We start from the raw sequence: 72,089 nt of genomic DNA on the forward strand, positions 1-72,089 counted from the left end.
TTCTTGGCATTTGGCCATCCTCATATCAGTAGGTACCATAAAAGACTGACTCTTTCCTTGCTAAATGCAAACAAGTGAGACCACTGGGACTGGGACTGGGACTGGCTCTGGGTGCATGACTTCCTGGATCCCAAGTTCAGAGAGTTCCATCACCAAGGATGTAAGGTGAGGTCACTTCCTTCAGAAACTGAATGAGGTCACCGCCTTGACAACCACTTTGTCCAAACAGTTGCTTCCAAGGGTCCCATGTTATGGAGGCTGCACATACTTCCTGTGACAATTTCACAAGTTACAATGGTATATTAACCAAAGGCACCCTGGAACTGCTCTCCCCAAAGGACTGGTTTGGTCCATCTTCTCTGCATTAAGAAGAGAGAGGCTGATTCAGACACATGTCTTCATCCTGACCAGGTTGTTTTCCATGGAAGATGACTTTTGCTATCTCAGGTCCTTCATAGATGCCTACATCTTCTACAGAGATCATTTCTGCATGGACTCTTGAGGTTCTCAGCAGGTGGAAGATACCCTACATTCCAGTATACTAAGACCAACTCTGTCCCTGCTCTTCTGTAAAGTTAGATTGAGGGTACAGTTTATGGTTAGGGTTGATAACATGTTCGATTTGGGATAGAAATCATTCTGCTGGATGAATAATGGTATAGGGAACATGCTATATTTATAAAAATATATAGTTGAAATATGTGTATGAAAACAGAAATCTAAGTAAAATTTGAAGCCCAGAAGGGCATTGGGCCCTTGATTGGGATACTTAGCATTGAATTGCGTTCTGCACACATGTCTTAAATAAATCGATATACAATGGCATAGGACTTTGTACCTTGGATGATTGAATGTAGAAGAAAACATCCACTCAAAAAGGGATAGTCTTCAGGTTTAGGAAGGAGAATGAGTACAGAATTTGAACCAAAAGTTCTTTAGCAATATCGTTTCAGTTAGAGAATGAATGTAAATGTCAGCAAATGTGAAGAGTCAGTCACAATGTTGAACTGGGGAAAATATGTAGGAAAGCAGATATCAATAAAGACATTAGGAATTCAGGCAAAGTATAAAGTGAGTGATAGGATTAGACATTTTCAACAGGGTTGAGGTTCAATATATAATCTTAGGAAGAAACAATTATGTATTGACCAAGAGGATTGACATTGAGAGCATTAGGCAACCTGGACATGGATGTTTTTAGTAATCCATGTTCACTTTCCATTTAGGCTTTGGTAAAATCATAAGTGTGGCCTTTGCATTTTGTGTCCAGAATATTACTGTGAAAAAACATATATGTAGATCAGGTGACATGCGTATTTCTTTCACCATTTCTGGGAGCAAAATTTTGAAGACGTATAAATTAGTATTGGGGGTACAAAGAGGTGTTCACTGTATCCATGAATATAGAGATAATGCATAAAAGACCATACTGCGAATTCATTATATACCTGGTTCCATTTAAATAATGGATTGAATTGATATCTGAAAATATATAAGAAATCTTATATTCATATACAATCATTCATTCCAACCAGTTATACATCTAATGGTTATATTAGCGTTATGGTTTATTATGAAGCGTGTGTGAGTTTTGCTTCAAAATTGATTATTGAAATCGAAAATAATGTGTTTGGAAAGAAGTCTCATGAAAATAATAGTCTGGAAACATGGAAGAATACATCTGTTCTGAAGCAGGAAGTGGTTGAAAGTGAAACAAATGCTTATAAATTTGGTAACTTGTGGATAAAATGTATAGCCTATGATGTGCTTAAACTGAAGAAATACTAATGTACCATTGTTGAATAAAAATGAACTTCAAAATTCACATCATTTCCCATAGGAATCTATTTGCATTGATGATAAACTTGGTCAGTTACTGTAGAAATATTAGGATTTGTTTGCACCATTCACTGAAGTTACCTTTCAGTACTAGGTAACATATATGTATTTCAGGTGGATGAATATTTCTGAGAATAATCTTGTGAAAAATTATAATAAATCTACATACATGAATATGAATTAATTTAGGTATTGTATAATATGACACATATATTTCATATTTTGAAAAATCTGAAGAGTGTGTGTGTGTCTGTGTGTGTGTGTGTATGACATTAAAAACTAGCAATATATATGCCAATCGAAATACATCATGAAATATATATCATCCATAGATCCAAAAATACTAATTTTACTGAACATGGATTTATGTATAATGCTGTTCAACTAGAATGCTCATCCATAATTTGAATTTTCAGTTCCAACAGCATTTATAAGGAGTGATCTCTTCTCACAATGTGTATCTGCCAATTCAGCCAGCTCACAAGAGGTAGGATTCTATATGTGCATATAAAAAAACATGTGCTGAATAGGCTACAGAGAAAGGGAGACAGGAATTCACATATTTATTAACTGTGAAAACACATGGAGAACTATTTCAACAAAAAATTGACTAGTTTTATAACTCCTACCATATATAATGCAAAAGGTAAGTCCAACTTGAAAATCTGTGAATACATATCCGGAATGAAATATGCTCAGGAGTTCACAACCTCGCAGTTCTTAGAGGTGTTTTCATAAGGACGGGACCGGGTAAACACTCCACAAACTTGGAGCTCTGCTGGCCTAAAGACTTCTTGAGAAAATGCCTCTGAGCTTGGGCACTTGAAATATATGTTGTTGTCAAGAGCTTTAGCTTCCTTTGTAGTGAGATCATCAAAGCTGTGTCTGCATCTATGTGACCTGGAGGACATGGTTTCTTATTTTCCAATGAACATGAGGCAGCAGTGCTAAATTCTCTCTTTGTAGGTAAACTGTGGTCACTGAGGGCTAAGTGTCTCCCTGTATAGACTGTGAAGCCATTAAGTTATCCTCCACTTTTCGTGGTGTTTCTTTCTGCTGCAAAGGGAGTTTGGTATTTGCTTCACTAAATACAATGAGTTCAATTGGGACACAGTGCTGGAGGAAGTTCGGTCACGTGTGGTGGGTCAGGGTCTGCAGGAGAATGCACCAACCAGGCATCTATCCCACAGACATTGCCCCCTTGACAATAGCCACCTGATTCTAAACATTGCCCTGAAACTTCTCCCTATAACAAGATGCTTTTATATATAAGGGACTCCAGGCTTCACCATGTCAGTAACAAGATATTTCGAAGCCAAAGGCAGATCCACATGGCCCCACCACAAATGTTTTATCACACACCTGCCCACCACTTCTCTAGGCACACTACTCAGCAGGCTCCAAATTACTGGCATCTCTGTTCTACACCATTTTCATGCAACCCAGTCAATCAAGGTACAGTCTGGTATACTCATGATCAGCAATAGGACATCCAAAGGTTCTCCAGTCATGGAAATTTCAAAAATTTCCTACTATTTATCTAGCCACTTTTCAAGAATATAGTTGGAGGCACTGTGGGTTTCAATTCTTTCAGGAACCATTAAATGGTGAGGAAGCTCGTTTCAATGAAAGCTCTGGAGAACTCTCACAGGCAAGGCTTCCCAAAGAGTGGCCAAAAGGTCACATGAATCCAGGCCCATGAGGTCTACAATGTGAGCTTCATGTGTGTTTTGATCTCAACTATGGCTGCCAAGTCATTAAGAATAAAATCTTGTGATATCCTGGCTGAGATTCCCAGTGCTCTGTGCAAATCCACCATGGGCCTAGATCTCAGTTTCCAAGAGCGACTCTCATGATTGTCCTCTTTACATCACACCACAATTCATAGAATACTTCTCTGAGGTCAGTTCCAGAACACAGTCTCTAAGAAGAATCACACCAGAGAACAAGCCCAGGTGAACCCAGGCATCTGTTTCAACCACCACACTAATTACCCCATTGAAATACAAAACACTCCCACATGATCCTCATCTACTTCCATATAGACACTCATCATAACCTCCGACTGGAGGTTTCCATGAAGGGCGCAGCCCAAGTCGGTGTCCAAAATAAGCTCCCTTGCCCCTCATTTTCCTAAAGTCAGCATGGACTGGACACCATTCCTGTGAACCAAGAGTGATCAAATAGGCCTGCCATTAATACTGCTCCACTTCTCCAATTCGAGGCCTACTTACTGTGAGGTTGAGATTCTTTATGTGAATTGGAGTCATGAGAATACCCAAGCATAATATGGGCTAGCCTCTGCAGGGATTTGAAGAACCCATTTGACCAAAAGGGTCCTTATTCTCACTTGATAGAGGTCAGGAACCTTACAGAGGAAGATGAGAGACTTCATCCACAATTACTGCTCTTTTGGCAATTTTGGTTTTGGATGCACACATGGGATAATTCTTTAAATCCATCTAGTGCTGAGAATCTAAGCCATAGCCTCACACAGGGACAAGAGCCTGATTCAGACACATCACTTTCCAAAGCAATTAAGCATAGAGCCACAGGTGATGCCCATTCATTTCCATGTGAAAAGTGTTTCTTCAGTCTTCACAAAGTGTTGGCCTGAGGTAGAGACCTTCATGACATTCAGGGCAACAGAACAGTAGGTAAGCCAAAGGCCCAAAACAGGGTTTCTCCTCTGAGACTTTACTGGTCACACTGATATTTGAGTTTTCTGAGATGCTCGCCATTCCCTTCAGCTATCCAGTACATTGCCATGTCACAGAGCTTGGATGTGGTATATATCTTGGACACAAAACCATGAGCCTCTTCTGGAGAGTCGCTAGAATTTAGGAAGAAAATGGGAATATAGGAAGATATCAGGTGTTGCCCATAGATAAGGAAAGCCACAGTGCATTCATATATTAAGCAGAATGAATGCTGGGAAGCATTCTACAAGAAAGGACACATCCGTTGATACATTCCCTTTTCTAATGTCTACAACCACAGACACAGTGGTATATTCAGACATAGGAACACTCGCCTTGTCAAAGGACTTACTAGAAACAGTTCACTCCAAACCAAACAAACCGCCTTTCCTATCTATTCTCAGTACATGAGACAATACCACAAACACACACCCACACCCACAAAGGAACCTCCTTCCCCCAAGTAGGTCTGTGATATCTGCAGTGTCCTCAAACTGGTGGGCCATAATATGTTCCCCTGAAAGGGCCTGTTCTGTCTCATATCTGGTCTCCTTGGCCAACTGTGTGAAGTTGTGAGGAGACAGTGTTGAGCCAATAACTGCTTTCTCAGGAAAGGCCCCTCTTCTGAGCATTCCTGGCATTTGGCCATCCACACATCAGTAGGTACTAAGAAAGACTGACTCTGTCCTTGGTAAATCCAAACAAGTGAGACCACTGGGACTGGAACTGGGACTGACTCTGTGTTCCTGGCTTCCTGGATTTCACATTCAGAGATTGCAATCACCAAGGGAGTGAGGTGAGGTCACTTTCTTCAGAAACTGAATGAGGTCACTGCATCAGCAACCAATTTGTCCTAAGAGTTGCTTCCAGAGTCCCAAGGAGGCTGCCTCTACTTCCTGTGACACTTTCACAAGTAAGAATGATATATCAACAATAGGCACCCAGGTAAAGCTCTCCACACATGCCTGGTTTGGTCCATCTTCTCTACATTAAGAAGAGAGAGGCTGATTCAGACATAACCCTGCATCCTGACCAAGTTGTTTGCCATGGAATAAGTCTTTAGCTCTCTCAGGTCCTTCACAGCTGACTATATCTTGTTCAGAGATCATTTCTGCATGGACCTTTGAGGTTCTCAGGAGGTCAAAGATCCTATACATTCCTGTATTGTAAGACCAACTCTGTTCATGCTCTTTTGTAAAGTTAGAATGAGGGAACAGTGTATGGTTTGGGTAAATAATATGTTCAATTTTGGTTAGGAATCATTCTACTGGATTAATAATAATATTGGCAACCTGTGATATGTATAAGAATATGGAGGTGAATTATATGTATGAAAACAAATCCAAGTAATATTTGAAGCCCAGAATGGCATTGGTCCCTTGATTGGGATACTTAGCTTTGAATTACCTTCTTCACAATGTCTCAGATAAATCGATATACAATGCCATAGGACCTTGTACCTTGGATGATTGAATGTTGAAGAGTAAATCGATTCAAAAAAGGATAGTCCATAGGAATAGGAAGATAGTCAGTAGGTTTATGAAGAAGAGTGAATATAGGATTTGGAACAATTATTCTTTAGCAATAGGGTTTCTGTTAGAGAGTGAATGTAAATGTCATCAAATGTGAAGAGTCAGTCACAAAAGTGAACTGGGAAAAATAAGTAGGAAAGCAGATATCAACAGAGACATTATGACATCAGGCAAAACAAAAAGTAAGTGATGGGATTAGACATTTTCACGAGGGTTGAGTTTGAAAATATAATCTTAGGATGAAACAAATATGTAGTCACCAATAGGATTGACATTTGAGAGCATTAGGCAAACTGGACATGGATGTTTTTAGTAATCCATGTTCACCTTCCTTTTAGGCTTTGATACAATCATAAGTGTGACCTTTGCGTTTTGTGCCCAGAATATTACTGTGATAAAATATTTATGTAGATCAGGTGACATGAGTGTTTCTTCCAACATTTCTGGGTGCAATATTTTGAAGATGTATAAATTAGTATTGGGGGTACAAATGGGTGTTCCCTGTGTCTATGAATATAGAGATAATTCATGAATAGACCATACAGTGAATAAATAATATAACTGGTTCCACATTAAATAATGGATTGAATTGATTTCTGAAAATATATAAGAAATATTTTATTGATATAGAATCATTCATTTCAACCAGTTATGCATCTAATGGTAATATTATGGTTAGCGTTTATTATGAAGGGTGTGGGAGTTTGCTTCAAAAGTGTTTATGGAAATCGAAAATAATGTGTTTAGAAAGAAGTCTCATGAAAAGACCAGTCAAGAAACATGGAGGTATACATTTGTTCTGAAGCTGGAAGTGAGTGAAAGTGAAACAAATGCCTGCAATTTTGCAAACTTGTGGATGGAATATATATTCTATGATGTGCATAAACTGAAGAAATATTAATGTACCAGATTTGAATAAAAATGAACATCAAAAATACACATTATGTGCCATAGGAATTTACTTGGTTTGATGTTAAACTGGTTCAGTTACTGTAGAAATATTAGGATTTATATGAACCCTTCACTGAAGTTAGTTTTCAGTACTAGGAAAAAATATGTATTTCTGGTGGATGAATATTTCTGATAATAATCTTGTGAAAAGGTGATTATAAATCCACATAAATGAATATGAATGAATTTAGGGACTGTATAATAAGACACATATATTTCATATTTTGAAAAATCTGGAGAGTATATATATATATATATATATATATATATATATATATACACACATACACAGACACACACACACACACACACAAACACACACACATACACACACACACATTAAAAAGTAGCAATATATATGCCAATCAAAATTCACCATGAAATATATATCATCCACATATTTATTTTATTTATTTTACTATACATGGATTTATATATACTGTTGTTGAATTAGGAAGTTCCCTCATAGTTTAAATTTTAAACCATGAGCCTATTCTGGAGAGCGGCCAGAATTCAGGAAAAAAACAGGAACGTAGATTGGTAGCAGATGATGCCCATCGATAAGGCAAGCCGCAGTCCATTCATGAATTGGGCAGGATGAATGCTGGGAAGAATTCTACTAGACAGGACACATTCATTGATGCATTCTCTTTTCTAATGTCCACAACCATGGACAAAGTGGCATACACACACATTGATACAGAAGCCTTGTAAAACGACTTTCTAGACACAGTCCAGTCCAAACCAAACAAATCGCCTTTTCTACATATTCTCAGAAAATGAGACAAAACCACAAACTCACACCCACACCCACAAAGGCACCAGCTTCCCCCAAGTAGCTGTGTGACTATATGGAGTGTCCTCTGATTGGTGGGCCATACAATGTTCCCCTGAAATGGCCTGTCCTGTCTCAGATCTTGTCTTCTTGGCCAACTCTTTGAGGTTATCAGTAGCCAGTGGTGAGCCACTACCTGTTTTCTCAAGAAAGGCACCTCTTCAGAGCTTTCCGGGCATTTGGCCATCCTCACTTCACTAGGTATCAAGAAAGACTCACTCTGTTTTTGGTAAATTCAAACAAGTGAGCACACTGAAACTGGGAATGAAAGTGGCTCTGGGTGCCTGGCTATCTGGATCCCAAGTTCAGAGAGTTCCATCAACAGGGAAGTGAGGTGAGGTCACTTCCTTCATGAAGTAATGAGGTCACTGCCTTGGCAACCAATTTGTCCTAACAGTTGCTTCCAAGAGTCCCATGAGATGGAGGTTGCCCCTACTTCCTGCAACTCTGTCACAAGTTACAATGGTATATCAACCATTGTCACCCAGGAACAGTTCTCCAGACAGGCCTGGTTGGTCCACCTTCTCTACATTGAGAAGAGAGAGGCTCATTCAGACGCATCCCTTCATCCTGACCAAGTTGTTTGTGATATAATATGACTTTTACTCCTTCAGGTCCTCCATAGCTGCCTACATCTTCTCCAGGGATCATTTCTGCATGGACCTTTGAGATTCTCAGCAGGTCGAAGATCCCCTACATTCCTGTATTGTAAGACCAACTCTGTGCCTGCTCTTCTGTAAAGTTAGAGTGAAGGAAAAGTGTATGGTTAGGGTTAATAACATGTTCAACTTGGGTTGGGAATCATTCTGCAAAATGAATAATGGTATTGGGAACCTGTGATATTTATAAGAATAATGAGGTGAAATATAAGTATGAAAACATAAATCTAGGTATGATTTGAAGCCCAGAAGGACATCGAGCCCTTCATGGGGATACTTAGCATTGAATTACATCTGCAGAGATGTCTCAGATAAATCGATATACAATTTGATAAGACCTTGAACCTTGGATGACAGAATGTAGCAGAGAACATCCAGTCAAACAGGGATAGTCGTTAGGATTAGGAAGATATTCGGTAGGTTTAGCAAGAAGAGTGAGTATAGGTTTTGGAAAAAAAAGTTCTGTAGCAACAGTTTTTCGGGGAGAGAGTCAGTGTAAAGTTCAGCACATGTAAAGAGTCAGTCACAATGATAAACTGGAAAATATATGTAGGAAATCAGATATCTATAGAGAAATTAGGAAATAAGGCAAAGTATAAAGTGAGAGATAGGATTAGACATTTTCACCAGGCTTGAGTTTGAATATATAATTTTAAAAAGAAATAGGTACCTAGTCACCAATAGGATTAATATTTGAGAGCATTAGGCAACCTGGACAAGGATGTTTTTAGTAATCCATGCTCACATTCCATTTAGGCTTTGGTATAATTAAAAATGTGAACTCTGAATTTTGTGTCCAGAATATTACTGTGATAACATGTATATGTAGATCAGGTGACATGAGTAAATCTTACACCATTTCTGGGAGCAATATTTTGAAGATGTATAAATTAGTATTGTCGGTACAAAGAGGTATAGACTGTGTCTATGAATATACAGATAATCCATGAATAGACCATACTTTGAATAAATAATATAACTGGTTCCAACTTTAAATAATGGATTGAATTGATATCAGAAAATATACAGTAATTCTTAAATTGATATACCTACATTTATTCCAACCAGTTATACATCTAATGGTAATATTAGTGTTATGGTTTATCATGAATGGTGTGTGAGTTTGCTTCAAAAGTGATTATGGAAACCGAAAATAATGTATTTGGAAAGAGTCTCATGAATAACGAGTCAAGAAACATGGAGAAATGCATGTGTTCAGAAACAGGAAGTGATTGAATGTGAAACAAATGCCTATAAACTTGTGAACTTGAGGATTAAATATATATCCTATGATGTGCATAAACTGAGGAAATTTTAATCTACCAGTGTTGAATAAAAATGAACTTCAAAATACACATCATATCCCATAGGAATCTACTTGCATTGATGTTAAACTGGGTCAGTTACATTAGAAATATTAGGATTTCTATGCACCATTCACTGAAGTTAGTTTTCAGTACTAGGAAACAAATATGTATTTCAGGTGGATAAAACTTTCTGAGAATAATCTTGTTGAAAGTTGAATATACATCCACATACATGAACAATAATGAATTTAGGAAGTGAATATAAGACACATATGTTTCTTATTTTGTGAAATCTTTAGAGTGTATATCTATATCTATATCTATCTATCTATCTATCTATCTATATATACACACACACACACACACACACACACACACACACACACACACAAAACACACACAGAGACATTAAAAATAGCAATATATATGCCAAACAAAATTCATCATAAAATATATATAATCCACAGATGCAAAATATTTATTTTACTGAACATGGCTTTATGTATAATGTTGTTCAAATAGGAAGCTCATACATAGGTGTAATTTTCAGTTCCAACAGCATTTATGAGGAGTGATCTCTTCTCACAATTTGTATCTGCTAATTCAGCCACCTCACAAGAGCTAAGATTCTATATGTGCATATAAAAATACATGTGCTGAATAGGCTACAGAGAAAGCGAGACACAAATTCACACATTTGTTAACTTTAAAAACACATGGAGAACTATTTCAACAAATAATTGACTAGATATATAACTCCTAACCAATATCATGCAAAGTGTCAGTCCATCTATACATATTGCCTCTTATGACCTGCTTGTATTTCTATTCTGTTTGGGTTATTTTTCTCTATCATATTAGGATTTCTAGTCAATGTCTAGTAGGTATGGATTAGGGTCAGAGATTCAGTATTTCGAATGGAAAATTGGAAAATGAATCCAATGTGTATGCAAATATGTGCTACACAAAAATCTTCCCACTCTCATCCAGAAAAATGGCTTGACATTGCCTTCGACCCAACTAAGACACAATTACAGGAGAAGAGTTAGAAAATCTGTGAATACATATCTTGAATGGAAAATGCTCATGAGTTCACAACCTTGGAGGTGGAAGATGTGTTCTGAAAGTAAGGGACAGGGTAAACACTCCACAAACATGAATCTCTGCTTGCCTAAAGACTTCTTAAGTACCTGCCTCTGAGGTTGGGCACTTGAAATATATGTTGTTGTCAGGAGCTTTAGCTTCCTTTGTAGTGAGACCATCAAAGCTGCTTCTGCATCTATCTGACCTGGAGGACATGGTTTCTTATTTTTTAATGAACATGAGGCAGCAGAGCTGAATTCTCTCTTAGTAGAGAAACTGTGGCCACTGGTACTAACTGTCTCCCCGTGTGGACTGTGAAACCATTTGGTCATCCTCCACTTTTCGTGGTATTTTTTGCAGCTGCTCTGGGAGTTTTGTATTTGCTTCACAAAATACAACGTATTCAAAGGGACACAGTTCTGGAGGGTGATCTGTCAGGTGTGCTGCATCAGGGTCTGCAGGAGAATGCATCAACCAGGCTTCTATCACACAATCCTTGCCCCCTTGACCATAGCAACGTGATTCTGAAGGTTAAGAATTATGAATTATATATACATACATATATATATATATATATATATATATATATATATATATATATATATATATATATATATAAAGTGATTATAGAAATCTAAAATAATGTGTTTGGAAAGAAGTCTCATGAAAAGACCAGTCAAGAAACATGGAGGAATAAATGTGTTCTAAAGCAGGAAGTGATTGAAAGTGAAAGAAATGCATATAAATTTCTGAACTTGTGGATGAAATATATATCCTATGATGTGCAAAAACTGAAGAAATAGTAATGTACCAGTGTTGATTAAAGTGAACGTCAAAGTACACACGTGTCCCATAGGAATCTACTGCATTGATGTTAAACTGGGTCAGTTACTATAGAAATATTAGAATTTCTATGCACAATTCACTGAAGTAATTTTTGAGTTCAAGGAAACAAATATGTATTTCAGGTGGATAAATATTTCTTAGAATTATCTTGTGAAAAGTTGATTATAAATCCACATACATGAATATTAATGAATTTAGGTAGTGTATAAAAGACTCATATATTTCACATTTTGAACAATTCGGAGAGTGTGTGTATATATATATATATATATATATATATATATATATATATATATATATGAATACACACACAAAAAAAAAAACACACAACACACACAGGGAAATTAAAAAGTAGCAATATATATACCAAAAAAAATTCATCATGAAATATATATCATCCACAGATCCAAAAATATTCATTTTACTGAACATGGATTTATGTATAATGTTGTTCTACTAGGATGCTCACATATAGGTTGAATTTTCATTTCCAACAGCATTTAGGTGGAGTGATTTCTTCCCACAAATTGTATCTGCCATGTCAGCCACCTCACAAAAATGTAAGTCTTATAACAGGTAGGTTTCTACATGTGCATAAAAAAATACATGTGCTGAAAACGCTACAGAGAAAGGGAGACAGGAATTCATATATTTGTTTACTTTAAGAACACATGGTGAACTTTTTCAACAAAAAAATGACTAGATTTGTAACTCTCACCATATATAATGCAAAAGGCAATACAAACTATACACCATGCCTACAGTGAAATGCTTGTATTTCTATTCTGTTTGGGTTATTTTTCTCCATCATATTAGGATTAGTAGTCATAGTCTAGTAGGGTATGGTTAGGGTGAGGGAGGAAACGGTTTCTTATTTTCCAATGAACATGAGGCAGCAGTGCTGAATTCTCTTTGTATGTAAACTGTGGCTTCTGAGGGCTCAGTGTCTACTCATGTGGACTGTGAAGCCATTTGGTCATTCTCCATTTTTCATAGTGTTTCCTGCTGCTTCACTGGGAGTTTGGTATTTGCTTCACGAAATACAAGGTGTTCAACTGGGAAAGAGTGCTGGAGGGAGTTATGTCACGTGTGGTGGGTCATTGTCTGCAGGAGAATGCAACAACCATGCTTCTATCCCACATAGTTTGCCCGCTTGACCATAGCACTTGATTCTGAACATTGCTCTGAAACCTCTGCATATAACAAGATGCCTTTACATATAAGGGTCTGTTGGTAGCACCATGTCAGTCACAAGCCATTTGGAAGACAATGACAGATCCAGATTGCCACACCACAGATGTTTTGTCACACACCTGCACACCACAGCTCTAGGCCCACTACTCAGTAGGCTCCAACTTACTGGCATCTCTGTTCTACACCATTTTCATGAAACCCAGTCAACCAAGGCTGTCTGATATACTCATGATCAGCAACAGGAGATCCAAAGTTCTCCAGTGCCATCTGGTAATGGGAATTTCAAAAATTTCATGGTATTTATCTAGCCATTTTTCATGGATGATGTTGGAAGCCCTGTGGGTTTCAATTCATTCAGGAACCATTAAATGGTGAGGAATCTCATTTCAATGAAAACTCTACAGAACTCTTACAAGCAAGGTTTCCCAAAGAGTGGCCAAAAGGTCACATGAAGCCAGGAACATTGAGGTCTAAATGTGAGATCCATGTGTGTCTTGACTCTCAACTATGGCTGCCAATTATTTAAGAATAAAATCATGTGATATCCTGGCTGAGATACCCAGTGCTCTGTGGAGAGCCACCCTGGGCCTATTTCTCAATTTTGAAGGATTCCTCTCATGCGTGGCCTCCTAAAATCCCAACACAATTCATGGCAATACTTCTATGAGGTCACTTCCAGAACTCAGTCTCTAAGGGCAATCACACCAGAGTTCAAGCTCAGGTGGACTCAGTCATCTCTTGCAACCACCACACAAATGTCCACAATTAAAACCAAAATACTCCCACATGGCTCTCATCTTCTTCCATATAGACACTTCTCATTACCTCTGGCTGGAGTTTTCCATGAGGGGCACAGCCCTAGACAGTTTCCAAAATGACCTCCCTTGCCCCTCTTTTGCCTAAAGTTAGGGTTGCCTGGACACCCTTCCTGTAAACCAGGAGTGATCAAATAGGCCTGCCATTAATAATACTATGTTTCTCCAATTTGAGCTCTTCTGATTGTTGGGTTTAGATTCTTTATGTGAATTGGAGTCATGAGCTTTGATTCTTTATGTGAATTGGAGTCATGGGCTTTGAAAAACTCATTTGACCCAATGGATCCCTATTCTCACTTGATGGAGGTCAGGAACTTTACAGAAGAAGGCTAGAGACTTCATTGACAATTACAGCAATTTTGGCAATTTTGGTTTTGGATTCACACATTGGATCTTTCTTTAGATCAATCAGGTGCTGGGAATCTAAGCCACAGCCTCACATAGGGCCAAGAGGATGATTCAGACACATCCCTTTCCAAAGCAATTAAGCAAAGAGCCACAGGTGATGCCCATTCATTTCCATTAAAAACTGTTTTCTTCAGGCTTCATAAAGGTGTGGCCTAAGGTAAAGACCTTCCTGACATTCAGGGAAAGAGAAGAATAGGTAAGCAAAAGGCCAAAAGCAGGGTTTCTCCACTGAGACTTTCATGGTCACACTGATATCTGAGTTTTCTGAGATGCTGGCCATTCCTTTCAGGTATCAAGTAAATGGCCATGTCAAAGAGCTTGGAGGTGGTACATATCTTGGACATAAAACCATGAGCCTATTCTGGAGAGTTCCCAGAATTCAGGAAGAAAACAGGAACTTAAGAAGATATTAGGTGTTGCCCATTCTTAAGACAAGCCAGAGTCCATTCATAAATTGGGCAGGATGAATGCTGGGGAGCTTTCTACTAGACAGGGCACATCCATTGATGCATTCTCTTTTCTACTGTCCACATCAACGGACACAATGGGATACACAGACATAGAAAAATTTGCCTTGTCAAATGACTTACTAGATCAGTCAACTCCAAAACAAACAAATTGCCTTCGCTACCTATTCTCAGAACATGAGAGAAAACCACAAATCCACACGCACACCCACAAAGGCACCTCCTTCTCTCAAGTAGTTCTGTGACTATCCGCAGTGTCCTCTGACTGGTGGGCCATACTATGTTCTCAGATCTGGACTTCTTGGCCAAATCTGTGATGTTGTCAGGAGCCAGCGGTGAGCCACTACCTGCTTTCTCAGGATAGGCCCCTCTTCAGAGCTTTCCTGGTATTTGGCCATCATCACATCTGTAATTACCAAAAAGAATGACTCTGTCCTTGGAAAATCGAAACAAGTGAGACCACTGGGACTGGGACTGGAACTGGCTTTGGTGCTTGGCTTCCTGGATCCCAAGTTCAGAGTCTTCAAACACCAAAGAAGTGAGGTGATGTCACTTCCTTCAGGAACTCAATGAGGTCACTGCCTTGGCAACCAATTTGTCCTAACAGTTGCTTCCAAGGGTCCCATGAGATGGAGGCTGCCGCTACTTCCTGTGACACATTCACAAGTTAGAATGGTATATCAACCATAGGAACCCGGGAACAGCTCTCCACACAGGCCTGGTTTGGTACATCTTCTCTACATTAAGAAGAGAGAGGCTGATTCAGACACAAACCTTTGTCCTGACCAGGTTGTTTGCCATGGAAAATGACTTTTGCTTTCTCAGGTCCTTCATAGCTGCCTACATCTTCTCCAGGGATCATTTCTGCATGGACCTTTGAGATTCTCAGCAGGTGGAAGATCCCCTACATTCCTGTATTTAAGACCAACTTTGTCGCTTCTCTTCTGTAAAGTTAGATTGAGGGAAAAGTGTATGGTTATGGTTAATAACATGTTCAAATTGGTTTAGGGATCATTCTGCTGGATGAATAATGGTATTTTGAAACTGTGATATTTCCAATAATATAGAGGTGAAATATAAGTTTGAAAACAGAAATCTAGGTAAGATTTGAAGCCCAAAAGGGCATTTTGCCCTTGATTGGAACACTTAGCTTTGAATTACGTTCTGCAAAGATGTCTCAGCTAAATCGATAATCACTGGCATAGGACCTTGTACCTTGTATGATTGAATGTCGAAGAGAACATCCACTCAAACAGGGACAGTGGGTAGGATTAGGAAGATAGTCGGTAGGTTTTGGAAGTAGAGTGAGTATACTATTTGGACAAATTGTTCTTTAGCAATAGGATTTCGGGTAGAGAGTGCTTGTAAATGTCACCACATGTTAAGAGTCAGTCACAATGATGAAGTGGGGAAAATAGGTAGGAAAACATCTATCAATAGAGACATTACAAAATCAGGCAAATTATAATTTAAGTGAAAGGATTAGGCATTATCAACAGGGTTGAGGTTGAATATATAATCTTAGGAAGAAACAAATAAATAGTCACCAATAGGATTGCCATTTGAGACCATTTGGCAACCTGGACATGGATGTTTTTAGTAATCCATGCTCACTTTCCATTTAGGCTTTGGTACAATCATAAGTGTAAACTTTTCATTTTGTGTCCAGAATATTACTGTGATAAAATGTATATGGAGATCAGGTGAAATGAATATTTCTTCCACCATTTCTGGGAGCAATACTTTGAAGACGTGTAAATTAGTATTTTGGGTACAAAGAGGTGTACCATGTGTCTATGAATATAGACATAATGCATGAATAGACCATACTGTGAATAAATAATATAACAGGTTCCACTTTAAATAATGTATTGAATTGATATCTAAAAATATATAAGAAATCTTATATAGATATACAATCATTCATTCCAACCAGTTATATATCTAATGGTAATATTAGGGTGATGGTTATCATGTGTGATAAGTGTGTGAGTTTTGCTTCAAAAGTGATGATGGAAATCGAAAATAATGTGTTTGGAAAGAAGTCTCATGAAAAGACCAGTCAAGAATCATGAAGGATTACATGTGTTCTGAAGCAGGAATTGATTTTATGTGAAACAGATGCCTATATATTTGCTAAATTTGGAAGAAATATACATCCTATCATGTGCATAAACTGAGGAAATAGTAATGTACCAGTGTTGAATAAAAATGAAAGTCAAAATACACATCATGTCCCATAGAAATCTACTTGCATTGATGTGAAACTGGGTCAGTTTTGGTAGAAATATTAGGATTTGAATGCACCATTTACTGAAGATAGTTTTCTGTACTAGCAAACAAATATGTATTTCAGGTGGATGAATATTTCTGAGAATAATATTGTAAAAGATGATTATAAATCCACATACATGAATATGAATGAATTTAGGGAGTGTATAATAAGACACATGTATTTCATATATTTCATATTTGAAAAATCTGGAGAGTGTATATATATATATATATATATATATATATATATATACACACACACACACACACACACACACAGACATTAAAAATTAGCAATATATATGCCAATAATTCATCATGAAATATATATCATCCACAGACCCTAAAATAATCATTTTACTGAACATGGATTTATGTATAATGTTGTTCAACTAGGAGGCTAACACATAGGTTGAATTTTCAGTTCCAACAGCTTTCAGGAGGAGTGATCTCTTCTCACAATTTGTATTTGCCAAGTCAGTCACCTCTCAAAAACGTACGTGTGATACCAGGTACGATTCTATATGTGCATATATAAATACATGTGCTGAATAGGCTACAGAGAAATGGAGAAAGGAATTCACACAGTTGTTAACGTTAAAACACATGGAGAACTATTTCAATTAAAAATTAACTAGATTTATAACACCTACCCTTTATCATGCAAAAGTCATGTCCAAATATACACCATGCCTCATTTGAACTGCTTGTATTTCTATTCAGTTTGGGTTATTTTTCTCCATCATATTATGATTAGTAGTCATAGTCTAATAGGGTATCAGTTAGTGTCAGGGATTCAGTATTTCGAAAGGAAAATTGGAAAATGAATCCAATGTGTATGCAAATATATGCTACACAAAATATCTTCCACTCTCATCCAGAATATTGACTTGAAATTACCTTCCCCCCAAGAGAGACATAAAGAGAGGAGAAGAGTTAGAAAATCTGTGAATACATATTTGGAAAGGAAAATGCTCAGGAGTTCAAACCTTGGAGGTGGTAAAGGATTTTCCAAAAGTAAGGAACAGGGTAAACACTCCACAAACATGGAGCTCTGCTGTCCTGAAGACTTCTTGAGAAACTGCCTCTGAGTTTGGGCACTTGAAAAATATACTGTTGTCAGGAACTTTAGCTTCCTTTCTAGTGGCAGCATCAAACCTGGGTCTGCATGTATGTGACCTGGAAGACATGGTTTCTTATTTTCCAATGAACATGAGGCAGCAGTGCTTAATTCTATCTTTGTAGATAAACTGTGGCCACTGGGGGCTAAGTGTCTCCCCGTGTGGACAGTAAAGCCATTTTGTCATCCTCCACTTTTTGTGGTGTTTCTTGCTGCTGCACTTGGATTTTGGTATTTGCTTCATTAAATACAAGGAGTTAAACTGGGACACAGTGCTGTAGAGAGTTCTGCCATGTGTGGTGGGTCAGGGTCTGCAGGAGAATGCACAAACCAGGCTTCTATCCCACATAACTTGCCACCTTGTCCATAGCAACCTGATTTTTAGCATTGACCTGAAACTTCTCCATATAACAAGATGTCTTTACATACAAGGGTCTGCTGGCTGCACCATGTCAGTTAGAAGCCATTTGGAAGACAATGGCAGATCCACATGGCTCCAACACAGATGGTTTATCAAAAACTTGCACACCACTGCTCTATGCCCAGTATTCAAGAGGCTCCAACTTACTGGCATCTCTGTTCTACACTATTTTCATGAAACCCAGTCAATCAACGAACTGTCTGGTAAACTCATGATGAGCAAGACAACATCCAAAGGTTCTCCAGTGCCACCTGGTTATGGGAATTTCAAAAATTTCATGGTATTTATCTAGCCATTTTTCAAGGATGAAGTTGGAGGCACTGTGGGTTTCAATTCATTCAGGAAACATTAAATGGTGAGGAAGCTCATTTCATTGCATGTTCTGGAGAACTCTTACAGGCAAGTCTTCCAAAAGAGTGGCCAAAAGGTCACATGTAGTCAAGCCCATTGAGGTCTACAATGTGAGGTCCAAGTGTGTTTTGACTCTCAACTATGGCTGCCAGGTCTTTCAGAATAAAATCCTGTGATATCCTGGCTGAGATTCCCAGTGCTCTGTGGAAAGCCACCCTTGGCCTAGATCTCAGTTTCCAAGGGCGACTCTCATGGGTGGCCTCCTAAAATCCCAATACAATTCATTGCAATACGTCTTTGAGGTCAGTTCCAGAACTCAGTCTCTAACGGGAATCACACCAGAGTTCAAGCCATGGTGGACCCAGTCATCTCATCCAACCGCCACACAAATGACCACAAGTAATTCCAAAACACTCCCACATGTCCCTCATCTTCTTCCATATAGACACTCATCATAACCTCTGCCTGGAGGTTTCCATGAGGGGCGCAACCCAAGACAGTGTCCAAAATAAGCTCCATTGCCTCTCATTTGCCTAAAGTTTTGGTGGCCTGGACACCCTTCCTGTCATCCAGGAATGATCAAAGAGGCCTGCCCTTAATTGTGTCCCACTTCTCCATTTTAAGGCCTAATGATTGTCGGGTACAGATTCTTTATGTGAATTGGAGTCATGTGAAAACCCAAACACCATTGGCCTAGCTTCTGCAGGGGTTTGAAGAAATTATTTGATCCAAAGGATCCCTATTCTCACTTGATGGATGTCAGGCATCTAACAGAGGAAGGCAAGAAACTTCATCCACAATGACTGCTCTATTTGCCCTTTTGGTTTTGAATTCACACAAGGGATCTTTTTTAGATCTATCAGGTGCTGATAAACTAAGCCACATCCTCACACAGGGCCAAGAGGCTGAACCAGATCCCTTTCCACAGCAATTAAGACAAGATCCACAGGTGATGCCCATTCATTTCCATTTGAAAACTATTTTCTTCAGGCTTCACAAAGGGTTGACCTGAGGCAAAGACCTTCCTGACATTCAGAGTAACAGAACCTTAGGTAAGCAAATGGCCCAAAGCAGGGTTTCTCCAGTGAGACTTTCCTGGTCACACTTATATCTCAGTTTTCGAGATGGTCCCTTTCCCATCAGCTATCTAGTACATGGCCATGTCACAGAGTTTGGAGGTGGTACATATCCTAGACACAAAACCATGAGCATATTCTGGAGAGTGGCCAGAATTCGGGAAGAAAATAAGACATATATATTAGTATTGGGGGTACAATTATTTGTACCCTGTGTCTATGAATATAGAGACAATGTACGAATAGACCACATTGTGAATAAAAAATATAACTGGTTCCAACTTTAAATAATGGATTGAATTGATATCTGAATATATACAGGAAATCTTATATTGATATACAATCATTCATTCCTACCAGTTATACTTCCAATGGTAATAATAGTGTTATGGTTTATCATGAAGAGTGTGTGAGTTTTGCTTCAAAAGTGATTATGGAAATCTGAAATAAAGTGTTTGGAAAGAAGTCTCATGAAAAGACTAGTCAACAGACCTGGAGGAATACATGTGTTCTGAAGAAGGAAGTGATTGAAAGTGAAACATATGCCTATTAATTTCTGAACTTTTGGATGAAATATATATAATATGATATACATAAACTGAAGAAATAGTAATCTACCAGTGTTGAATAAAAATGAACGTCATAATACACATAATGTCCCATAGGAATCTATTTGCATTGATGTTAAACTGGTTCAGTTACTGTAGAAATGTTAGGATTTGTATGCACCATTCACTGAAGTTAGATTTCAGTACTAGGAAACAAATATGTATTTCAGGTGGTGAATATTTCTGAAAATAATCTTGTGAAAAGTTGATTTTAAATCCACATACATGAACATGAATGAATTTAGGGAGTGTAAATAAAACACATATATTTCATATTTTGAAAAATCTGGAGAATATATATATTTATGTATATATAAACATACACAAAACAAACACACAGAAATTAAAAAGTAGCAATATATTTGCCAATCCAAATTCATCATGAAATATATATCATCAACCGATGCAAAAATATTTATTTCACTGACCATTGATTTAGATATAATGCTGTTCTACTAGGAAGCTCACCCATAGGTTGAATTCTCAGTTCCAACAGCGTTAATGAGCAGTGCTCTCTTCTCAGAATTTGTATCTGCCAAGTCATCCACTTCACAAAAATATAAGTGTGATATTAGGAAGGATTCTGTAGGTGCATATAAAAATACATGTGCTGAATAGGCTAAGAGAATGGGAGTCATTAATTCACATATTTCTTAACTTTAACAACATTTGGAGAACTATTTCAATTAAAAATTGACTAGATTATAACACCTACCCTTTATCATGCAAAAGGCAAGTCCAAATATACACCATGCCTCCACTGAACTGCTTGTGTTTCAATTCAGTTTGGGTTATTTTTTTCCATCATATAAGAATTAGGAGTCAGATTCTAGTAGGGTATGTGTTAGTGTCAGGGATTCAGTATTTTGAATGTAAAATCGGAAAATGAATCTAATGTGTATTCAAATATGTGTTACACAAAAATCTTCCAACTCTCATTTAGAACAATGCCTTCACATTACCTTCGCACCAAGTGAGACACAATTACAGGAGAAGAGTTAGAAAATATGTGAATACATATCTGGAATGGAAAATGCTCAGTAGTTCACAACCTTGGAGGTGGTAGAGGAGTTTCCAAAAGTAAGGGATAGGGTAAAAACTCCACAAACATAGAGCTCCTCCGGCCTAAAGACTTCTGGAGAAACTGCCTTTGAGGTTGGGCACTTGAAAAAAATGTTGTTTTCATTAGCTTTAGCTTCCTTTCTAGTGAGACCAGCAAACCTGGGTCTGCATCTATGTGACCTGGAAGACATTGTCTCTTATTTTCAAATGAACATGAGGCAACAGTGCTGAATTCTCTCTTTGTAGGTAAACTGTGGCCCCTGGGGGTTAAGTGTCTCCCCGTGTGGACTGTGAAGCTATTTGGTTATCCTCCACTTTTCATGGTGTTTCTTCACATGCAGTGGGAGTTTTGTATTTGCTTCACAAAATACAATGAGTTCATCAGGGACACAGTGTTGCAGCGATTTCTCACATGTTTGTTGGGTCAGGGACTGCAGGAGAATGCACCAACCAGGCTTCTATCCCACATAGCTTGTCCCCTTTACCATAGCTTTCTGATTCTGAACATTGCTCTGAACCCTCTCCATATAACAAGATGCCTTTACATACAAGGGTCTGCTGGCTGCACCATGTCAGACACAAGACATTCAGAAGCCAATGGAAGATCCACATGACCCACCACAGAAGTTTTAGCACGCACCTGCACACCACTGCTCTAGGCCCACTACTCAGCAGCAATCAACTTACTAGCATCTCTCTTCTACAACATTTTCATGAAACCCAGTCAATCAAGGCACTGTCTGGTACCCTCATGGTCAGCAACAGGACATCCAAAGTCATCCAGTGCCACCTGGTCTTGGACCAAATGTTCTTTAGCAATAGGGTTTCGGTTAGAGAGTGAATGTCAATGTCAGCAAATGTGAAGGGTCAGTCACAATGATGAACTGGGGAAAATATTTAGGAAAGCAGATATCAATAGAGACAATAGGAAACCTGGAAAAGTATAAAGTGAGTGATAGAATTAGATATTTTCAACAGGGTTGAGGTTGAATATATAAGATTAGGAAGAAACAAATATGCAGTCACCAATAGGATTGACATTTGAGAGCATTAGGCAAACTGGACATGGATGTTTTTTGTAATCCATGGTCACATTCCATTTAGGCTTTGGTAGAAACTAAATGTGACCTTTGTATTTGTGTCCAGAATATTATTGTGATAACATGTATATGTAGAACAGGTGACATGACTATTTCTTCCACCATTTCTGGGAGCAATGTTTTGAAGATGTATAAATTAGTATTCAGGGTACAAAGAGGTGTACCCTGTGTCTATGAATATAGAGTTAATACATAAATAGACCATCAGGTGAATAAATAATATAACTGGTACCACTTTAAATAATGGATTTAATTGATATCAGAAAATATATAAGAAATCTTATATTGATATACAATCATTCATTCCAATCAGCAATATATCTAATGGTGATATTAGGGTTATGGTTTATCATGAAAGGTGTGTGAGTTTCGCTTCAAAAGTGATTATGGAAATTGAAAATAATGTATTTGGAAAGAAGTTTCATGAAAAGACCAGTCAAGAAACATGGAGGAATATGTGTGTTCTGAACCGGGAAGTGATTGAAAGTGAAACAAATGCGTATAAATTTGCTAACTTGTGGATGAAATATATACCCTATGTTGTGCATAAAATGAAGAAATAGTAATGTACCAGTGTTGAATGAAAATGAACATCATAATACACATCATGTCCCATAGGAATCTACTTACATTGATGTCAAACTGGGTCAGTTACTGTAGAAATATTAGGATTTGTATGAACCATTCACTGTAGTTAGTTTTCAGTACTAGGAAACAAATATGAATTTCAGGTGGATGAATATTTCTGAGAATAATCTTGTGAAAAGTAGATTATAAATTCACATATATGAAGAGGAATGAATTTAGGGATTGTAAATAAAATACATATATTTCATATTTTGAAAAATCTGGCGAGTGTTTTGTGTGTATATATATACACACAAAACACACACACAAACATTAAAAAGTAGCAATGTATATGCCAATCGACATTCATCGTGAAATATATATCATCCATAGATCCAAAAACACTCATTTTACTAAACATGGATTTCTGTATAATTTTGTTCTACTAGGAAGCTCACCCATAGGTTGAATTTTGAGTTCCAACAGCGTTTTGGAGGAGTGATCTGTTCTCACAATTGGTATCTCCCATCATACTCCTCACAAGATTGTAAGTGTGATACAATGTAGGATTATGTATGTGCATATAAAAATACACGTGATGAAAGGGAGACTGGAATTCACATATTTGTTAACTTTAAAAACACATGGAGAACTATTTCAACAAAAAAATTGACTAGATATTTCAGTCCTACCATGTATAATGTAAAAGGTAAGTCCAACTATACACCATGCATCCTCTGAACTGCTTGTATTTCTATTCCATTTGGCTTATTTTTCTCCATCATACTAGGATTAGTAGTCAGAGTCTAGTAGGGTATGTGTTAGTGTCAGGGATTCAGTATTCCAAATGGAAAATTGGAAAATGAATCCAATGTGTATGCAAATATGTGCTACACAAAAATCTTCCCGCTCTCATCCAGAACAATGCCTTGACAATACCTTTGCCCCAAGAAAGACACAATTAGAGGAGAAGAGTGAGGAATTCTGTGAATACAAATCTGAAATGGAATATGCTCAGGAGTACATAAAGTTGAAGGAGGTAGTGGAGTTTCCAAAAGTAAGGGATAGGGTCAAACCTCTCCATATAACAAGATGCCTTTACATATAAGGGTCTGCTGGCTGCACCATGTCAGTCACAAGCAATTTGGAAGCCAATGGCAGATCCATATGGCCCCATCACATATGTTTTATCACACACCTGCCCACCACTGCTCTTGACTCACTACTCAGAAGGCTCCTACATACTGGCATCTCTGTTCTACACCTTTTTCATGAAACCCTGTCAATCAAGGCACTGTCTGGTATACTCATAATCAGCAACAGGACATCCAAGTTTCTCCAGTGGCAACTGGTCATGGAAATTTTAAAAATTTTATGGTATTTATCTAGCCATTTTTCAAGGATGAAGTTGGATTCACTGTGGGTTTCAATTCATTCAGGAACCATTAAATGGTGAGTAAGCTCATGTTAATTAATGCTCTGGAGGACTGTCACAGGCAAGACTTCCCAAAGACTGGCCAAAAGGTCACATGAAGGCAGGCCCATTGAGGTCTACAATGTGAGATCCATGTGTGTTTTGACTCTCAACTATGGCTGCCAAGTCTTTCAGAATAAAATCATGTGATATCCTGGCTGAGATTCCCAGTGCTCTGTGGAAAGCCACCCTGGGCCTACATCTCAGTTTCCTAGGCGACACTCATGTGTGGCCTAATAAAATACCGACAAAATTCATGGCAATACTTCTCTGAGGTCAGTTCTTGAACTCAGTCTCCAAGGGGAATCACACCAGAGTTCAAGCCCAGGTGGACCAAGTCATCTGTTACAACCTTGATAAAAAGGTCCACAATTAAAACCAAAACACTCCCACATGTCCCTCATCTTCTTCCATAGAGACACTCATCATTACATCTGACTGGAGGTTTCCATGAGGCGTACAGCTCAGGAAAGTGTCCAAAATAAGCTCCCTTTCCCCTCATTTGCCTAAAGTCAGGCCTGGACACCATTCTTGTGAACCAGGAGTGATCATATAGGCCTGCCGTTAATGCTGATCCACTTCTCCAATTTGAGGCTTAATGACTGTGGGGTTTAGATTCTTTATGTGAAATGGAGTCATGAGAAAACCCAAGCAACTATAGGCTCGCCTCTGCAGGGCTTTGAAGATCTTTTTTGACCCAAAGGATTCCCATTCTCACTTAATGGAGGTCAGGAACTTTACATAGGAAAGGCGAGAGACTTTATGCACAATAAGTGCTCTTTTGGCAATTTTGGTATTGGATACACACATAGGATCTTTCTTTTAATCCATCTGGTGCTGAGAATCTAAGCCACAGTCTCACACAGGGCCAAGGGTCTGATTCAGACACATCCCTTTCCAAAGCAATTAAGGAAACAGCCACAGGTGATGATCATTCATTTCCATTTGAGAACTCTTTTATTCAGGCTTCACAATGGGGTGGCCTGAGGCAGAGTCCTTCCTGACATTCAGGGCAATAAAACAATAGGTAAGAAAAAGGCACAAAGCAGGGTTTCTCCACTGAGACTTTACTGGTCACACTGATATCTGAGTTTTCTAAGAAGATCGCCATTCCCTTCATCTATCCAGTACATGGCCATGTCACAGAGTTGGAGGTGTTACATATCTTGGACACAAATCCATGAGCCTATTCTTGAGATAGGCCAGAATTCAGAAAGAAAATAGGAAATTAGGAGGATAGCAGGTGTTGTCCATCCATAAAGCAAGCCGCAGTCCATTCATAAATTGGGCAGGATGAATGCTGAGATTCTTTCTGCTAGACAGGACACATCCATTGATGCATTCTCTCTTCTCATATCTACAACCACAGACACCGTTGGATATACAGACATACAAACACACACCTTGTCAAAGGACTTACTAGAAAATGTTCACTAAATCCTAACAAACCGCCTTTCCTACCTATTCTCAGAAAAAGGAAAAACCACAAACCTACACCAACAGCCACTGAGGCACCTCATTTCCCCAAGTAATTCTGAGAATATCTGGAGTGTCCTCTGACTGGTGGGCCATAGTATGTTCCCTTAAAATGGCATGTCCTGTCTCAGATCTGTTCTCGTTAGCCAACACTATGAAGTTGTCAGGTGCCAGCAGTGAGCAACTACCTTTTTCTCCCAGGAAAGGTTCTTCTTCAGAACTCTCTTGGCATTTTGGCATCCTCATATCAGTAGGTACCAAAAAAGACTGACTCTGTCCTTGGTAAATCCAAACAAGTGAGACCCATGGGACTGGGACTGGGACTGGCTCTGTTTTCCTGGCTTTCTGGATCCCAAGATCAGGGAGTTCCATCAACAGGGATGTGAGTTGAGGTCACTTCGTTCAGGAACTGAATGAGGTCACTGCCTTGGCAACCACTTTGTACTAACAGTTGCTTCCAAGGGTCCAGGGAGATGCAGGCTGCCCCTACTACCTGTGACAGTTTCACAAGGTAGAATGGTATATCAACCATAGGCACCCAGGAACAGCTACCCACACAGGCATGGTTTGGTCCATCTTCTCTACATTAAGAAGGGAGAGGCTGATTCAGACACAACCCTTCATCCTGACCAGGTTGTTTGACATGGAAGATGTCTTTTGCTCTCTCAGGTCCTTCATAGCTGCCTACATCATCTCCATGGATCATATCTGCATGGACCTTTGAGGTTCTCAGCAGGTGAAAGTTCCCCTACATTCTTGTATTGTATGACCAAGTCTGTGCCTGCTCTTCTGTAAAGTTAGATTGAGGGAAGAGGGTATGGTTAGGATTAAAAACATGTTTGATTTGTGTTAAGAATCATTTTGCTGAATGAATAATGGTATTGGGAACCTGTGATATTTTTAAGAATATAGAAGTGAAATATTGTAATGGTCGGGTGAGCATAGGAGGAAGAGACCACCAAAAGACTGTATCATGCAACAACAAAGGGTTTATTGCGGGTCCAGCATGCTGGGGCTCAGAGCTCACTTGAATAGAGCAGACAGCCCTGAGAACAGCTTAAGCAGAGCTTATATACTTTCCTTGGAGAAGTCAGAGATGGAAGTTTATTGATGCCTCAGGGCAGGTGGGCGGTTTGCTTTCAACCAGGTTACAGAGTACATTCTGCAGTTTGGCAGTTGGCGACAGCACATTCTGGGAACAAGATTAGCAAACAGTTCTCAAGTTTTCAACAGTGTTTTGTTAAGCTTACAGAAAAACAGGAAGTGACAGGTACCTATTTTATTAACCTTTCATTACCCAATTTTTCTTCGGCTTACTTTTAATCATAAAAGTGATCATTGAGGGGTATTACATTTTATAACTGCTAGTGGGGTATATTGTTGTCTGATTACCATAAATTGAACTTGTCCGATTTCAGCTTGGAGAAAGGAAACTACATTGTTGAGACAACAGGGTCCTATAGTTCGCAATAATATGAGGATTATTAATGGACATGCCAGGGCTGATGAAAGCATAGTTAACCAGAAGGAATGTGTGAACCAAGATTCAAACCACCCTTTTTGGGCCTCTCTCTCTCGTTGACACTCTTAAAGGCATTTTCTTAATATACTCATAGGTTCTTTTACAACTCCAGTATGGTCAGCATAAAAAAAAGCATTCTTCTCTCAATGCAGCACAAAGTCCCCGTTCTCTCATGAAGAGGAGGTTTAACCCTTGCCTGTTCTGTAAAACAACTTCAGAGAGAGAGGTTAAAGATTCCTGCAAAGCTGGAGGTTTCTAATATCTTTATATATTGGTCTATTGCTGCTTCTAATTGGGTCATTTGTTGTGTCCCATGGACTGGGGCAGTAGTTCCTGTGCCCACTTCTGCAGCAACTCCTATTCCTAATAGGATGGCTAAAGTGAGAGATACAGCTTCCGGGCGCAACTGGGTTGTATGCCCTCCTATTTGATCTTTAAATGTACCTGCATCATCATAGAGCACTATGGGTAACATCTGCACCATTACATAATTAATCATCTCTGTTAACCATTTCATGAAAACATAAACAATGTTCAAATATATATAATCTTTCTGTTGTAAGGACAGACATGGCAAGGCACATAAGATAGCACTGAAGAAAGGGAAACAGTCCTATTTCATTGCAAACGGACTTAGAGAGCATTGCTTCTGTTGTAATCAATTAATCCCCTGAACCCAAAGTTTAGGTTGTTTCAGAATTTGTACCCAACATGTAGGGAGAGGGCTCAGAAGTTCACAGTCTGCAGAAGTTCACAAAAAGCAGTTTTTGTTTCTGTTATTTTTTCCTTTGTTCTGGGCAAGTTAAATTTTCAAGGACAACTGAAAGGGGGATACCTTTCTTTTTCTCTATTAGTTTCTCCCTGCCAGCTGTTACCATGGAGCCTAGTTGGTAACTTCTTTATCTTAGAATTGTAGCCATCTATGTGAAGCCCCAATTCAAGGCCAGAGGTCTTATTCACATATTTTGTGATGAACTCATAAGGGGGTGTCTAGCTTAGGAGTGCTGATTTTTCCAGCCACTGGCCAAGAAGAACGGGGCAACACGAAAAGAGGAAGTTTATCTACATTGAACACTGACTTTTGGAGAAGTCATTTAAGACTTTTCTGTGGGCCTGGTACAGAGGGGGTAGACGTGGAAGGCAAGGCTGAGAGCAGCTCTGTGGATCTGAGAATGAGGAAGGAGAGGTGTAAAAGAATAGTGGGAAAGGGGTTTCGGATTTTTCTAGCAAGAAAAACTTGAGCAGTAGAAAAGGTAGAGCAGAGGGGACGACAGGAGTGAGGATCCCAAAAAGCCTGTGAGGGACTTTAAATTCTTAGTCACCTGTTTTCAGTGATGACAAAGCAACTTGAAAGGCCATTTTCATTTCATCTTGGATAGGGGTCTGAGGTATCTCCTCAGCTGGTTTGAGCTTTGAGTTAGCTGGTAAGAGGACCTGATGGGACCTGCTGTGGGCACCGACTGGATAAGAGAGAAGTTAGTAGGTGGAGGGGTACCTCAGTACCTGATACCTCAGCAAGGGGGCAATGGTCTGAGGACTAGCACAGGTTTTGATTTTTGATATAGTAATTGGAGGGGAGAAATCAGGTTGCTGAGGTGGGAGTGACAGCAGAGAGTCTGGAGCAGAAGGCTGAGGGTTAGGATCTATTGGAGAAGCATAGTTCAGAATGTGAGCAAAGGAGGGAAAAAGCCTCAATATAGGAGAATCTCCTTCCACCCTTTTGAGCACTTGCAGAAGCTAAAAAGATCACGCAGAATTTGAGGATCTAGAGACCCCTCTGAGGGCCATCGGTTTTGGTTGTCTAATTGGTAATATGGCCAATGCTGTGTATTGAATTTGATGAGGAGTTTGGGTTCCACCAGGTAGTCCCTGTATGCTAATATCCCCATGACTTACAGAAGAAGTCGGCTTTTCCTCCACACAGCTGTGACTGTTTCTGGCTTTGATAGTCCACTGGAAAAACATAGTAATCTAGCCTAGCCAACCTGCATCTGGCTGGCGTGTCCCTACACCATAATGTTTGTTTCCATTATCTATGAAACGGAAGGGATTTAATGGAAATTTATTGGGATACGCTTTATCAGGGATATCCCAATAGAAAAAACCTATAGCCAGCTGACAAATATCTGGGTATTGAGATGGTCAACAGGTTCCTAAATAGGCTGTATGCAAGATAGACTATTCTTCTTTTCTATGAGGATTTGTGATCAGCCATCGCTGCTGAATTGGCTGATGAGGGTTAGGACTACTGGTTGCCAATGGGAGAGTCTATAGCTTTATCCACATGCCAAATATGCTATTTGAAAGGGTTACCAGTCATTTCCAGTTTCCAGAAAGAGTCTGGACAGGGCACAGGCATGAGATGAGAGGCATGGATCCAGGAAGTGATTCCATCTACTTTTATTGCTGTAGGTGTTATAAATAGCACCTGGTAAGTTCTTTTCCAGCGGGATTCCAGGGATGACACCTGATGTTGTCTTATGTAGATAAAGTCTCTTACTTGATGTCATTGTGGAGTCCACTCGTACCCTGGTTGGTAGGCCGTGGCCAGCTGTTTTAACAGGTATCACTGAGTTCTTTCAAGAGCTTTAAGTCTGTAAGGAAGGGGGGTGTGGAATGGATCCATAGGTCTTAGAGTTGGGGTTAGGTCCCTTACTGATGGAGGGGCACTATAGAGAATTTCACAGGGGGAGAGGTTACACAAAGAAACAGAGGGAGTATTTCTTCCATGAAACAGTGCATAAGGCAGGAGCATAGTCCAATCTTTTATGCTGGTCTTTAAGCTTAATTTCATTAAGGACTCTTTAATGGTTCTACTTATTTTTTCTACCTGTCCTGAGTTCTGGGGTCTATAAGCATAATGTAACTACCAATTAATCACCAGGGTACTGGTTAACCCATGACTTACCTGAGCCATGAACGCCAGTCCATTATCAGACCCTATTACAATAGGCAGGCCGTATCTTGGAAAAATATCTTTCAGGATGATCTTGACCACCATTTGCACCATGTTTTTTTTTTTTTTTCTTCTTCTTTTTTTTTTCCTGTTGGGAAGGCTTCAATCCATCCTGAAAATGTATCTACAAAGACTAGGAGATATTTAAGTCCATACCTTGCTGGCTTAATTTCAGTAAAGTCCACTTCCGAGAAGTGTCCTTCTCTGGTTACACAAAGGTGCTTTCCTGCAGGAAGATTGGAAGGGTAACCATTAACCAATTGATGGACCCGACAGTCTTTAGATACCCATTCAGTTATTTCCTTTCGCTGTGAGTCGGTTAGTGGAAAACTCTGTTCTTGATCCTTCAGGAATGCCTGTAGTTTCTTTGAACCAAGGTGAGTGAGTTGATGTACATTTTATACTGACATTGATAGAGCCGTGACTATAGGGGCTTTTACTGAAGGATTTAGAAATTCCACTTGGGGGCCTTCAATGTTAAAAGTTATTTTGGCCTAGAGCTTGGTGAGCAGATCTCTACCCATTAATGAGGCCGGGCATTCTGGGATTACTAGGAAGGAGTGATGGATTTTTCCTTTCCCCAGGTCCATGGTACTCTTATTTGTCCAAGCCCGATATTTACTGCCATTAGCCCCTTGAACTAGAGACATTTTATTTGATACAGGGCCCAATGGGGCCTTAAGGGATGAATATATTGCCCCTGTATCCACTTCTTGTTTACTGGGGTCCCATCAAATTCAAAGTTATTTACTTTCACTGTGAGTTGGTTAGTGGAGTTGGTTAGACTTCATCCACAATGAGTGCTCTTCTGCCCATTTTGGTTTTGGATGCACACATGGGATGTTCCTTAGATCCAACAGGTGATGAGAATCTAAGCCACAGCCTCACACAAGGCCAAAATGCTGATTCAGACACGTCCCTTTCCAAAGCAATTAAGCAAAGAGCCACAGGTGATGTCCACTCATTTCAATTTAAAAACTGTTTCCTTCAGGCTTCTCAAAAGGGTGACCTGAGGCAAAGGCCTTCCTGACATTCAGGGCAACAGAACAATAGGCAAGTAAAAGGCCCAAAGCAAGGTATCTCCACTGAGACTTTATTGGTCACACTGATATCTGAGTTTTCTGAGATCCTCGCCATTCCCTTCAGCTATCCAGTACATGGCAATGTCACAGAGCTTGGAGGTGGTACTTATCTTGGACAAAAAATCATGAGCCTATTTTGGAGAGTGACCAGAATTCAGGAAGAAAACAGGAATTTAGGAAGATAGTAGGTGTTGCCCATCCATAGGTCAAGCCACAGTCCATTCATCAATTGGGCAAGGTGAATCCTGTGAAGCTTTCTACTAGACAGAAAACATTCATTGATGCATTCTCTTTTCTAATGTTTACAACTACGGACACAGTGGGATACACAAACGAAGAAGCCCTCTCCTTGTCAAACGACTTACCAGAAACAGTTCACACCAAACCAAAAAAACCGCCTTTCCTACCTATTCTCAGAACATGAGAGAAAACCACAAACCCACACCCACACCCACAAAGGCACCTCCTTCCCCCAAGTAGGTCTGAGACTATCCAGAGTGTTCTCTGACTAGTGGGCCATAGTATGTTCCCCCGAATTGGCCTGTCTTGACTCAGATCTGGTCTCCTTGTTCAACTCTGTGAAGTTGAGAGGAGCCAGCGGTGAGCCACTACCTGTTTTCTCAGGAAAGGCCCCTCTTCTGAGCTCTTCTGGCATTTGGCCCACCTCTCATCAGTAGGTACCAAGAAAGACTGACGCTGTCCTTGGTAAATCCAAACAAGTGAGACACTGGAACTGGGACAGGGACTAGCTCTGGGTGCCTTCCTTTCTGGATCCCACGATCAAAGAGTTCCAAAACCAAGGAAGTGAGGTGAGGTCACTTCCTTCAGGAACTGAATGAGGTCACTGCCTTGGCAACCACTTTGTCCTAACAGTTGCTTCCTATGATCCCTTGAAATGGATGCAGCCCCTAATTCCTGTGACAGTTTCACAAGTTAGAATGGTATATAAACCATAGGCACCTGGGAACAGCTCTCCACACAGGCCTGCATGGTCCATCATCTCTACATTAAGAAGAGAGAGGCTCATTCAGACACAAACCTTTATCCTGACCAGGTTGTTTACCATGGAAGATGACTTTTGCTCTCTCAAGTCCTTCATAGCTGCGTACATCTTCTCCAGGGATTGTTTTTGCATGGACCTTTGAGGTTCTCAGCAGGTGGAAGATCCCCTACATTCCTGTATTGTAAGACCAAAACTGTCCCTGCTCTTCTGTAAAGTTACATTAAGGGAACGGTGTATGGTTAGTGTTAATAACATGTTCGATTTGGGTTAGAAATCATTCTGTGGGATGAATAATGTTATTTGGAACCTGTGATATTTACAAGAATATATAGGTGAAATATAAGTATGAAAACAGAGATCTAGGTAAGATTTGAAACCCAGAAGGGCATTGGAACTTTGATTGGGATACTTAGTTTTGAATTATGTTCTGCACACATGCCTCAGATAAATTGATATAAAATGGCATAGGACCTTGTACCTTGGATGATTGAATGTAGAAGAGAACATCCATTCAAAAAGAGACAGTTGGTAGGATTAGGAAGACAGTAAGTAGGTTTAGAAAAAAGAGTGATTATAGGATTTGGACCAAATTTTTTTTGCAATAGGGTTTCGGTTAGAAAGTGAATGTCAATGTCAGCACATGTGAAGATTGAGTCACAATGATGAACTGGGGAAAATATTTAGGAAAGCAGATATCAAAAGAGACATTACAAAATGAGACAAAGTATAAAGTGAGTGATAGGATTAGACAGGTTCATAGGGTTGAGTTTGAATATATAATCTTAGAAAGAAACAAATATGAAGTCACCAATAGGATTGACATTTGAGAGCATTAGGCAAATTGGACATGGATATTTTTTGTAATCCATGTTCACGTTCCATTTAGGGTTTGGTACAATCATAAGTGCGAACTTTGCATTTTTTGTCCTGAATATTACTGTGATAAAATGCATATGTAGATCAGGTGACATGAGTATTTCTTCCACCATTTCTGGGAGCAATATTTTGAAGACATATAAATTAGTATTGGGGGTACAAAGAGGTGTACCCTGTGTCTATGTATATAGAGACAATGCATAAAGAGACCATATTGTGAATAAATAATATAACTGTTTGCACTTTAAATAATGGATTCAATTGATATCTGAAAATATACAGGAAATCTTATATTGATATTCAATCATTCATTCCAACCAATTATACATATAATGGTAATATTACGGTTATGGTTTATCATGACGGGTGTGTGAGTTTTGCTTCAAAAGTGATAATGGAAATTGAAAATAATGTGTTTGGAAGGAAGTCTCATGAAAAGAGCAGTCAAGAAACATGGAGGAATACATGTGTTCTGAATCAGGAAGTGATTGAAAGTGAAACAAACGCCTATCAATTTGATAAATTGTGGATGAAATATATATCCTATGATGTGCATAAACTGAAGAAATAGTAATGTACCAGTGTTGAATAGAAATGAACTTCAAAATACACATCATGTGTCATAGGAATCTACTTGCATTGATGTGAAACTGGGTCAGTTACTGTAGAAATAGTAGGATATTTATGCACCATTTACTGAAGATAGTTTTTAGTACTAGCAAACAAATATGTATTTCAGGTGGGTGAATATTTCTGAGAATAATCTTGTGAAAAGTTTATTATAAATCCACATATATGAATATGAATGAATTCAAAATAACAATGAAAACCAACAGTGGGAGGTAGGACAGTAAAGGGGTGGGAAATAATCAAAGAGAAAAACAAACCATGTTTCATAACAGAAATAAACATATATGACTGGAAGCACAACCCATATATCAATAATAACCCTAAATGTAAATGGCTTAAACACACCAATTAAGAGACACAGGCTAGTAGAATGGATCACAAAACAAGACCCAACAATATGCTGTCTAGAGGAGACACATTTGATAGGAAAAGACATACATAGGCTGAAAGTGAAAGGTTGGGAAAAATCATATCACTCATATGGACTTCGGAAACAAGCAGGAGTGTCCATACTCATATCAAATAAAATAGATATCCAGGCAAAGTTAATCAAAAGAGATAAAGAGGGCCACTACATACTGCTTAAGGGAACCATATACCAATAAGACATAACAATCATAAATATATATGCCCCAAACAATGGTGCAACTATTTTCATCAAACAAACTCTTCTCAAGTTCAAGAGTCAAATAGACCACCATACAATAATCATGGGAGGCTACAACACACCTCTCTCCCAACTGGACAGATCTTCCAAACAAAAGTTGAATAAGGAAACTATAGAACTCAATGACACAATTAACACAAATAACACAATTAATAACCTAGATTTAATTGACATATAGAATATACCACCCAACATCAAACAGTTACACTTTTTTCTCAGCAGCACATGGATCCTTCTCAAAAATAGAACATATATTGTGTCACAGGGCAACTCTTAGAAAATATAAAGGAGTAGAGATAATACCATGCATCTTATCTGATCATAATGGAATGAAACTAAAAATCAACAATAAAAGAAGGAAGGAAAAAGCATACATCACTTGGAGAATGAACAATAGGTTACTGAATGATCAATGGGTTATAGAAGACATCAAGGAGGAAATTAAAAAATTCTTAGAGATAAATGAAAACACAGACACAACATATCGGAATCTATGTGACACATTGAATGCAGTTCTAAGAGGAAAATTTATTGCTTGGAGTTCATTCCTTAAAAAAAGAAAAAAAAAACATGGTGAAAGCGATCTCCCACTCACTGTCTTGACAGGGTCACAGTGAGAAAAAGTGTTGGCAAAGCCGCTCTCCCACTGTCTTGACAGGGTCATAGTGAGGATGAATGCTGGCAAAGCCACGCTGGTTGGTGGGAAGCGGAAACCATGAGACCGTTTTTTATGTAATTGGGACTTTTCATTTCATGCTTATGTTTCTGAAAGGAGGCATGAGTATGTTAAATGCCAAACAAATTAAATTTCAGATGGCTGGAACATAACATTTAGTTCATGCCTTGGAGGCTGTTCTACTACTCCTCAGCATATCAAGGACAAAGTAGAAGGTTGTTCTTCTATCTCAGTACATTGTGGACAAACCTGATAATGAACAACAATCATCCTTTGAAAGGTCATGAAAATTTTAGGCACCACATTGATTATATCAACTTGAACCCATGCCCATATTTCCAGTCTCTTATAAAACCTAACCAGTATGCTTATTTCACAAAATTCACCACATGCAGTCTCATTTTTGATTAAGGAAAGTTATATTATACACTTAGGAACGTTAAAACATATAAAGATATATTTTTCTTTTTTTATAAATCCTTTCTTACTTCACATAGGAATATATGATGAGCATAGTTAATATTGGTGGAAAGTGGATTGATTTTTATAACTTACTTTCTATTGAGAAAGATTATAAAGATATGAGAACTAGTGCACCTTCACTGAGAAACAAAGAAACTCTTTGAGAAAGCAGCTCAACCAGTTTTATGAGAATCAATTTAAGAATTAATTAAAACAGCTTTATAAGACACAGTTTTAGAATAATGTTAGAAATATTATTTTATTTAGATACTAAGTTTAGAAATTCTTAAGATTTTAGTTGTATAGGTTTCTGATATGTTTTAACAATGATTCATAAACTTAAGAATATTTTACATATAAGATTTAAAGGGACTTTTTTCGATGGAAATTTTAGATTAGAAATAAAGTACAAGTGTATTTTAGGTTAATGATTGGTTAGGAGACTTAGAGTCTGGTTATGTAGTTTGGCATTAGTTAATAAGAAAATAGCATATCTTGTGAATAATAGTAAATCATCGGAAAATCTGAAAAATGTAAATTAGTGATGTATTTTATTAATGATTCTGTACTTTTAATAATTATATAACTGAAGGACATATCCTGGAAAAATGTAAATTAATGTTGCATTTTTTGTTCCCCCAATCATGGTTAAGGAAATGTCATGTCTTAGCAAAGTTTTAAATTATATAATCAATGACATATTCTGAATCTATAATGATGAGAAAAATTTTAATAAAAGATAACCCAGAGAAAGATGCATTAGCTCTCTCTCTGGAGATTGCTCGAAAAAAAAATCCACATATATGAATATGAATGCATTTAGAGAGTGTATAATAAGACACATATATTTCATATTTTGAAAAATCTGGAGAGTATATATATATATATATATATATATATATATATATATATATATACACATACACACACACACACACACACACACAAACAGACTTTAAAAAGTAGCAATATATATGCAATCAAAATTCATCATGAAATATATATCATCCACAGATCCAAAAATATTCATTTTACTGAACATGGATTTGTGTATAATGTTGTTAAACTAGGAAGGGAACAGTGTATGGTTCGGGTTAATAAAAGGTTTGATTTGGGTTAGGATTCATTCTGCAGGATGAATAATGCTATTGGGAACCTGCAATATTTACAATAAAGTATAAGTGAAATATAAGAATGAAAACAGAAATCTAGGTAAGATTTGAAGCCCAGAAGGGCATTGGGCCCTTGATTGGGATAATTAGCTTTGAATTATGTTCTGCAGAGTTGTCTCAGATAAACTGATGTACAATGGCATAGGACCTTGTACCTTCGATGATGGAATGTCAATGAGAACTTCTAGTCAAAAAGGAATAGTCGGTATTATTAGAAAGATAGTCGGTAGGTTTAGAAAGAAGAGTGAGTATAGGATTTGGATCAAAAGTTTTTTAGCAATAGGGTTTCGAGTAGCGATTGAATTTAAATGTGAGCACATGTGAAGAGTCAGTCACAATGATAAACTGTGGAAAATATGTAGGAAAGCATATATCAATAGAGACATTAGAAATTCAGGCAAATGATAAAGTGATTGATAGGATTAGACATTTTCAACAGGCTTGAGGTGGAATATATAATCTTAGGAAGAAAAAAATATGTAGTCACCAATAGGATTGACATTTGAGAGCATTAGGCAACCTGGACATGGATGTTTTTAGTAATGCATGCTCACTTTCCATTAAGGCTTTGGTACAATCATAAGTGTGACCTTTGCTTTTTGTGTCCAGAATTCTACTGTGATAAAATGTATATGTAGATCAGATGGCATGTGTTTTTATTCCACCATTTCTGGGAGCAATATTTTGAAGATGTATAAATTAGTATTGGGGTTACAAATAGGTGTACCCTGTGTCTAGGAATATAGAGATAATGCAGGAATAGACCATACTATGATTAAACAATATAACTGTTTCCAAATTTAAATAAAGGATTGAATCGATATCTGAAAATATACAGAAAATCTTTTATTGATAAACAATCATTCATTCCAACCCGTTATACATCTAATTTTAATATTAGGTTTATGGTTTATCATGAAGAGTGTGTGAGTTTTGTTTCAAAAGTGATTATGGAAATCGAAAATAATGTGTTTGGAAAGAAGTCTCATGAAAAGACCAGTCAAGAAACCTGGAGAAATACATGTGTTTTGAAGCAGGAAAAGATTGAAAGTGAAACAGGTGCCTATAAATTTGTGAACTTGTGAATCAAATATATATCCTATGATGTGCATAAACTGAAGAAATAATAATGTACCAGTGTTGTAAAAAAATGAACGTCAAAATACACATCATGTCCCATTGGAATATACACGTATTGATGTTAAACTGGGTCAGTTACTGCAGAAATATTAGGATTTCAATGCACCATTCACTGAAGTTAGTTTTCAGTACTAGGAAACAAATATGGATTTCAGGTAGATGAATATTTCTAAGAATAATCTTGTGAAAAGTTGATTATAAATCCAAATACATGAACATGAATGAATTCAGGGAGTGAATATAAGAATCATATATTTCATATTTTGAAAAATCTGGAGAGTGTATATATATATATATATATATATATATACAAAAAAACACACAGACATTAAAAAGTAGCAATATACATGAAAATCGAAATTCATCATTTAATATATATCATCAACAGATGCAAAAATATTTATTTTAGTAAACATGGATTTATGTGTAATGTTATTCAACTGGGAAGCTGACCCATAGTTTGAATTTTCAGTTCCAATAGCGTTTTGGAGGAGTGATCACTTCTCACAATTTGTATCTTCCAAGTCAGCCACCTCAAAAGTATGTATGTGTGATACCAGGTAGTATTCTATATGTGCATATAAAATTACATGTGCTGAATAGGCTACAGAGAAAGGGAGACAGGAATTCACATATTTGTTAACTTTAAACACACATGGAGAACTATTTCAACAGAAAATTTACTAGATTTATAACACCAACCCTTTATCATGCAAAAGACAAGTCCAACTATACACCATGCCTCCTCTGAACTGCTTGTATTTCTATTGTGTCTGGGTTATTTTTCTCCATCATAATGGTTTAGTAGTCAGGGTCTAGTCAGCTATTGGTTAGTGTCAGAGATTCAATGTAATTGGTTAGTGTCAGGGATTCAGTATTTCGAATGGAAAATTAGATAATGAATCTAATGTGTATGAAAATATGTGCTACACAAAATTCTTCCCACTCTTATCCAGAACAATGCCTTCACATTACTTTGGGCCCAGGTAAGACACAATTACAGGAGAAGAGTCAGAAAATCTGTGAATACATATCAGGAATGCAAAATCCTCAGGAGTTCACAACCTTGCTGGTGGAAGGGGAGTTTCCAAAAGTAAGGGACAGGGTTGATAGATCCAACCTGATCTTTTATTAAAATTGGGAGCCATCTTGCCACAAATCCATGACAAGATAATTTTTGCTTTACTATACATTACTGCAAATTCTGAACCTGTTTGGAATGCCTACCAGTGTCTTGAACTCACCCATGCCTGGCTCTCTGACCAGATAGCAGCGATCTCTGAAAATTTAGTGACACCTCATAAATATTTTCTTTCCCTGGCCAGACAATGAGTCTCTGAGGCTCTAATGGTCCTCATAATTTCTGATGTTGGGGTGAGCAAAAAAAAATGTAAACTACCATTAGTGTGATGCTTGTCAAAGTTCTGTTATCTGTAACCCCCTTTTGTGTATCTTTCTGGGCTATATAGCTGGGCTGTAGGAAAGGTGGTGTTTCTGTCTTGTTCCCACCGTTATGGGAGGGAGAGGCAGCCTGGCCTGTTGATATAATAAGCTTGCCTTAATTTGATTTTAATTGGAGTCAGTGGTCTTTTCTTGCATCCTGGTTTATCATTTTGGAGTTCCCTAGCAAGATGCCTCTGCCCGACCAGATCACAAGACCAGACTGCTGGAAATTCTGAAGCTGGCCTTCCCTCCAGGGCTCAAGGCTAGAGAGCCACTATAGGGGGTGCACAACTTGAGACGTTCCAAGGCCTTGGATTGAGCCTTCGGTCTGGGGAGCACTGCAGTGAACCACCGCACTAAAACTATTAGCAAGCACCTGGTGGAGGAGGCCTCCATAGGTAAGTGGCGCCATTATAAAATCTGATATCCGGTTAAGGGAGATGTCTTCTGAAGACAGAGAAGTGGCCTGGGGAAGCTCACATATACTCCTGTCCGGGACAGTAATGAGAATCGTTCTGTCCTCTTTTGTGTTCTGTAGGGAATTTCTCTGGAAGGGTAGAGAGGTGCCGACAGGCACGCATGCACTCCTACCCCTGACCTTTAGCAAGATGTTGCATTGATCCTCTGTTTTTCTGTTGTGGTGCCAGGTTTCTTTTTGTGTGTGCGTTTTGTTCTATGTTCTATCTGTTTTTTTTTTTTTGTTGTTGTTGTTGTTGTTTGTTTGTTTGTTTGTTTGTTTTTGTGCATTTTTTTGTGTGTGATTTCTGTGGTAAAAACTTAAGGATATTGGACGTGAAAATGGGTAATAAAGTAAGCAATCCTGAGACCCCTTTGAAATGTGTTTTAAGAAACTGCGATGAACTTTAGACCCCTTTGTTAAGCAGGATGAGAGAATCCCCTAGCTGGCTGCCTGGAGCACACCCACTGCAGAGGGCAATGACTGATGGAAACCTAAGAACTGAGTATCTCTCAGGTTAACAAGTGAAACTCCTTTAAAACCCCTTGTCCCTCCAGATCAAGAGAGTCACAACCTTTGGGCAAAGTCCCCTGTGTTTCTCCTTTGTTAGCAAAGCAATAAACCTCCCTTTTTCTTTTTCTCAAAACCCTGTCCTCATTATTAAATTGGCATTAATTGGCTTTAAGGACAGGAAACAAACTTTAAGTTACAAATTTTGATACAACACCCCCCCCCGTGCAAGAACTTTTTTAGAGGTGACTACTGAAATGTTAGGAGATGGAGCATGCTTGGAATGGAACTGAATCAGAGGAACAAATCCTGTAAGTAAATGGAGGGACTGAAGCACTCACAGCAGCTGCCAAAGCCCTGTTGATTCAGGGAATTTCCTCCTTCCTTCCCAGCACTGTAAGTATTATGCCACTTCTGTCTTTTTAAAAAAGAGAAAAAGAAAAAGGGGACACTAAATGCAGTGACGTCACCATGGAGACCCTTGATTTTACATTTCAGATTGCCCATCTGTGAAAACATCTGGTCCCCTTGTGGAGACATCTATGGTGCCACTGGTGTAGGAGATTTTTCTCTTATCTTCTCTGTTTTAAAGGCTTCTGTCCATCAACCAAAGTCTGGAGCTCCTTTCTGTCTGTCTTGTGTTTTTGTTTCTGGCCCTTTAAGACATGTGCAATTATGTGTTGATATTATAAATTGTTTCTTGGGAATGATCTTAGCTGAATGTGTGTCTAAAGGATGATGTTTTATTGTAACAATCTGGTATCTGAATGGTTTTTTGAAGCATTGAACAATCTTGCAGTTAAAAGTCGGGTTTAGGTAATTGTTTAGTTTATGCTTTCAGATAATTCATGCCAGAGACCTTAAATACTTAGGATGGAAAACTGAAGAACTCTACTTCCAAGTTGGCATGTAACTTCCCAAACATTCAGTCTTATTTTTTTTTTTTTTTTTTTTTTTTTTTTTACCAATTTTGAATTGAGTTGCCTGGGAAAATGTCACTGTGTGTACCAGTGCATTAATTTGGACAAGGATATTAAATCATAGTATGGTATCTGTTAACAAAACAAGATGTAAAGATATAAAATTTTGTGAATTCTATCTTAAACTTGTATCATAATTTTCAGCATCCTAACCTGAAAATTATGGTTAAAATGCCTTAGGCCTGAGGTGTCTGCTCAGAATAGCAGTTTTTTTCCAGCTCCTTCCAGACCTCAGCCAGGAATTATTTTGAAATACAAATGAAAGAAGCCTGCAAGCTCAGTAGGAGACTGATCTGTGGCCTAAGGGGGAAAAAAGGTAAATTGTATGGTATCTACTAATTCCTGGTCAGTCATTTTTTCTAGGACTCTTACTTTTTTCCTTAGATTCTTTCTTTCTTTCTTTCTTTTTTTTTTTTTTTTTTTTTTTTTGAGCTCATGGTTTTAATCCTAAAGACCTAGGTTAATGTTATTAGGATCAGTTCTATCATTGAACAACTGTGAAGTTTTTGAAACATTGCAGTGGAGATTTTACATGTGAAAAGCTACAAGGCCTTTACTATTATTATGTGTGCACACTTTTGTTATGTGTTGTATGTGCGTATATATATATATATATATATATATATATATATATATAGATATAGATGTGTCCTTATATCATATATATGATTCAGAAATTAACATATATAAGAAGCGCTCATAAAAAAATGTGCTCATAAAAACAAAATTTAAAAAGTGAACCCATATGGTCATCCTTCACTTTTTGTGGTGTTTCTTGCTGATGCACTTGGAGTTTGGTATTTGCTTCATGAAATACAAGGAGTTCAAGTGGGACACAGTGCTGGAGGGAGTTCTGTCATGTGTGTATTGTCAGGGTCTGCAGGAAAATGTACCATCCAGGCTTCTATTCCTCATATCTTGCCCCCAAGTCCATAGAAACCTGATTCAGAAAATTTCCCTGAAACCTCTCCATATAACAATTTGCCTTACATATATATAAGGGTCTGCTGGCTGCACCATGTGAGTCACAAGCCACTTAGAAGACAATGGCAGATCCACATGGCCCCACCACAGATGTTTTATCACACACATGCCCACCACTTCTCTAGGCCTACTACTTAGCAGGCTCCAACTTACTGGCATCTCAACTTTACACCATTTTAATGAAACCCAGTGAATCAAGGCACTGTCTGGTGTACTCATGAGCAGCCACAGGACATTCAAAGGTTCTCCAGTGCCACCTGGTCATGGGAATTTCAAAAATTTCATGGTATTTATCTAGCCATTATTCAAGGTTGAAGTTGGAGGCACTGTGGGTTTCAATTCATCCAGGCACCATTAAATTTGGAGGAAGCACATTTAAAAAAAAGGTCTGGAGAACTCTCACAGGCAAGAATTCCCAAAGAGTGGGCAAAAGATCACATGAAGTCAGGCACATTGAGGTCTACAATGTGAAGTCAATGTGTGTTTTGATTCTCTTTTTTTATCTCTCTTTTTTTTAATTGGTTATTCAAAACATTACAAAGATTGCAGAATCACATCGGTTTCACATCCACATTTTTACATAATACCATAATAGTAACTGTTGTATTCTGCTACCTTTCCTATCCTCTATTATCCCCCCTCCCCTCTCCTCCCATCTTCTCTCTCTACCCCATCTACTGTAATTCATTTCTCTCCTTATTTTTTTTTACTCTCAAATATGACTGCCAAGTCTTTCAGAATAAAATCATGTGATATCCTGGCTGAGATTCCCAGTGCTCTGTGGAAAGTCGCAATGGGCCATCAGTTCCAAGGGAGACTCTCATGCATAGCATCCTAAAATTCCAACACAATTTATGTTAATACTTCTCTGAGGTGAGATCCAGAACTCAGTCTCTAAGGGGAATCTCACCAGAGTTCAAGCCCATGTGGACCCAGTCATCTCTTCCAACCACCACATAAATGACCACAAAAAAACCAAAACACTCCCCCATGGCCCTCATCTTCTTTCATATAGACACTCATCATAACCTCTGACTGAAAGTTTCTTTGAGGGGCGCAGCTATAGAGAGTGTCCAAAATATGCTCCCTTGCTCCTCATTTGCCTAAAGTCATGGTGGCCTGGACACAATTCCTGTGAACCAGGAGGGATCAAATAGGCCTGCCGTTAATACTGCTCTGCTTCCTCTATTTGGGGCCTACTGACTGTCAGGAATAGATTCTTTATGTGATTTGGAGTCATGAGAAAACCCATGAACCTCTGAAGGGCTTTGAAGAACTCATTTGACACAAAGGATTCCTATTCTCACTTGATGGAGGTGAGGAACCTTACAGAGAAAGGCGAGTGACTTCATCAACAATGATTCCTTTTTTTTCCATTTTGGTTTTGGATGCACACAAGGCATCTTTCTTTAGAACCATCAGGTGCTGAGAATCTAAGCCACAACCTCACACAGGGCCAACAGGCTGATTCAGACACATCCCTTTCAAAAGCAATTACTCACAGAGCCACAGGTGATGCGCATTCATTTCCATTAAAAACTGTTTTCTTCTGGCTTCAAAAAGGGGTGGCCATAGGCAAAGTCCTTCCTGACATTCAGTGGTACAGAACAATAGGTAAGCAAAAGGCCCCAAGCAGGGTTTCTCCACTGAGACTTTCCTGGTCACACTGATATCTGAGTTTTCTGAGATGCTCACCATTCTCTTCAGCTATCCAGTACATGGCCATGTCACAGAGCTTTGATGCAGTACATATCTTGGACACAAAACCATGAGCCTATTCTGGCGGGTAAGCAGAATTATGGAAGAAAACAGGAACTTAGGAAGATAGCAGGTCTTGCCAATCAATAAGGCAAGCCTCTGTCCTTTCATAAATTGGGCAGGATGAATGTTGCGAAGTTTTCTCCTAGACAGGACACATCCATTGATGCATTTTCTTTTGTAATGTCTACAACCACGGACACAGTGGGATACACAGACATAGAAACACTCGCTTTGTCAAATGACTTACTAGAAACAGTCCCCTACAAACCAAAGAAACCACCTTTCCTACCTATTCTCAGATCATGAGACAAAACCACAAACCCACACCCACACACACAAAGGCACCTCCTTCCCCCAAGTAGGTCTGTGACTATCCGGAGTGTCCTCTGCCTGGTGGGCTATACTATGTTCCCCCGAAATGGTCTGTCTGTTCTCAAATCTGGACTACTTGGCCAACTCTGTGAAGTTGTCAAGAGCCAGTGGTGAGCCACTAAATGCTTGCTCAGGAAAGACCCCTCTTTAGATGTTTCCTGGCATTTGGCCATCCTCACATCTGTAGGTACCAAGGAAGTCTGACTCTCTCCTTGATAAATCCAATCAAGTGAGACCTCTGTGACTGTTACTGGCCCTGGCTCTGGGTGCCTGGTTTCCTGGATCCCAAGTTCAGAGAGTTCCATCACCAAGTAAGTGAGGTAGGTCACTTCCTTCATGAAGGAAATGAGCTCACAACCTTGGCAACCACTTTGTCCTAACAGTTTCTTCCTAGGGTCCCATGAGATGGAGGCTACCCCTACTTCCTGTGACTCTTTCACAAATTAGAATGGAATATAAACCATAGGTACTGGGGGAAAGTCCTGGTTTGGTCCATTTTCTCTACATTAAAAAGAGTGAGGCTGATTCAGACACATCCCATCATCCTGACCAGGTTTCTTGCCACGGAAGATGACTATTGCTCTCTCAGGTCCTACATAGCAGTCTACATCTTCTTCAGGGATCATTTCTGCATGGATCTTTGAGATTCTCAGCAGGTGGAAGATCCCCTACATTCCTGTATTGTAAGACCAACTCTGTCTCTGCACTTTTGTAAAGTTAGATTGAGGGAAAAGTGTATGGGTAGGGTTAATAATAAGTTCGATTTGTGTTAGGAATCATTCTGCTGGATGAATAATGGTATTGGGAACCTGCAATATTTACAAGAATATATAGGTGAAATATAAGAATGGAAACAGAAATCTAGGAAAGATTTGAAGCTAAGTAGGGCATTGGGCCCTTGAGTGGGATATTTAGCTTTGAATTATATTCTGCACAGATGTCTCAGATAAATTAATATACAATGAAATAGGATTTTCTACCTTGGATGATTGAATAACAAACAAAACATCCAGTCAAAAAGGGATAGTCTGTAGGATTAGCAAAATAGTCAGTAGGTTTAGAAAGAAAAGTAAGTATAGGATTTGGACCAAAAGTTCTTTAGCAATAGGGTTTCGGGTAGAGAGTGAATGTAAATGTGAGCACATGTGAAGAGTCAGTCACAATAATGAAATGGGAAAATATGTAGGAAAGCAGATATAAATAGAGACATTAGGAAATAAGCAAAAATATAAAGTGTGTAATTGGATTACACATTTTTAACATTTTTCAGTTTGAATATATCAACTTAGGAAGAAACAAATATGTAGTCACCAAGAGGATTGATATTTGGGAGCATTAGGTCACCAGGACATGCATGTTTTTAGTAATCCATGCTCACTTTCCATTTAAGCTTTGGTAAAATCATAAGTGTGACCTTTGCATTTTGTGTCCAGAATATTATTGTGATAAAATGTATATGTAGGTCAGGTGACATGAGTATTTCTTCCACCATTTATGGAAAAAAAATTTGTAGACGTATAAATTAGCATTTGGGTTACAAATAGGTGTACCCTGTGCCTATGAATATAGAGATAATGCATGAATAGACCATACTGTGTGCAAATAATATAACTGGTTCCACTTTAAATAATGGATTGAATTGATATCTGAAAAATAAATAAGAATTCTCATATTGATATAAAATCATTCATTCCAACCAGTTATATATCTAATGGTAATATTAAGGTTATGGTTTATCCTGAAAGGTGTGTGAGTTTTGCTTCAAAAGTGATTATGGAAATCAAAGTAATGTGTTTGGAAAGATGTCTCTTGAAAAGAACAGTCAAGAATCCTGGAGGAATACATGTGTTCTGAAGCAGGAAGTGATTGAACGTGAAACACATGCCTGTAAATTTGTGAACTTTTGGATGAAATATATATAGTATGATGTGCATAAACTGCAGAAATAGTAATGTACCAGTGTACAATAAAAATGAACATCAAAATACACATCATGTCCCATAGGAATCTACTTGCATTGATGTTTATCTGGGTCAGTTACTGTAGAAATAATAGGATTTGTATGCACCATTCACTGAAGTTAGTTTTCAGTACTAGGAAACAAATATGCATTTCAGGTGGATGAATATTTCTTGAAATAATCTTGTGAAAGTTGATTATAAATCCACATAAATCACAAAACATTATAAACACAAAACAAACAAGGACATTAAAATGTAGCAATATATATGCCAATCAAATTCATCATTAAATATAAATGATCCACTGAACCAAAACCATTTATTTAATGAACTTGGATTTATGTATAATGTTTTTCAACTAGGAAGCTCCTCCATAGATTGAATGTTTTGTTCCAACAGTGTTTAGGAGGAGTGATCTCCAAAATCTGTCTGCAAATATGTGCTACACAAAAATTTTCCCACTCTCATCCAGAACAATGCCTTGATATTACCTTCGCCCCAAGTAAGAAGGCAATTGGAGGAGAAGAGTTAGAAAATCTGTGAGTACATATCTGGAATGTAAAATGCTCAGGAGTTCAAAACCTTGGAGGTTGTAGATGAGTTTCCAAAAGTAAGGGACAGGCTTGATAGACCCAACCGGATCTTTTATTAGAATTGGGAGCCATCTTGCAAAAAGCTGTGAAAAGTTAATTTTGACTTTACTATAAATTACTGCAAATTCTGAACCTGCTTGGAATGCCTGCATTTGTCTTGAACTCATCCATGCCTGGCTCTCTGACCAGGTAACAGCGGTCTCTGAAACTTTAGTGACACCTCATAAATATTGGCCTTCCGTCGCCAGACAACAACCCTCTCTGAGGCTCTAATGGTCCTCATAATTTCTGATGTTGGGGATAGCAAAAAAAAAATGTAAACTACCATTAGTGTGATGCTTGTCAAAGTTCTGTTATTTATAATCACCCTTTTGTGTAACGTTTTGGGCTATATAGCTGGGCTGTAGGAAATGTGCGGTTGCTGTCTTGTTCCTGCCATTTTGGGAGGGAGAGGCAGCCCAGCCAGTTGAAATAATAAGCTTGCCTTAATTAGATTTTAATTGGAGTCAGTGGTCATTTCTTTCATCCTAGTCGAACATTTTGGAGTTCCCCAGCAATATGATCCTGCCCGACCAGATCACAAGACCAGATTGCTGAAAATTCTGAAGCTGGCTTTCCCTCCAGGGCACCGGCCTGGAGAGCCACTCTAGGGGGTGCGCAACTTGAGATGTCCCAAGGCCTTGGAGTGAGCCTTCGGTCTGGGGAGCACGGCAGTGAACCACTGCACTAAAACAATTAGCAAGCACCTGGTGGAGGAGGCCTCCATAGGTAAGTGGTGCCTTTATAACATCTGATATCTGGTTAAGGGGGATCTCTTCTGATGACAGAGAGGTGGCCTGAGGAGGCTCACATATACTCCTGTCCGGGACAGTAATGAGAATCGTTCTGTCCTCTGTTCTGTCCTCTAGGGAATTCCTTTGGAAGGTTAGAGAGGTACCGACGGGCACGCACGAGTTCCTAGCCCGGAGCTTTAGCAAGACATTGCAGTGCTCCTCTTTTTTTCTGTTTTGGCACCGGGACTCTGTTTTTTTGTGTTTGGTTCTGTGTTCATATGTTTTTTCTTTGTTTGTTTTTGTGTGTTTTGTTGTGTGATTTCTGTGGTAAAATCTTAAAAATATTGGACGTGAAAATGGGTAACAAAGCAAGTAAGCCTGACACCCTTTGGACTGTGTTTTAAGGAACTGTAATGAACTTTACCCAACTTTGTTAAGCAGGATCAGAGAAGCCCCTAGCTGGATGCCTGGAGCACACCTACTGCAGATGGCAATGCCTGCTGGGGAACTAAGAACTGAGTATTTCCCAAGTTAACAAGTGAAACTCCTTTAAAACCCCTTGTCCCTCCAGATCAAGAAAGTCACAACAAGTCCAGATCAACAAGTCCCCTTGTTTTTCCTTTGTTAGCAAAGCAATAAAACTCCCTTTTTTCTTTTTCTCAAAACACTGTCCTCATTATTAAATTGGCTTTAAGTGGCTTCAAGGTCAGGAACCGAACATTAAGTTACAAATTTTAATACCACCCCCCCATCCCATAAATTTTTGAGACCTGACTACTGAAATGTTAGAAGATGGAGCATGCTTGGGGTGAAAACAAACCAGAAAAGTTAATTCTGTAAATAACAGGAATGACTGAGGGACTCCCAGCAGCTACTGAAGCCCTGTTTCTTCAGGGAATTTCCTCCTTCCTTCCCTGCACTGTAAGGATTATGCCACCTCTATCTTCTTTAAGAAGAGAAAAAGAAAAGGGAGACACTAAATGCAGTAAAGTCACTATGGAGACCCTTGATTTTACATTTCAGGTTGCCCCTCTGTGAAAACATCTGGTCTCCTTGTGGGGACATCTGTGGTGCCACTGGTGTAGGAGATTTTTCTCTTATCTGCTCTGTTTTAAAGGCTTCTGTCTATCAGCCATATCTGGAGCTCCTTTCTGTCTGTCTTGTGTCTTTGTTTCTGGCCCTTTAAGACATGTGCAATAATATGTTGATATAATAAATTGTTACTTGGAAGTGATCTTAGCTGAATGTGTATCTAAATGATGATGTTTCATTGTAACAATCTGGTATCTGAATGCATTTTTGAAGCATTGCAAAATCTTGCAGTTAAAAGTCGGGTTTAGGTAATTGTTTAGTTTCTGATTTCAGAAAATTCATGCCACAGAACTTAAATACTTAGGATGGAGAACTAAAGAACTCCACTTTCAAGTTGGCAAGTAACTTCCCAATCATTCAGTTATTTTTTTCACCAATTTTGAATTGGGTAGCCTGGGAAAATATCACTGTGTGTACCAGTGCATTAATTTGGACAAGGATAGTAAATCATAGTATGGTATCTGTTGACAAAACAAGATGTAAAGATATAAAATTTTGTGAATTTTATCGTAAATTTGTACCATAATTTTCAACATCCTAACCTGAAAATCATGTCTAAATTGCCTTAGGCCTGAGGTTTCTGCTCATAATAGCAGTTTTTTTCCTGCTCCTTCCAGACCTCAGCCAGGACTTATATTAAAATGCAAATGAAAAAAACCTGTAAGCTCAGTATGAGACTGATCTGAGGCCTAAGGGAAAAAAATAGGTAAACTGTATGGTATTTACTAATTACTGGCCAGTCATTTTTTCTAGGACTCTTTATTTTTTCCTTAGATTTTTTATTTATTTATTTATTTTTTTTGGCTCATGATTTTGATCCTACAGACCTAGGTTAATGTTTTTCTGATCAGTTCTATCTTTAACCAACTCTGGAGATTTTGAAACATTGCAGTGGAGATTTCACCTATGAAAAGCTACAAGGCCTTTAGTATTATTATGTGTTCACATTTTTGTTTTGTGTTGTATGTCTATATATATACATATGTCCCTATATTATATATGTATGATACTCAAATTAACATATATAAGGAGCACTCATATACAAAAGCACTCATAAAACACATTTGAAAAAGTGGATCCAAAGATCTTAAATTCACGTGATTTAAAGTTTTCAAATTAAATTGAATAAACAGATAAATATAAATGTCTTTAAATTTAAGCTTACAAGTTTTTCTAGGTGTTCAAAATCTAATAAAATATTACTGTCTTCAAATGGTCTAATATGCCTTTGTTCTAGGACTTTTCCTTAAACAAAAAAAATGGTTTACACTGTTCAATACATTTGTCTAATATTTTGATAAATATGTAAAGTAATTTTGATATGGTATTACTCATTCATGAGAACTTTTGTTTTATAACTGATTGATATACTAAGGTCTGTATAAGTTTGTACTAAAGTCTGTATAAGATTTTAAAAATCAGTCATGTGTTAAAGAGACAAAATTTTTTTAAAACATAAGTTTACCCATAAAATTGTGATTATTAAGTTTTATTTTTTCCAGAGCAAGCAACCATAAAAATTAAACAACTGTTTAAATAAGAACTGTTATTTTAGAGCACTGTACTGTCATTTCTTTAAAAGCTATACTTGGTTACTGTAGAAACGTCAATGTAATTGTGATGCTATTAATGTGCTCATATCTTCCAGGTATACAAGCAGATAAGGTAGAAACTTTAAAACAGCATTGTATCAAGCAGGTGTTCTGAAATTGTATTGTAAATAAAATATATATTGGGGATTTTTTAACTTGTTATCAATAAGATTTGTAATGTTTTATGTTACTTTTTACATTGTGGAACAATTTAAATGTATTTTTAAGTTAATGAGACCCTAATCTATTTAAAGGTTAAAAACTTTCAGCTGTTCTTTAATTCATGCTTTAAATGTGATATTATATGGCATCAGGTAATGTTCATGTGACCTCAAACAATTTATGTAAACTTTGTAAAATGTTATTTAAAAAACAAACATCAGCTTTAGAACTAAAACACTTAAGATTTATAAAGAGCCCGGCCTTACCTGAGATAAGGCTCTGTGTCCCATCTTACTACATGTGAGAATGACTATGAAAGCAGTAGGTCAGATTTTATTTCATTTAAAGTTTTGTTCAAAAGTTTTCTCTTTTTTTTCTGTCAAGATTACTAGGATCTCAAACAGGGGATATAATGTATAACTCATCCAAAAAATTCAGGGTAGCTATTATATGAACTAAGTATTTTTACCCTTGTTAGAAAATTTTATTATTTCATTTCCTTATAAGTGATCTAAAGATTCCCTGTTAGTGTTTTACAGAAGTTTTGCTTTAAGAACAGAACATGGATTAATTTAAGATAATAAGTCATCACCTACAAGACAGACAGAATAATAAGATTTCAATTAATAATAAGATAAATAATTAAAAAGTTATAGACATTAAAGCCCTGTACTCTTAATATAAGGCTGTTTGAATTTATTTGCTTGATGTTTAATATTAGGATTTAAAATTAAATTTAAATGAAAAGGGCCAAGAAAACCAATATTTGGCTCTTGCCCTCTGAGTCATTCTGAATCCAGGGAACAGAGGGACTTCTCTAAGTGCTTTGCAACTCTGGGCCACAAAACCTCCTGATCAGGGTGATTAAGGAGACCACTGTAGAACAGAAAGCCAATCAGTGCATTTGCTACAAAGAGGAGAGTTGTTGAGAGCAGTGTTGGGGTATTTATGCTGATGGTGTCATCGGTGGTACAATTTTTCCAAAAGGAGCCGTCAGCTGGCTTGGTGTATCTTCCTCCCTTCTGTTTGTCATGATCGTTCAGCCAAAATTTGGGGGCCAACAGAGGTGAGGCAAAGAACCTCACCCCCCCCGCTGGTACAAAGACCTCTACACATGTGTGGCTGTATACTGGACTGGTAGTCAATGACGGGTAAGATCCAATTACTATGGTACCAACCTAAGACAGGAGGCTGACGCCTTGAGGTCAGCTCATCCGATAACGGGTAAGGACCATATGTACTATTGGACAACCTAAGGCAGGCACGGTCCCTAAGCCACATGCTTGTTGTTTAAACAGAGAGGGGGAGATGTTGAGAGCCACAGCCGAAGGGGCCCCAGCAAACTTTCAGACTGCCAGCTGATGAGCTGAAGGGGCCCCAGCATACTTTCAGACTGCCAGCTGATGATTGGCTCACAGCGGCCCCAGCAACATCTAGCTGATTGGCTCCTTTGCAGTGATGCTCATTGGGCTGTTTCCCTGCACTTTCAGACCACGGAGCTGCTCATTGGGGGACTTTTTTGGCTCCGCCCATGTGACCCAGCCAATCGGCCTCAAGAGCAGAAGGATTGTGGGAGAAAAAGGTTGTTGGGGTGTGTGGCTTGTGGGAAGCCGGTGGTGGAAGTGGGGCTCTGAGGGTTTTTTCCTGAGGAGCTGTTTTGTTTATTGTGTGTGGTTCTAAAAATAAAGTTAGTTTCTTTTGACAAGTGGCTCCTGAATTGTGCCCAGCCAGACTGCGGCAGAGAGTCATCAGAGAAGGGAGACATCCCTGATGCTTCCAAGGGAAGCCACATGGTCAAGCATGACCTGGACCCACCTTTCACAAATGGCACTAGCAGAACTGAGAAGCTGCTCTCAAGTTTCCCTAGGAATTACTTCCATACACGCTTAGCTGACTGTTAACAATAGATAAAAACAAAAGTCAGTTTGAATGCTTCATCTTAAAGACTTAGCAAAGACAGTTGAAAGCAAAATACAGCCATTCCTCGGCATTTTAAATAATAAAAATAATAATAATAATATGCTAAGGTATACACTTTATGTTAGCCTCCCAAAATAAGGAAGACTGGAGGCTACAAAGAAGGATTCTCAGACAGGAATGCCTAATAACTGTAAAAAGAGACTATCAAGAGGAGCTGCCAGAGGCACAAATTTTTAGTTTAAGGTCTACAGATATTTCTAAACTACACAAGTAGGCTTGGTGTTTGCTAGTACGATTATCCAGCCCTGAGTAACTGAATTAAAGGTTTCTCTATTAGACACAGAGGTCATAGTAGTAAAAGGATTTTGCAAGATCAGATGACATTCAATTATTAAACTGTATCTTAGCGGGAGGGACAACTGTAACACTAAAAGTTAAATATTATGTTGACAGTCCTGATAATTGGGGATATTAAAGACTGGTGAGGGAACTTCATACAGTGACATGTTCCAGCTGCTGCAACATTATTTCAGTACTCATGATTTTTGTTTCTATCATAGAAGAACCCATCCCCAGATGACTTTATAACCTTTTCTTCCAAAACCAGACTTCAAAACGTACTGACTTCTAAACGGCAACTCATGTCCCTCACACCATGCCCCCTCACGTGACCTTCTCTCAGCTCAGAAGAAGTCAAAATGAAAGACGACTCTATATTTAAAACAATGGAGCCAAAAATAAATAGACTATCAATATAAGTAATTAATTAAGTCAGGTAATATTAGGGAGACCGGTTTTCGGTGAGTTCTAAATATTTGGAGACTGTTACCTGAGGGATTATAATTTCCCCAGTCCTCTTCCCCTACCCTATCAAAGATTTGAAAGGGACACATAAGAAAACAGGGGGATGATAGACCCAACCTTATCTTTTATTAAAATTGGGAGCCATCTTGCAACAAAGCCATGAAAAGATAATTTTGGCTTTAGTATAAATTACTGCAAATTCTGAACCTGCTTGAAATGCCTTACCGTGCCTTGAATTCACCCATGAATGACTCTCTGATCAGATAGCAGCCCTCTCTTAAACTTTAGTGACACCTCATAAATATTGGCATTCTGTGACCAGACAATTACCCTCTCTGAGGCTCTAATGGTCCTCATAAATTTTGATGTTGCGGATATCAAAAAAAAATGTAAACTACAATTAGTGTGAGGGTTGTCAGAGTTCTGTTATATGTAACACCACTTTTGTGTAACTTTCTGGGCTATAAAGCTGGGCTGTAGGAAAGTTAGGGTAGCAGTGTTGTTCTGGCCATTTTGGGAGGGAGAGGCAGCACAGACATTGGAAATAATACGCTTGCCTTTATTTGATTTTAATGGGATTCAGTGTTCTTTTCTTACATCCTGGTCTAACAGGTCAAAACTCCACAAACATAGAGCTCTGCCGACTTAAAGACTTCTTGAGAAACTGCCTCTGAGGTTGGGCACTTGAAATATATGTTGTTCTCAGGAGCTTTAGCATCTATGTGACTGGAGTGCATGGTTTCTTATTTTCCAATGAACATGAGGCAGTAGTGCTTTATTCACTCTTTGTAGGTAAACTGTGGCCACTGGGGGCTAAGTATCTCCCCATGTGGACTGTGAAGCCATTTGGTCATCCTCCATTTTCGTGGTGTTTCTTGCTGCTGCACTGTGAGTTTGGTATTTGCATCACGAAATACAAGGAGTTCAACAGGGACACGGTGATGGCAGGAGTTCTGTCACGTGTCGTGGGTCAGGGTCTGCAGGAGAATGCACCAACCAGGCTTCTATCCCACATAGCTTTCTCCTTGACCACAGCAACCTGATTCTGAACATTGCCTTGAAACCTCTCCATATAAAAAGATGCCTTTACAGATAAGGGTCTGCTGGCTGCACTTTGTCACCCACAAGCAATTTGGAAGTCAATTGGAGATCCACATGGACCCAGCATAGATATTTTATCACACACCTGCACACCACAGTTCTGGGCCCACTACTCAGCAGTCTCCATCTTACTGGCATCTCTGTTCTTCACCATTTTCATGAAACCCAGTCAATCAATGCACTGTCTGGTACACTCATGATCAGCAAAAGGAGATCCAAAGGTTCTCCAGTGCCACCTGGTCATGGGAGTTTCAAAAAATTCAGGGTATTTATCTAGCCACTTTTCAAGGATGAAGTTGGAGGCACTGTGTGTTTCAATTCATTCAGGAACCATTAAATGTTGAGGAAGCTCATTTCAATGAATGCTCTGGAGAAATCTCAAAGGCAAGGCTTCCAAAAGAGTAGCCAAAGGGTCACATGAAGCCCAGACAATTGAGGTCTACAATGTGAGGTCCATGTGTGATTTGATTCATTACTATGGCTGCCAAATCTTTCAGAATGAAATCATGTGATATCCTGCCTGAGATTCGCAGTGCTCAGTGGAAAGCCAACCTTGGCCTAGATCTCAGTTTCCAAAGGCAACTCTCAAGTGTGGCCTCCTAAAATCCCAACAAATTTCAGGGCAATACTTCTCTGAGGTTAGTCCCAGAACTGAGTCTCTAAAGGGCATCTCACCAAAGTTCAAGCCTTGGTGGACCCAGTCATCCCTTCAAACCGCCACACCAATGAACACAATTAAAAGCAAAACACTCCCACATGGCCCTCACCTTCTTCCATATAGACACTCATCATAACCTCTGGCTGGATAATTCCATGAGGGGCACAGCCCTAGACAGTGTCCAAAATAAGCTCCGTGCCCGTCATTTGCCTAAACTTAGGGTGGCCTGGTCACCCTTCCTCTGAACCAGGAGTGATCAAATAAGCCTGGCAATAATACTGCTTTGTTTCTCCAATTTGAGGCCTACTGACTGTCAGGTATAGATTCTTTATGTGATTTGGAGTCATGAGAAAACCCAAGCACCTATGGGCTAGCCTCTGCAGGGCTTTGAAGAACTCATTTGACCCAAAGGATCCCTATTCTCACTTGATGTAGGTCAGGAACCTATCAGAGTAAGGCAATAGACTTCCTACACAATAACTGATCTTTTTGCCATTTTGGTTTTGGATGCACACATGGGATATTTCTTTAGATCGATCAGGTGCTGAGAATCTAAGCCACTGCCTCACAAAGGGCCAAGAGGCTGATTCAGACACATCCCTTTCTAAAGCAATTAAGCATAGAGCCACAGGTTATGCCCATTCATTTCCATTTGAAAACATTTTTCTTCAGGATTCACAAAGTGTTGGCCTAAGGCAAAGACCTTCCTGACATTCAGGGCAACAGAACAATAGGTAAGCAAAAGGCCCAAAGCAGGGTTTCTCCACTGAGACTTTCCTGGACACACTGATATCAGAGTTTTCTGAGATGCTCGCCATTCCCTTCAGCTATCCTGTACATGACTATGTCACTCAGCTTGGAGATGGTACATATCTTGGACACAAAATCATGAGCCTATTCTTGAGAGTGACCAGAATTCAGGAAGAAATCAGGAACTTAGGAAGATATGAGGTGTTGCCCATCCATTAGGCAAGCGGCAGTCCACTCATAACTTGGGCATAATGAATACTGGGAAGGTTTCTACTAGACAGGACACATCCATTGATGCATTCTCTTTTCTAATTTCTACAACCGTGAACACAGTGGGATACACATACATGCAAAAAATCGCCTTGTCAAACGACTTACTAGAAATAGTCCACTCCAAACCAAACAAACAGCCTTTTCTACATATTCTCAGAACAAGAGACTAAACCACAAAATCACACACACACACCCCCAAACGCACCTCCTTCATTCAAGTAGGTCTGTGACTATCCGGAGTGTCCTCTGACTGGTGGGCCATACTATGTTTCCCTGAAATGGACTGTCCTCTCTCAGATCTTGTCTCCTTGGCCAACACTGTGAAATTTTCAGGAGCCAGTGGTGAACCACTACCTGCTTTCTCAGGAAAGGCCCATTTTCAGAGCTCTCCTGGAATTTGGGAAATCTCACATTAATAGGTACCAAGGAAGACTTATTCTGTCTTTGGTTATTCCAAACAACTGAGCCCAATGGGAAAGAAACTGGGACGGATTCTGGGTGCCGGCTTACTGGATGTCAATTTCAGAGACATCCATCACCAAGGAAGAGCGGTAGGTCGCTTCATTCAGAAATTTAATGAGGTTACAGCCTTGGAAACCACTTTGTCCTAACAATTGCTTCTAAGGGTTCCATGAGATGGAGGATTCTCCTACTTCTTGGGACACTTTCACAAGTTAGAATGGTATATCAACCTTAGGCACCTGGGAACAGATCTCCACACAGGCCTGGTTTGGTCCATCTTCTCTACATTAAGAAGAGAGAGGCTGATTCAGACACAACCCTTCATCCTGACCAGGTTGTTTGCCATGAAGGATGACTTTTGCTCTCTCAGGTCCTTCATAGCTGCTTACAACTTCTCCAGGAATCATTTCTGCATGGATCTTTGAGTTTCTCAGCAGGTGGAAGATCCCCTACATTCCTGTATTGTAAGACCAAGTCTGTCCCTGCTCTTCTGTAAAGTTAGATTGACTGAACAGTGTATGGATAGGGTTACTAACAAGTTGGATTTGGATTAGGACTCATTCTGTGGGATGAAAAATGGTATTGGGAAACTGCGATATTTACAAGAATATACAGGTGAAATATAAGTATGAAAACAGAAATCTAGCTAAGATTTGGAGCCCAGAAGTGCATTGGGCCCTTGATTGGGATACTTAGCTTTGAATTATGTTCTGCACTGATGTGTCAGATGAGTTGATATACAATGGCTTAGGACCTTGTACCTTGAATGATTGAATGTCGAAGAGAACATCCAGTCAAAAGGGATAGTCGGTAGGATTAGGAAGATTCTCGGTTGGTATAGACAGAAGAGTGAGTACAGAATTTGGACCAAAATTTTTTAGCAATACGGTTTCGGGTAGACAATGAATGTTAATGTCAGCATATGTGAAGAATCAGTCACAATGATGAACTGGGGAAAATAGGTAGGAAAGCAGATATCAATAGAGACATTAGGAAATCAGGCAAAGTATAAAGTGAGTGATAGGATTAGATATTTTGAACAGGGTTGAGTTTGAATATATAATCATAGGAAGAAACAAATTTGTAGTTATCAGTAGGATTGACATTTGAGAGCATTAGGCAACCTGAACATGGATACTTTAGTAATCCATGGTCACTTTCCATTTAGGCTTTGGTACAGTCTTAAGTGTGACCTTTGCTTTTTGTGCAGAATTTTACTGTGATAAAATGTATATGTAGATCAGGTAACATGACTATTTCTTCCACCATTTCTGGGAGCAATATATTGAAGATGTATAAATTAGTATTCGGGGTACAAAGAGGTGTACCGTTTGTCTATGCATATAGAGATAATGCGTGAATAGACCATACTGTGAATAAATAATATATCTGGTTCTGACTTTACATAATGGATTGAATTTATATCTGAAAATATACAGGAAATCTTATATTGACATATAATCATTCATTCCAACCATTATATATCTAATGGTGATATTAAGGTTATGGTTTATCGTGAAGTGTGTTTGAGTTTTACTTCAAAAGTGATTATGGAAATTGAAAATAATGTGTTTGGAAAGAAGTCTCAGGAAAAGACCAGTCAAGAAATATTGAGGAATACATGTGTTCTGAAGCAGGAAGTGATTGTGAACCAAATGCCTATAAATCTGTGAAATTGTGGATGAAATATATATCCTATGATTTGCAAAAACTGAAGAAATATTAATATACCAGTTTTGAATGAAAATGAACATCAAAATACACATCATGTCCCATAGGAATCTACTTGCATTGATGTTAATCTGGGTCAGTTACTGTACAAATATTAGGATTTGTAAGCATAATTTACTGAAGATAGTTTTCAGTACTAGGAAACAAATCAGGTGGATGAATATTTCTGAGAATAATCTTGTAAATATTTGATTATAAATCCACATTCATGAACATGAATGAATTTAGGGAGTGTATATAAGATACATATATTTCATATATGAAAAATCAAGAGAGTGTATATATATATATATATATATATATATATATATATATATATACACACACACACACACACACACACACACACAAAACACACACACAGACATTAAAATGTAGCAATATAGATGCCAATCGAAATTCATCATAAAATATATAGCATCCACAGATTCAAAAGTCTTCATTTTACTGAACATGGATTTATGTATTATGCTGTTCAACTAGGAAGCTCACCCACAGTTTGAATTTTCAGATCAAACAGCGTTTAGGAGGAGTGATCTCTTCTCCCAATTTGTATCTGCCAAGTCAGCCACCTCACAAGAATTTACGTGTAGTACCAGGTAGGATTCTATATGTGCATATAAAAATACATGTGGTGAATAGGCTACAGAGAAAGGGGGACAAGAATTCACATATTTGTTAACTTTAATAACACATGGAGAACTATATCAATTAAAAATTAACTAGATTTATAACACCTACGCTATATCATGCAAAAGGCAACTCCAACAATAAAAAAACGCCTCCTCTGAACTGGTTGTATTTCTATTCTGTTTGGGTTATTTTTCTCCATCCTATTAGGATTAGTAGGCAGAGTCTAGTAGGGTATGTGTTAGTGTCAGGAATTCAGAATTTTTAATGGAAAATAGGAAATTGAATCCAATGTGTATTCAAATATGTACTACACAAAAATCTTCAAACTCTCATCCAGAACCATGCCTTTACATTACCTTCGCCTCAAGTACGACACAATTAGAAGAGAAGAGTTAGAAAATCTGTGAATATATACCTGGAATGTAAAATGATAAGGAGTTCACACATTTGTAGGTGGTAGAGGAGTTTCTAAAAGTAAGGGACAAGGTAAACACTCCTCAAACATGGATCTCCGCTGGCCTAAATACTTTTTGAGAAACTGCCTCTGAGGTTGGGCACTTGAAATATATGTTGTGTCAGGAGATTTAGTTCCTTTGTAGAGAGACCATCAAAGCTGGGTCTGCATCTATGTGACCTGGAGGACATAGTTTCTTATTTTCCAATGAATATGAGGTAGAGGTGCTGAATTTTTTCTTTGTATAAAAACTGTGGCCAATGGGGGCTAAGTGTCTCCCCATGTGGACTGTGAAGCCATTTGGTCATTCTCCACTTTTCGTGGTGTTTCTCGCTGTTGCACTGGGCATTTGGGTATTTGCTTGACAGTATACAAGGAGTTAAAATGGAACACAGTGGTGGAGGGAGTCCTTTAAGTTGTGGTGAGTCAGGATCTGCAGGAGAAGGCACCAACCAAGGTTCTATTCCACGTAGCTTGCCCCCTTGAGAATAGCAACATGATTCTGAACATTGCTCTGAAACCTTTCCATATAACAAGATGACTTTACATATAAAGGTCTGCTGGCTGCACCATGTCAGTCACAAGCCATTTGGAACCCAATGGCAGATCCACATGGCCCCACCACAGATGTTTTATCACACAATTGCATACCACTGCTCTAGGCCCACTACTCACCAAGCTCCAACTTACTGGCATCTCTTTTCTACACCATTTTCATGAAACCCAGTCAATCAATGCAGTGTCTGGTATACTCAGGATCAGAAATAGGACATCAAATGGTTATCCAGTGCCAGCTGGTCATGGGAATATCAAAAATTTCATGGTAATTATCTAGCCATTTTTCATGGATGAAGTTGGAGGCTCTGTGGGATTCAATTAATCCAGGAACCATTAAATGGTGAGGAAGCTAATTTCAATGAAAGCTCTGGAGCACTCTCACAGGCAAGGCTTCCCTAAGAGTGGCCAAAATGTCACATAAAGCCAGGCCCATTGAGATCTACAATGTGAGGTCCATGTGTGTTTTGAAACTCAAATTTGGCTGCGAAGTCTTTAAGAATAATTTTATGTAATATCCTGGATGACATTCCCAGTGTTCTGTGGAAATCCAAACTGGTCCTAGATCTCAGGTTCCAAGGGTAACTCTCATGCCTGACCTCTTAAAATCCCAACACAATTCATGGCAATACTTCTCTGAGGTCAGTTCCAGAACTCAGTCTTTAAGGGGAATCACACCAGAGTTCAATCCCAGGTGGACCCAGTCATTTCTTCCAACCGCCATACAAATGACCACAATTAAATCCAAAACACTCCCACATGGCCCTCATCTTCTTCCATATAGACACCCTTCATAACGTCTTGATGGAGTTTTCCTTGAGAGGCACAGCCCAAGACAGTGTCCAAAATATGCTCCTGTTTCCCTCATTTGCCTAACGTCAAGGTGGCCTGGACACACTTCCTGTAAACCAGGAGTGATCAAATAGGCCTGCAATTAATACTGCTCCCATTTCCAATTTGATGCATTCTGACGGTGTGGTTTAGATTCTTTATGTAAATTGGAGTCATGAGAAAACCCAAGCAACTCTGCAGAGACTTGAAGAACTCATTTGACCCAAAGGATCCTTATTCTCACTTGATGGAGGTCAGGATCGTAACAGAGAAAGGTAAGAGAATTTATTCACAATGAGTGAACTTTTGCCAATTTTGTTTTGGATGCACACATGGGATCTTTCTTTAGATCCATCAGGTGCTGAGAATCTAAGCCACAGCCTCACACCGGGCCAAGAGGCTGATTCAGACACATCCCTTTCTAAAGCAATTAAGCAAAGAGCCACAGGTGATGCCCATTCATTTCCATTTAAAAACTGTTTGCTTCAGCCTTCCCAAAAAGGTGGCCAGAGGCAAAGACATCCTGCTATTCAGAGAAACAGAAAAATAGGTAAGAAAAAGGCCCAAAGCAGGGTATCTTTACTGAGACTTTCCTGGTCACACTGATATCTGAGTTTTCTGAGATGCTGGCCATTCCATTCAGGTATCCAGTTCATGGCCATGTCACAGAGCTTGGAGGTGGTACATATCTTGGACACAAAACCAAGAGCCTATTCTGAAGAGTGGTCAGAATTAAGGAAGAAAACAGGGACTTAGGAAGATAGTAGGTGTTGCCCATCCAAGTGGCAAGCCGCACTCCATTCATAAATTGGGCATGATGAATGTTGTTAAACTTTCTACTAGAGAGGACACATCCATTGATTCATTCTCTTTTCTGATGTCTACAACCACGGACACAGTGGGATACACAGACTTAGAAACACCTTCTCAAAAGACTTACTAGAAACAGTTCACTCCAACCAAACAAACCTCCTCAGAACAGAGAGACAAAACCACACACCCACACTCACAAAGGCACCTCTTCCCCCAAGTCGCTCTGTGAGTATCCAGAGTGTACTCTGACTGGTGGGCAATACTATGTTCCCCGGTAATTGTCTGTACTGTCTCAGATCTGGTCTCTTTGGCCAACTCTGTGAAGCTGTCAGTAGCCCGCGGTGAGCCAGTACCTGCTTTGTCAGGAAAGGCCCCTTTTTTAGATCTTTCCTGGCATTTGGCCATCCTCACATCAGTCGGTACCAAGAAGACTGACTCTGTCCTTGGTGATTCCAAACAAATGAAACCACTGGTACTGGGACTGTGCCTGGCTCTGGGTGCCTGGCATCCTGTATCCCAAGTTCAGAGAATTCCATCAGCAAGGAAAAGAGTTAAGTCACTTATTCAAGAACTGAATGAGGTCACTGCCTTGGCAACCACTTTGTACTAACTGTTTCTTCCAAGCTTCCCATGACATGGAGGCTGCCCTTACTTCCTGTGACACTTTCACAAGTTAGAATTGTATATCAAACTTAGGCACCCAGGAACAGCTCTCCACACAAGCCTGGTTTGGTCCATCTTCTCTACATTAAAAAGAGAGAGGCTGATTCAGACACAACCCTTCATCATGACCAGGTTGTTTTCCATGGAAAATGATTTTTTGGAAAGATAACTTTTGCTCTCTCAGGTCCTTCATAGCTGCCTACATCTTCTCCAGGGATCATTTCTGCATGGACCTTTGAGGTTCTCAACAGGTGAAAGATCCCCTACATTCCTGTATTGTAAGAACAAATCTCTCCCTGCTCTTCTGTAAAGTTAGATTGAGTGAACAGTGTATGGTTAGGGTTAATATCATGTTCGATTTGGGTTAGGAATCATTCTCCTGGATGAATAATGGTATTAGGAACCTTCGATATTTACAAGAATATACAGGTGAAATATAAGTTTGAAAACAGAAATCTAGATAAGATTTGAAGCCCATTAAGGCATTAGGCCCTTGAGTGGCATATTTACCGTTAAATTATATTCGGCACAGATGTCTCATATAAATCAATATACAATGGCAGAGGAACTTTAATCTTAGATGATTGAATGCAGAAGAGAACATCCAGTCAAAAAGGGATAGTCGGTAGGATTAGAACGATAGTCCATAGGTTTAGAAAGAAGAGTGAGTACAGGAGTTGAACCAAAAGTTCTTTAACAATATTTTTTCGGGTAGAGTGTAAATGTAAATGTCAGCACATATGAAGAATCAGACACAATGATGAACTGGGGAAAATATGTAGTAAAGCAAATATCAATAGAGACATTAGGAAATCAGGCAAAGTATAAAGTGAGTGATAGGGTTAGACATTTTCAACATGGTTGAGGTTGAATATATAATCTTACGAAGAAACAAATATGTAGTCACCAATAGGATTGACATTTGAGAGCAGTAGGCAACCTGGAAATGGATGTTTTTAGTAATGCATGCTCACTTCCATTTAGGCTTTGGCACAATCGTAAGTGTGACATTTTCTTTTTGTGTCCAGAATAGTAACGTGATGAAATGTTTACGTAAATCAGGTGACATGAGTATTTCTTCCAACATTTCTGGGAGCTACATTTTGAAGATGAATAAATTAGTATTCGGGTTACAAATAGATGTATCTGTGTCAATGAATATAGAGATAATGCATGAATAGACCATACTGTGAATAAATAATATAAGTGGTTCCAACTTAATAATGGATTGAATTGATATTGGAAAATAAACAGGGAATATTATATTGATATACAATAATTCAACCAAACCAGCTACACATGTAATCATAATATTAGGGTTATGGTATATCATGAAGTGTGTGTGAGTTTTGCTTCAAAATGATTATGGATATCGAAAATAATGTGTTTGGAAAGAAGTGTCATGAAAAGACCAGTCAAGAAACCAGGAGGAATACATGTATTCTGAAGCAGGAAATGATTGAAAGTGAATAAAATACCTATAAATGTGTGAACTTGTGGATGAAATATATATCCTATGATGTGCATAAACTGATAAAATAGTAATTTACGAGTGTTGAATAAAATGAACTTCAAAATACACATCCTGTCCCATAGGAATCCACTGCATTGATGTTAAACTGGGTCAGTTACTGTAGAAATATTAGGATTGTATGCACCATTCACTTAAGTTAGTTTTCAGTAGTAGGAAACAAATATGTAGTTCAGGTGGATGAATAATTCTGAGAATAATCTTGTGAAAAGTTGAATATAAATCCACTTATTTGAACATGAATGAATTTAGGTAGTGTATATAAGACACAAATATTTTATATTTTGAAAAATTTGGAGAGTGTATATATATATATATATATATATATATATATATATATATATATACAAAAATAACACACACACACAATTAAAAGTAGCAGTATATATGCCAATTGAAATTCATCATGAATATATATATCAACCACAGATGCAAAAATATTTATTTTACTGAACTTGGATTTATGTATAATGTTGTTCAACTAGGAGGTTCACCCATTGTTTGAATTTTCAGTTCCAACATCGTTTAGGAGGAGTGATCTCTTCTCACAATTTGTATCTGCCAAGTCAGCTCACCTCACAAGAATATACGTGTGATACGAGGTAGGATTCTATATGTGCATATAAAAATACATGTGATGAATCAGCAACAGAGAAAGGGAGACAGGTATTTTCATATTTGTTAACTTTAAAAACACATGGAGAACTATTTCAATTAAAAATTAACTAGATTTATAACACCTACATTATATCAAGCAAAAGGCAATTCCAACTATACACCATGCCTCCTCTGAACTGCTTGTATTTCTATTCGGTTTGGGTTATTTTTCTCCATCATATTAGGATTAGTAGTCATAGTCTAGTAGGTTATGGTTTAGTGTCAGGTGTCCCGGCCAGCAGGACACATCAACCTGGGCATCGAACCTAGTTGGGGAGGAATGAAGAGACAAAAGACAGGAGAGATGACAGCAAGATAGGGGTTCTGATCATGCTGCAAACTTTCATTGTTCTCACAGTGTATTTATATGCTGCGGATGGAAAAGCTCTCTTATCAGTAGTTGCTGGATGTCTTCACAGGGTGAGATAACCTCAGAATACTTCAGGAAGACAGATGGTCGCAAAATGTCTCAGGGAGATAGATGGCTGTGGGATGTCTCCCAGGCAGGATGTCTCCCAGGGGGCTATTTCTTGTAACTGTTAGGCTATTCTTTGAAGGAGAACTTCCTTCTAGCCCCTGACATTTCTTCCTTTCTTATATAAAATATTTGATGATACCTTACCGGCCAATGTTTTAGGGGGTGATAGAGGCTCTGTTTCTCTAGGAGGGCTTAGAATATTTTCTGATTCGAGCGAGCATGTTTACTAGGAGATTTCATGGTGGCCTTTGCAGGTTTTTGGAGGAGACGGCTTTTAGGGGGAAGCATGCCAACCACCATGCACCAGAGCGTGTCACTCAGAGGTCTTGTATTTTGAGATCTGTGGATCCATTCTCCTGCAGTCCTTCCTGCACCCTCCATAATTATGGCCTAACGTCCTCACTCTATGGGTACATCCTCCCCCATGTGGAGGGGCCCAGGAGAAACGAACCCTTATGGCAATGTCAGAAGATCGTTGGTCAGAGCTGTTACTTAGAGTTTTATGTAAGAAAGAGTGATCTCTGGGGATGTAAACTTAAGAAATAAGCCTGTGAGAAGGGTAGAACATCCTTTCAAATGATGGCAGTGTGGTCTTCCATCTCCAGACGATGATAGTGGACCTGAATGGGCTTAGAGGCCAAACTATTAATCTGTTCTTTAATAAAATTTACCAGCCTGTTTATAATTCAGGGTCCTATGGACACCATTAAAAGTAAACCCAACAAATGGCCTAATAGGGGAAGAAGGTAGGGTAGAAATCCTAAGCCCAGTCCAGAGGGAAATTTCAAATAGTTCCCTTCATCTCTTTTCTTGATTTTCTTGAAGCTGCTTAATTTTAGTGCATACTATGCCTGAATTATTGGCATAAAAGCAGCATCGATCCCCTTAGGCCAAGCAAATTCCTCCCTTGATAGCTGTCAGCAAATCTAAGCCTCGTCTTTTTTTGAAGGAACACTTCTGCCAGGGAGTCTATTTGGTCCTGGAAATCTTTAATTTTTCCTGATAGAGTTTGTACATCATTTATAAGTTGTTGAGACAGGCGATGGTAAGAGTGTATAGCCGTGCCTAAGCCAGTATACCTGTGCCCACAGCAGCTGTTATTCCAAGGCTGGCAATGAGTGGTAAGACCTGTATTGCCCGCCTGTGTCTTTTGACTAAGGTGCCTAGGCTAGGAATGGGTAGATGTTCGTCTCATGGGACAATAGTTATATCAGGGAGTAAGAAGGTAAGAACACCACCACCGGTCCAAATCGCTGGACGCCTGGGGAAGGCCGAGTTTTCTCCACACATAAAAACTTTGTCATTGGGGGGACAAAGAGATGGGGTGGGTGAGGAACAATTTTGTACTATTGAGCAATTTCCAAAGGAAGAAACTCCAACATCAAAATCATAGGTATTATACTGCATCGCGCCTAAAAGACATATTGTAAAAGTACCTATGGGCTTTACTTCAAATGAAAATCTGGGTTGGCATGTATTATCATTGTCTATGATAGAATTAATAGGAACTGCCATAGGCATGATTGCCATTGTTGTCATGCAGAGCCAGCAATCACCAGCAAGGGTGGGGTTGGAATTATTAAGCAAGCAGAAGGTAGTTTCCAAAATTTCTAATGTATTGGTATCTAAACCTGGAGCTGGGATTTAGGCTACATTAAGGGATGATATGTGAGCTCAGGGATTTGGGGTTTCAGAAGTGTGATTACCTGAGGATGCTTGACAGCATCAGTTTGACTCCACCATGAGAGAACGCTCTAGGGGCCTTTATGGGCCAGCAGGACTGTTTACCGAAAGTGCCTTGGCACCCAGCTGCCTGTAGATTGGTGTGTTTGCCTTCTGCTCCCCGGTCAAAGAGAATGTTTGTATAATGAATAGTGGTCTCCCCTGCTGCCTGAGTTTTAGTTAGGGAGGCTTCAAAAAATTGTTCTCCCTGCTTGTTAACACAAATTGAGGGTGACACATAACAAGAGTCATGCATCGCCTTCGTATGCGTACAGGTTGCAGAACAATTTTGGAGAGCTTTCTTGTACTAGGGGGAATAAGCTTTTGCTTCTTAACACATACCCATTTATGCTGATGAACTCCTCAGAGTTTATGGTCAACTTTGGCACGGAGGTAAGCCGCTTTAGTCATGCAGTCAGCAGTCTGGGTACAACTAGTGGGAGCCTGAGTCCAAGATCCTCCCTTGCATCACAAGGGGGCCAAAAAGGTACTCCATGATGTTGGAAGGTGGAGGGTCAAGGCCTCCATGTACAAACCTGTTCAGCAGAACTGCCTTAAGCAGGATCCTCGCACAGATTGTTGGCTGCATCTGAAAAAGAGGAAAATTTGTCCTCAGGGGGAGGGCCTCCATCTCTGTTTTTAGGTAAGTCATTAACCTGTTTAACCAGGCGTTCGGGTTACCATCTTGGGGCTGCTTGCTCTTGTTCCCAAACACAAGCTGAGCCTCGTCCCCAGATGAGGACAGGAAGTGGGCTTTTCCATTTATTTGTAAGGGGATTGCGCCACATAACAGGTGGGCGAACAGAATTGGACGAGGGATGCCAGTGTCTGTCTGCGGCCAAATGGGATTCACTGTCTAGGGTAAGAAAAATAAGGGCAAATAATGCATGGTTAAGGCAATGCCTGGGAGTGGTAAATACAAATGCGGAAGCCTTAAATCGGGTTAGCCAAGTTTTTAAGGTAAGATCGGCACGTTCCACAATGCCTTGTCCCTGAGGTTTGTATGGAATTCCAGTAGTATGACAAATTTGCAAGGTAACACAAAACTGTTTATACTTGGCACTGGTATATGCAGAACAATTATCAGTTTTAATATGTATTGGTTTACCCATTACGGAAAAGGCTGAAACAAGATGAGAAAGGTCATCTTTGGTAGCCTCTCCAGAATGTGGTGATGCAAAACTAAAGCCGCTGAAGGTATCTATAGAAACGTGTATATATTTGGTTTTTCGAAATTCAGGAAAATGAGTAACATCCATTTGCCAAAACTGATTGGACAGTAATCCTCGGGGGTTAATTCCCAAGTGTTGAATGGGGAGGGAGACTGTGCAACCAGGGCATGTTTTTACTATCTCTTGTGCCTGTTGCCTGGTAATTTTACAAAGTAATCGAAGGCTCTGGGAATTTAGATGGTGAAGATTGTGTAACTCCGTGACCTTTTGAATGGAGCCAACACAAATTGCAAAGATGGTACGAGTTGCTGCATCAGCTTGGGAATTACCTTGTGTTAGAGGGCCGGGAAGATCAGAGTGTGCACTGATGTGTCCTAAGAAAAATGGGTGTTGTCTGGCCTGAATTAGCTGCTGAAGCTGGTGAAACAGAAAAGCCACATTGGAAGAAGACTTCATGGTGGATGAAATCTCCAGCTGGGGCACAGAATGAGCAATGTAGGCACTGTCTGCATAAATATTAACAGGATTATCAAAAAATGTTATAAAAACTTGTGTTATGGCAAAAAATTCCACAAACTGTGCTTACTGATAGACAGTATCAAGTGTGGTAGGCTGGTTATTGACAACAAAGACTGCATGGCCATTACTGGAAACATCTGTGAAGACAGTAAAGGCTTGAGGAATGGGAGCCTTTTGAGTAATTTTGGGAAAAATAAATGGATGTAACTGGACAAAATGTAAAAGGGGGTCATTGGGGACGTGGTTATAAATTGTTCCCCAAAAGCCTGATAGGGCAATACCCCATTCATTCTCTGTTTGTAGTAAAAATTGGGTTTGGTCCTTAGTATATGGAATTAAAATATTATCAGGGTCTTTTCCAAAATGTTGTAGAGAAAGCAAGTGACCTTTAATAATAATAGAAGATAGCTGAGCAAGATAAACAGTAACAATCTTGTAGCATGTGGTGGGTAAATGGACCCACAGCAAGAGGCAGCCTTTATTTTTAAAATGTGGATCTGACTGCCAAAATATTCCTGTCGGTGTATGAGGAGTGTGTAAAATAACCAGAAACAGAGGAAGGTTACAAAAAATTTGTGTAACAAACTGTTGGGCAATGGCTTCCGTGACTGGTTTAATGCCTTTCATGCCTTGGGAGTAAGCTTTTGAGGGGAGGAGCGGTGGGAATCACCTCTCAAATTATCAATAAAGGGGAAAAGTACAGAAGTGGGTAATCGTAAATATTTTCTTACCCATTGAATATCCCCCAGTAATTTTTGAAAATCATTAAGGGTGTGATTATGGTCCACACGTAGTTGTATTTTAGGAATTTGGATCTGATTATCTTGAAGTTTAAGGCCCAAATAGGTATAAGGCTCCTGTCTTTGAACCTTATCAGGAGCTATCTGTAGTCCGAAGGTAGGGAGGGTTTTGTAAAGGTCCAAGTAACAATTATTAAGGTCATGGGTATTAGGTGCAGCAATTAACAAATCATCCATATAATGTAAAATATAAATTTGTGGCCATCGCTCTCTCACAGGGTCTACTGCTTGAGCAACGTATTTTAGGCAAAGACTAGCGATGTTGGCCATACCTTGGGGAAGGACCTTCCATTTAAATCTCTGCATAGGACGCTGAAAATTGATGCGAGTGAGACTAAAGGCAAAATATGGTCTATCCTCAGGATGTAAAGGAATGGTAAAAAAGCAATCTTTTAAGTCAATAACCATTTTACAATAGTTTTTGGGAATAGCCACTGGTCTGGGAATGCCTGGCTGTAGTGCTCCCATCAGGCACATAACTTTGTTAATGGCACACAAATATTGTAAAAGGCGCCACTTGCCTGATTTTTTCTTGATAACAAAAATAGGAGTATTTCATGGTGAGGTTGAGGGCTCTACATGGCCGGCTGCCAGCTGTTCCTGCACTAACATGGAGGCAGCCTCCAAATTTTCTTGGGTAAGGGGCCACTGATCCACCCACCAAGAGTCTGAGTCTCCCAAATAATTTTATCTGCATTGGGAACAGGAGGGTCAGGGACCGACACTAAAAATCTGAATACCCAAGTCCATATGTATTTGTTTTTTGTATGGGTTGTATAGGCTCAACCAGTCCTTGTCTCAGTCTCACAAGGCCTGTACCAGGGACAAAATTCATACAAAGCATTTGATGAGTCACCATGGAATTGGGACTGGATTGAATAACGTCCATTTGACTCAAAATATCTTGGCCCCATAGGTTAACAGGGAGGTCAGGAACAACGAATGGAGTGACATTTCCCTTATTACCCTCTTTATCAATCCAGCTAAGAGCCCTAGAGCTGACCAGAGGATTTTTTGACTGTCCTATCCCTTTAAGGTCCGTCAAGGATGGGGTGAGGGGCCAACCTGATGGCCAGTATTTTTGAGAAATAATTGTGGCATCAGCTCCAGTATCTAGAATTCCTTTGAATTCCTTTCCTTCAATAAGTAAGGTAATGGTGGGTCTATTGTGAGAAATGGGCTGATCCCAATATACTTCAGAGGAGCCAAAGGAGGCAGTCCCATGCGGTAGTTTTGGGCAGTGGAATTGCCTCCTGAATCCAAGGGAAAGAGTATTAATTGTGCAAGTCTTGTTCCTGCTGGGATGGCCGCAACTACATTAATAGCTGTGGCCAATATTTTTATTTCTCCAGTGAAATCATTATCATTAAGGCCAGGGAAGAACTGAATACCTTGTAAGAAGTAGAGGCTCTTCCAAGAATTAGGGCACATGTATGAGATGGAGGGGGACCCATAATTCCAGTGGGTATTATTTGGGGCCCTTGCATTGAGTCTAATATTGTATCAGTGGCAGCAAAATGTTCCAATTCTGTGCTGCCTGGGGTGGCTAGTTGGAGGGAGGCAATTGTGGAGAAGGATTTTGAGGTAGGTTGGGAGTATGGGAGGGAACAAATCTTATTGCCCCTGGGCTTGTCCTGGGGGAGGTTGTGGCCAGGGCTTGGCCCCACAGGGAGTTTCTCGAGAAGCAGGAAGAAATAGGCTGCCGAGGGCATTTGTCTTAGATCTACACTCACTGGCCCAGTGATGACCTTTACCACATCTAGGGCAAAGGGTAGCTGCAGGCGGTTTAGCCCCAGTTTGAGGAGATGCTATTCCTAGGCTTTGTTTTTCTGTGAGACACTCACGTGCAAAATGGCCAGGTTGTTTACAAGTAAAGCAAGTACGTGAGCCAGGATTGTGAAAGGCCTTGTTAAAGGCGGCACCTAGGGTGACACACATGGCAAGGGCTGCACCCACCACTGCACAGAGTCTAATACAGTCAGAAAGTTTCCCTTTATCCTTATGCGGTTGAAGAACATCCTGACATGCCGGGTTGGTGTTTACAAAGGCAAGATGTTTTACAAAGGTGCTTTTGCTTTCGCTTGGTGCAAGCAAGCATTCCACAGCTAGGTTAAGCCGGGGAACAAAGTCGCTATAAGGCTCATTGGGCTCTTGTCGAATTTTTGCCAGGGAAGTGGTAACCGAGGCCTTTTGAGGGAGGCGTCTCCAAGCATGTAAGCCAGCCATCTGAATCTGCCCCAAAAGTTCAGCAGGGAAATTTGCCTGTTTAGTTTTAGTGTCAAAAGGCACATTGCCCACTAGCTTAACATAAGTCCAGGATTTAGAGAAGGGCTTAGTTAATTTTTTTTGAGCAGTTTCCTGACAGTGCTCTTTGAAATCTGCATTCTGCAACAGGAAGTCTCCGTCCCTGAGGGTAGCTTGGTCTAAAAATTTCCAATCATTGGGAATAAGCCATTGTGTGATGTGGATTTCTAATAAAGCCAACGTGTAGGGCGCAGTGGGGCAATAGTGAGCACAAGCCTTTTTAAGTTT

The sequence above is a fragment of the Callospermophilus lateralis genome, unplaced genomic scaffold (assembly GCF_048772815.1).
Source record: "Callospermophilus lateralis isolate mCalLat2 unplaced genomic scaffold, mCalLat2.hap1 Scaffold_867, whole genome shotgun sequence".
NCBI lineage: Eukaryota > Metazoa > Chordata > Mammalia > Rodentia > Sciuridae > Callospermophilus > Callospermophilus lateralis.